Below are 64,261 nucleotides of genomic sequence, written 5' to 3' on the forward strand. Positions count from 1 at the left end.
TAAAAATAACACATAATGCAGCTTGTTTTTCTCAGAGGTTATTAAAGCAGTGATGAGTGAGCCTGATGTTTTACCCACACTGAGGTCACACAGGAAGCTGTGTTAGAGTGGTGCTGATTTCTGATGCTGCAGATATTTAAAGCTTTAAACTGCACTCAGAGGTGATGTGAACGGGTTTCCTGACAGTTTCTGAGCTCTGACAGTGAAACAGAAGCATGGAGCTCAACCTAAGGACCTTCATCTTCTTCATTGGTAACTATTTTGTTAACATGTCTGATGTTATCTGCTCACAGAAAATAAAATGGTAAATGGCCTGTATTTATATAGCGCTTTACATATCCAGTCATCCACCCATTCACACACACATTCACACACTGGTGATGGCAAGCTACATTGTAGCCACAGCCACCCTGGGGCGCACTGACAGAGGCGAGGCTGCCGGACACTGGCGCCACCGGGCCCTCTGACCACCACCAGTAGGCAACGGGTGAAGTGTCTTGCCCAAGGACACAACGACCGAGACTGTCCAAGCCAGGGCTCGAACCGGCAACCTTCCGATTACAAGGCGGACTCCCAACTCTTGAGCCACGAAAGGTGAGCTTCAGTGTGGGTGCGGTTTTAGAGCCTCAGCAAATAAATGTGAGCAGAGGGAACTGAGGGAATCGTGTTGGTGCTTCATCGAGGACAGACACAGAAATGGTCTTAAAAAGTTTTATGTGATGGGTTCTCGATGATATTAAGTTATATGCTTGTGATTAGTTCCAGGTAAAAAGATAATTGATTAGATATGAGGTAGTGCGGTTCAGCCTTCAGCTAAACTTACTCGTGTTTATTGCTGAAGTGAAACAATATGGTGGACGGGTTGAGTTTCATACCTGTACCCTCACACAACCTGCTCACATTCACACACGTAGCAGAGGAGCGGCTTCTTCATGAACACACGGAGGGCTGACGCTAAATAATGTTCTGTGTTCTGCTGTGTGTCCCACACAGACGTCAGGGTTATACAGAACATTAGTTTATGATTACCATCATTATAAGATATATGGTTACATTACATAGATGCAAGAAGGAAATTCTCATATCTGTTAATGTGCATGTTAGCGGAAGCTGAAGCACTCGAGGCCAAAATAATTAAAATCTTTAAAAGAGAAACATGGTGCAAAGTGAGCACAAACCTTCAAAATGAATTAAATAGCTTTATGTGAGAGCATCCAGATAAATTATAATGAAAAACATTGCACATTGACTAAAAGTGAACGAAAGCTTCAACAATACCAATACTTTGTGTTTGTGGCTGACCTGCACCCAAACGAGCTGCTCACTCTTCGACATCTTTTCAGTCCTCTCCTGTTTATCCTCCTGTTGGACTTTCTTTCTCTTACTGAGAGAGCCTCTCTTTATTTCCACCAAAGACTTTAAGCTCGTTGACATTTAGGAACAACAATCTATAAGCAAGGCTGGTATGTTTGCATTAAGTGACTGCTTGACACATAATGCTCAGATATGTATTGAGGGGATACATGTCTTCTCTCTGCATTTTGGAAATGAATGTGTGATTTGTGATTATTTCTCTTAGGGGTTTTGTGCAAAAGATAAGTTAGTGTTTATCTGGTCTGCTCATTGATATTCTGAAATAAAGCTTCAAAGAGAAAGATTTTATTCCAAATGAAAAAACAATCAGTGGATTTAAATGCTTCCTTGAAAAGTATCTCTTCTACAGTTGTTTCACAGTTTTGGTGGGCATTGGTGTTGACCTCAGCTCTGTCTGAAATGAGCCATGTTACTTCCTCTTCTTTTAAGATTACGTGTTCATTTTCTGGTTAGTTGCTTCTTGTAAGCAGAAGCTTTGTGTGCCTGAGACGACCACAGTGGATATCCACTCTCTGAAATTTTGAGTTGTTGTATTATTGACTAATTTTTAATACAAGGGAAACTGCTGAAGCTTAACAATTAATTTGCTTATGTTTTAAGGAATAAAACATTTTCTGGTTAAAGTATAATAATGCATTTGATGCTGACTTCTTTCTTTTACTTTTTCTTTTATTTGTTCTTTTTTGCCTGTCCTCTCCAGCAGTGTAGCGATCAGAATTGTTGTCTGAAGGTTAAACAAAATGTCCAAGTGGACCATTATTGCTTTTGCTATACTAGTCCACTTGATATGCGTACTTTATTAGACTTTTACAAACATTTTTTTATTTTGAATTATTACAGCCCGAATAGACAATACCGGGAAAAGGAAAGAAGAGAGAAAGAGAAGTTGGGGAGAAAATTAAGAAGAGGGAGAGAGAAATAGAGAAGAAGAGGGATAGAGAGAGAGAGAGAAACACTGAAAACAAAACAAGCAAAAAAAACCAAAACAGCAGGGAAACCACAGAGACAACCAACATATGCATACGTAGCAGTAAATAATAAATATTAAATGTTACTGAGCAGCACACAGTATAAATGACACATGACATGTTTACAGGCAGCAGCCGACCAAGATACTGTGCATTTGTAAGTACCTGTTTTGACATGCCAAATATCCTAACAAGATACTAACCCCAGGTTGCTCTCTGATGCATCCGTCGAAGTCTGAATGTGTGTGAATGTTAGCTAGAAAGCATTTAAAGCATAGAAAAAATGCTTGTGTGAATGTGGCAGGTTGCATAAAGCACTTTGAGTGCTCAGAGCAGACTGTATGTAAGAATCAGTCTACCAAATCTACCAAATCAGTCCGAGGTGGGTGGGGGCACAGGCCACAGGCAGGTGGTGTGGTGGGGGTAAATAGGCCTGACAACAACTACTATAACAAGAGAGCGATTGATCTAATGTGGCAGCAGAGGCTGTATCAAGACTAATATGGTCCAACAAAGGATTTTAATTTTGATGGTTGATACTGGGAGATTTCTCCAGTGTTTCACATCATCTTCTATTGTTCTCTGGACTGGAAGGAGAATAAATCTGACAGCCTGGGGGAAATGATAACACAGATGAATGCGATGCTTCCCACTTCTAAAGGATAGCGCTGTCCTCCTGAGACATTTAAGGAACTGAGAGAACCTTTAACATGGAGCACTGATACTGAGGTCACAGAGAGGAGGAAATAAAAGTCCCAGTAAATCCCTAGATGTGCTAACAGGGAAGTGGGGAAGCTGAAGTTGTTTATCTGCTCAGTGTGGAGTTAAATCTTCATTAAGACACCATGAAAACTTCATCTGTCTCTCTGCTACTCGGTGAGTCAAACACAGAGCTTCTATCTTAGTCATTTATTAATTAATTCAGTATAGATCCAGCACATATGAATAATGGAAAACACATAATTTCAGAGACAGATTAAAGTCTCCTTGAGATTAGTTGAACTTCTCTCTCATACTATCTGTTTGAGTTTGAGGGTCACTCTGTCTCTAAAAGACAGAAATATGTTTGTTTTTAGTTAATACTGCTTTGAAAAACATCTAACATTCACTATAACTTTCACAGGCACATTTTATCTTCTATTTTCTACATTTCTGTTACTGTTATACTGTTGCCTCACAGCAAGAAGGTCATGCATTTGAATCAGCCATCTGACGGGGTCTTTCTGTGTGGAGTTTGTGTGTTCTCCATGTTTTGTGGGTTCTCTCCGAGTACTTCAGATTGTCACGCCATCCAAGGGCATGCATGGGGTTAACTGGTGATTCTAAATTGCCTGTATAGGCTGGTATAGGCTCCGGCACTCCCACAACCCTGAAATGGATAAGTCGATTAGAATGAATAGATGGATAAAATTTTCCAGCACCTAGTGACATGGTGATGTCATCAATTAGGCTGCTGTGTTAAGTCATACTTTACCGGACTCGCATGTTATGGGAAGGTGAAAGAAATGACTTTGTTGTTGGGATATATAAAGTTGTGTTTGTGTTTGTTTTAGTTGTATTTGTATGAGCAAAATTATGTAAGAATTCAGTTAAGTATTAGAAGTTAGACGAAAGACAGTTTTTTGTTAAGACAAATGTTGTAACTTTGGTCATTACAGTCACAAAGAAAGATTTAAGGTCTGAAAAAAATGAAGTGAAAGTTTGGCCTTAAGGAAAAAAACAGAAAACATGTGAATCGGATTTGGTAAGGTTTCACCGACAGGGAAGAAGCTTATCTAAGACAAGGGTCAGGACTTTCTGAAGACTTTTAACATCAAGCTTTTTACAGTTAATTAAACCTAGATATGAAACATTTTAGATAACTGAAAGAAATAATAAAGAAAGATGTTAGCAAACAACAGAAGCTAATGGAAACCACAGTGCACACTCAAAAACATCGGCGCAACTTTGTGCTGAACATAAATCTGGGTAAATTCCTAGATGATTAAACATGCAACTATTTTGCTGGTAATACCTGAAACGAGTAAAGAAAATCAACAGCCTATTTATGCAAGATAATTCATAATTTCCATGGGGGTGTTATATTGGTTGGGTCTGATTATTGGGGGGTCATAACCCCCCTAACCCCCATGGAAATTACGCCCCTGCTAAAAAAGGAAAAAAGTCAGTAAAAATGAATCTACTTTTGAGATTATGAAAGTGACCAGAGGTGGCAAAAGTAGAGACATTCTGTACTTAAGTAGAAGTACAGATACTAGTATTAAAAAAATATTCTAGTAAAAGCTGAAGTACTGATTCAACTTCTTTACTCAAGTAAAAGTGAAAAAGTACACACAGTACACTGCAAAGCTAACCAAACCTTGCTATGTTAAGGTAATAATAAGATAATATTAGTAGATGGGAATACAAACTTTATTTTAGTCTAAATTTTAATTCTAATAAATATTCTCAGCTTGAGTCAGTTAAGGTGAACATGAAAATAAAAATTTGCTCTGTTTTCTGTTCCTACTTTGTAGAGGGTGACTTTGCCTCTAAACACAAATTGTGTACCGTCAGGGGTTAAAGTGAGATACAGCAGGTGGGAAATCCCCAAAATCGGTTGAAATGTCTTAGTGTGGAGAAAAGAATCATAACTTACAATAATTTCTATTGCGAATTCGGTAGATTTTATAAATGTACAGGCTGTGATCAGCTGACCTGCTGCTGCTCTGAGGTTTACTGCTCTTTGTGGATTTACACAACTAAATTTATCAAGATGAAAGCAGATGTTTCCATCCTCTACACTGGAAGTATACTGTTTATATGTACTAACTTTATACTAGACCATGAGCATCACAGCCAATGTGCCCCATCACACAGTACAGCAAACAACCTGTTTATCCTGCACTAACCTGCAGAGTATTTTTTATCTGATTTAAAAAACATTTAACATTGATCACTCCCACATCTAATGCAAAAACTTGACCCTAATTTCTGTTTCCTTACAAGTTTTAACTGAATTATTAAACTGTTATTCTACTGTTAAACTGCTGTGCTTCTCTGATCATGTCCAGTTCAAACTAGTAAAATGTGTACAACATAAACAGTCAGGTTATCAGGGCTTAACTGTGCCAGCAAAGTGTATTCTTGTGAAATTATAACTAAATGTCAATACAGTTCAATAAAATCTAATGTATACAGCTCCAAAACACAAGAATCAAGGTGCTTTACATTGTAAGATGAAGGTTCTTCAATTATACTGAGAAAACATCAGATGACCGTCTATGAGCAAGTGTGGGGAAGGAGACGGGACCAAAAACATGCTGTGGAGGAGCCAGAGAGTAATAATAACTAATGAATAAATAAGCGAGGGGGTAAAAGATGACTCGAGAAGAAAACCTCACCATGATCGTTGGGGTTTTCTCTGTCAGTAGGTGACTGTTTTGGTATTATAGAAATAAAATGTAACTGAATTGAATAGTCATCCCACAGCTGTATTATTACCCACAGCAATTTGAATAACTACTAAAATTTACTTAGACTCCTCTCTCTCTGACCTTTGACCTTTATTGACTGTCTTCATGTTGCAGGTGTGTGTGTGCTGCTGCTGTCTGCACCGACTGTTTCTGCCGGTGAGTTTATGGAAGTGAAATTATTCACTCGACCAACAATACAAATACATTTAGTCCGTCTGTGTTTCTGTCTGTCCTCCAGTCTCTCTGTATGTCAGCCCAAACCATCAGCAGTTCTTCAAAGGAGACCGTTATGTCTCCCTGAGTTGTGTCGATGATGGTCAGACAGCTGATGGATGGAGAGTAAAGAGGACCAGAGGAGTATCCACTGAGGGCTGTAGTACAGCTGCAGACTTTAGAAGGTTTAATAATTCCTTCTGTGTTCTGGATCTCTCCGTCTCATCTGGTGGAAGTTTCTGGTGTGAAAACTCATCTGGACAGAAGAGCGATGAAGTCTTCATCGCTGTTTCAGGTACAGAAAGCGATCTGTTCCCATCTGTCTTGCTGTCCCTGTATGACTCTGCTTTGTGGACCTCTGTCTCTAAATGACTCTGTTTGTCTCTGCTGGTCAGAAAAACAGTTGATCCTGGAGATCCCAGCGCTTCCAGTGAACACAGGAAGTAATGTCACTCTGCTCTGCAAACCCAGAAATGGTTCAGCAAAAAAATCTTATTTCTTCAGAGGTAAAGTCAAACTTGGACATGGACCTGAAGGAAAATGGATTCTCCATAATGTGCAGCAGTCTGATGAAGGGCTCTACTCGTGTTCTACTCTTATTCATCAGTCTCCTCAAAGCAGGCTGAAGGTCAAAGGTCAGAGCAGCGACATCACTCCTGCTTTAAAGATATGAGTCGGGGGCAAAAAAAATCTAAAACTAATCCCTCTCTCTCTTTACTCCAGGAAGTGAGAAACTTAAAATAAGAAAAGCATTCATTCACAAGCATAAACTAAACTGCTGACCTGATAATAAACTGAACCATCTTCATCATGTCTCTTGCAGAGCCTCCTCCTCCCCCTCACACAACCATAATGTACACTCCTTCACCCTCACCCTCACACTCACCCTCACATTCACCCTCACCCTCGCCCTCGCCCTCTGGTAATACTGAGCCTTCGGCCTCTTCCTCTCTTCGTCCTCGTTCACCCTCTGTGTCTGTACTAAGACTCTTCTGCCACCTGCTGGTTTTCTGTCCATACTTCATCTCTACCATCCTGCTGCTGTTGATCTGCTGCAGCAGGAAATGAGGTACACTCTCTTATCTAGATTTCAACACATACACCAATCATCCACTTCAGTTCTCCATCCTGATTTCTTAACTCTGCCCACAGGTAACAAACATGATGTATCCATGGAGATGACCGAGGAAGAGGATTGAAGCTGCAACATTTTCAGTGTTTCAGTGATTTCTTTTTTTAATCTGTTGCATTGATGCATGTGGGGTTTTTTAAGGTTCATGATTACACTAAAAAATCAAACATTTGTGAAATATGAAAAAACTGGGCTAATATAGGTGTATTTATGTTTGTTAAATGATTTATAATTATTGGTTGTATTTGTATTAAAGGAAATTCAGATCAGCACATTATCTTTTTTAAACACCTGCCATATGAAACACTTGTAGTTTGTAGAATCATGATCTGATTGCTTTGTTGTGCAAAACACATTCGCTTTTCCAAGAGAAGCACTATGGACTCTCTGTAGGCTCCTTTTATTAATATTTTTATTGTATTTATTCATTATTTTTATATTATCTGTGTGGATATTATGCTGGAGCAGACAGGAGGAGAAGGCCAGGTTGGCAATAGATAGAAGGAAAAAGAGGAACAGACAAAAAAAAGGGAGAGAAAGAAAGAGAAAAGAAGTGGGGTGGGGGATGAAACAAGCAGACATGCTGGTCTCCAATTGCTGCATCTGTAGCAAAGCACACTTATAAGCAGTGCCTGAAAGAGAAAACAGGGAGAGCCAGAGGCAGAGAAGAAAGAACCAGGAGACTCCGGCCATCTGGGGTCCCCCATGAGTGCTGAAAACCCAAGGCCACACATCGCTATCACAACTGTGCCTCCACCCCAGCAGGGGGAAGATGGAGGAACCAGACAGAGCTCCCACAGCCAAGAGCAGGAGAGGCAGGGCAGTGATGACCAACGAGGAGCAACAGAACACAGATAAACTGTTAATTTGGTTATAAATTCAGCTTTTATAGTTCAGAAACAGTGCTCATACATTATATGACTACTGTTTTGAACTATGAATGTTAAATACACTATTTTTGTATCTCATAAACCCATATTTTATATATATTTTAAGAAAAAAATTTCAATGACAACAAGAGCTCTGAAAAACATTGCGATTAGCGCAACAGAAGGCTGAAGAAATAAGTAGCAACAAACAGAAACAGCTGGAGGAACATTTAGCATCTCATCAGGTTACATAGCAACAGGTAAATATTGCATTGTTTTTATTTATATTTTGAACATCTTGTATGGAATTGTGGTTGTAGTTGTTTGTGACTCTTATGTTTATATTTGAGCTTCTCTTGTTGTAAAATGAATACGGGACCAATGAGGTGCTTTCTCGAGAAGAATAAAAAGGACCTAAAATTAATGGTGAAGTCTTGATGTAGTTCACCATAAATATCTCTGAACACTTGGACTCCACAGTATAATACATGTAGTTAGCGTGAGGCATGTGCAGGAAATCATGTATATTGTGTCAGGGCTTCAAAACAAACAGAACAGCAAAAAACAAACAAACAAAAAAAAACAAAAAACAGATGGACTGACACCTCCACGTCCTCTAAAGTCATCATAAAGGCTGATTTTTAAATGCACAGTGAGCAAAGCAAGAAAGAAGTTTGGGATTAGACGAAGTCATTACAAGTTTTCTTTAATCTGAACTGTAAATTTGAAGGAGTCTGAAAACTAATACCTTACTTATGTTAGTACTTTACAGTTCAATTCTTCAATTCTTCTTGTAAAACAAGGACACAGTATCGTGTGTAGTAGAGAGGAGAGTAAGGCCGGGTCGCGGGGGCAGCAGCCTAAGCAAAGAGGCCCAGACTTCCCTCTCCCCAGCCACCTCCTCCAGCTTATCCGGGGGAATACCAAGGCATTCCCAGGCCAGCCGAGAGATATAATCTCTCCAGCGTGTCCTGGGTCTGCCCCGGGGCCGGTGACAACTGTTGTTTCAGAGATAACTGAATTCATAAAAACACTAAAAGATCTCCCAGATAGATATGACATGAGCCATTTTAAAACATCACCAGTAATCCCAAACATGTCCTTAAGCCTGTTTATCATTAGCTTAATTATAAAACAGTGCAAAAACTTATTGCACTCAGACTTTCAAAACACTGATACGTGAGGAATATTGTGAGAGAAAAAATTGTTAATTGTATCAAACAAGACTTTAAGAGTTTTCTTTTCTGAAGCAATAAGATGTGAAAAATAGTCTATTCTGGCATTTTTTGATGAAACTGATTCTTTAACACGTAACTCATGAAGCTGGAGCTTGGACGCCTTCCACAAATGTTCCAACTTGTACAAATACCTCCTAAAATAATAAATATGTTCATTTTTCCAAGTACAAAAACTTGAATATTGGACAATTCTTTCTTTTAGTGGGTCAAAAGTAGACCTACATTCATTGTTAAAGGACAAAATAAATGTGTGAACTTCACTATGAGTCATGTTGGCATCAAAAAAGGCAGGGACCCTCTCAGCAGGATTGTGATTTATAATCCACCTTTGAATCATCAATTTATGAAGTGAAGGATCCAGAACAAATGACAAACTAAAAAATATACAGCTGTGGTCTGTCACATGTACATTTTTCACACATACATCGTTTGTTTTTAAACCCAGGGAGAAAGCAAGATCCAGCGTGTGGCCTTTTATATGTGTGGAGCCAGAAACATGGTGCTTAAAGTTCAAAGACTCAGCAGCTGAGTTACAGGATCCATCGATATGAAGGTTAAAATATCTCAGTATTACAACCTTCCCCAATGTAATGATAAATGATGAAAGGTCGCCGAATTCAGCTGAAAATGCTCTGGCAACACCAGGAGGTCGGTAGACTGAAATACAATAAAAGGTTTTCAAAGAACCGACCCTAATCATCTGTAACTTAAATGAAGAAATAGAGTCTGACTTCATCAGCCTGCATGTGAGTCTGTGCTGGTACACAGCAGAAAGTCCTCTGCCACATCCCCAAAGACACCCAGTTACAATGACGGAAATGCCAGCTGTGCAGATCTCCTCAAAATAAACATGATCCATGTCCTGCTGCGATGTCTCAGTCAGCAGCATGAAGTCTGGAGACTCCTTGATGAGGAGATTGTTTAGAATAAGTGGTTTGTGGAGCGAGCATCGAGCAGAGAAATTGGTGATGGCTGGTCAGCACCCTCAACAGATGACTGCAGCATCACTTTGATTAAACAGCTGTGCACATCTGTGTAAGTGCCACGTTGGACAGTGAGTCCCGAACCAGGTGAAGCCATCATCGATGTCAGGACATCAATCCTGCTAGCAAAATGGAGGAGAGATGGCGAACATGAGGTCCGCTTTCTCAGGCATCATCAGCAGTCCCCGAGCAATTATTTTCTGCTCTTATCTGGTTTCCTGAAAAAACAGAGTTATTAACATGTTAGTGACTGTAGGTGCTGTGCAGAGGGAGCAGATTTGACACTGGTTAGATGGCACTTACGTGCTTTCACAAATCCTGTTGTCACAAGGCAAATTACTATTATTAGGAAAAGCACAACAGATAAAATAAAAAAATTACGATGTCTTGATGCGCTTCCACAGACAACGTCACTGGTTGAGCTTCCTTCTTCAACTTTAATCTGGCTCTCAGAGCAACTGTGGCAAAAAAGAAATAAAATATAAATAAATCATTATTATCAGTGTTTATTTGTGTTTGCACTGTAAAGATCTTTGTAACAATGTGACCATCAATATTAACTGTTTAACTGTCCTGTCGTCTGTCTGTGGCTCAGATATGCAGGACAAACATGTCCTGGAATGTAGCTGGTTCCACTTTAATATCTAGTTACCTGTAACTACCCAGTACTCTATCTGTGATTACCCAGTTCTCATCATTTTACTAACATTTTATTGGCATGTCATAATTCAATTTTCACACCAATCACGTAAATAATCATTATTGCAATATCTATAGAAACACAGTCAACAGTCAAAGTTTTTTAAACCTTTATTTTGTCTTTGTGGCAAAATAATTAAACTAAATGTAGCAAGACTGTGTAAAACAAATAATTAGACATTTATTTGTCACTATGTGACTTTCACACTATAGATATTATATTATTAAAATCATGATTATCATCAGTACATAGCTACTGAGACACCACATTATTATTGGTAATTAATAATTGATAATATACGACTGTATATACAAACAAGAGAACATGGCCACATGGTGTTGCTATAGCAATGATATTCTGGTATGACACTAAATCACATGGAGATTTATGTTGGTATTACTGCAGGCAATGTGATGTGACACAGCCCAGGATATTGGAGATTCCATTAAGACATTGATGATCAATAGCTGAATATATAATACACCTTTAGAGGGATTTGAATATAAATTATGACCTACGTTTTCCAACCTGTGCAGCTCACACCGTCCTTGGAAAAGAAGCCTGGCTGACAGTCTTCACACACTGTGTCACTTCTGCTGGTTCCTGAAAGAAACACATTCGTTGTTACACACAATCCAGAAAAAAAACAAAAAACTTAAAATCACAGTTTATCAGCTCATCTAAAAAATAGACTTAGACTTTAAACTTTCTTACCAGGTTCTTTTATCCTCTGACCAGCTTCACACTGTGAATGTTTCTCTGCCAAACTACATCCGTTACTGTCTGTCAAACCTTTGCAGTAATATCCATTTAAAACGTCACACACTGTGTCAGTTGTTGCTGTACAGTTCTGCTTGACAAAGAGACCATGACCTAAAAAAAACAAAACAAAAAACATTAATGTAAAATGATGTTTCTGTAATTTACTTTTAAATGAAAGCTTTATTTTTTTTTTTTTCAATCTAAATTTGACAAAGGATTTCTCATCTGACTGTACCTGTGTCACAGGCAGTGCAGGGGAAACAGTTATACAGGCCGTTGGGTTGGTTCATAAAGGTCCCCATCTCACAAGGACGGCACTGAGTTCCTGCATATGCTGTGCAGTCTCTCTGAACAACTGTACCTGTTCAACAGAACACAACATTTATGTCAGACTTTTAGCATTTAACACAGAGTGAATCTACAGTTGTAGTGTTGGGTGTTATATACAGTAAGTCAGGCAGCTACAACATTACAGATCTACAAATTCAATGTGGCCTAGTATCCTGATCCAGTATCACGGCAAAACGTGTAACAGACTCATCGGTCCACTGTGTCCCTTTCATGCTTTACCTCTCCAAAGTGTGAAATGGACACTTATGCAGAAGCTGCAGTAACAGCAGAGGGAGATATTTTATTTCAAGTAACATGAAAATAATCATGTTTAAACAAACATTATTAACACATTTACATGTAAATCCTTCTTAACTGTTTTAAGAACCATGGAATGTACTTCATAGGTTTCTTGGTCACTACCGACTTCTTGCCTTTACATCTATTGTCTCCCATTGCTGGTGATGCAACTTGTGCTTCATTTTACTGCTTGTGATAAATAATAATAAAAATAATAAAACACATATTTCTTATTTTAAATTTAACTGAGATGCAGGAAGTCAATATTAATTACCTGAATGCAACATAAAATATCTAATAATAGACGGGGCTGCTCGACACTGGGGAGAGAGGGGGCAACGCCCCCTTAAACAAAGGTCCTGCCCCATTAAATCAAACTTTCAGAAACTGAGAAAGAAAAAAAATAGATTACCCACAAACTGAATATGGACAAGATTTACTACAGCATCTGAAAAATGCACTGGACAAGGCACAAATGTCATGGTTTCACCTCTTGTTCACTCTTTCCCTTCGTGCTCCCTTTTTGCACAGGCTCACACAAAACTCAGCAGAAAACCCCCCTCCCCCCAGCTAAACATCCAATCACTGTTAGTATATAAATGATAGGTTTCTCAGTATTTACGACTGTGCGTGAATCCCCCCTGATATTGGTATGATCCGAGCTCAGGCACTAAGCGACTGAGCGAGAGGGCGGGGCAGCTGCTGCCTGTGAGTACGCTGTTGGAGAAACGGAGCCAGCCATACTAAGGAGAGCTTAAGTTTGACCAGGTACCAAAGCAAATCATTCGTACCGTACAAATAATGAAAATATGACGGTGCATCACGAAAGATTGATATCAAACTGATCACTTGACCCATATTACGTTACTTGCTGTTCAAGTGAATCAACAAGTGGCGAAATGAAAAGCCGAACAACAACAATGCTGTTTCTTTAGAGAGTCTTAGCTTACATGTGTGTTTATTTCATATTTTCAGTTGTTACCCTCCACGGCTAAATAAATCGTTTTCAGTAATGCACTGATATACAAGAATGGACATAAGGAGCTTCTTTCAAAGAAAAAACTCTGGTAGTATTTTATATATTATGCTTTGTATGTTGTTCAGTATATTTCTATGCAAAACAAGAGGGATTTCAGTACACAGCAGTATATTCACAGTTGAAACCAGATATTTACATACACTTTATGGAAAACACAAGAACATTTTTTTACTGTACAACATCAATTTAGAGTAAACTTGTTTTGGTTAAATAAATATTGAAATATCTTTTGAATTAGTTAAATGTCAGAATAAAGAGAGACAGAGCTGTCTATTTTTTATCACTTTCATCAAATTTAGGAGTACATGTACACTAAGTTTATTGTTAATTAATAAGAAAACTCCAGACGATTCCATTCTGAGCTGAAGAAGCTTCTGATAGGTTAGTAGAGTCCATGTGAGTAAATTGGTGGCACACCTGTGGATGCATATAAGGCAAAACACAGAGCCTGTTTCTTTGAAATGGGAAAATTAAGAGATGTCAACCAAAACACCAGGAAAAGAACTGTGGAGCTCCATAAGTGTGGCTCAAGTTTGAATACAATTTGGTGCCATTTACAATTAAGAAATACAGATAGTTTTTTTCTTTACTCTTAAAGTTAACAAATATGTTATTGATAAATAATATATTTATCAATCTAAAAAAATAAACATTTAGTCTGATTTGATGTTACAATTAAAAAAGTGTTTGTGTTTTGATCTGAAGAGTGTGTAAATATCTGGTTTCAACTGTATATTTGATGATTGTCAGCACAAAGAGGGAGAGAGGAACAGAGAGGGAGAGAGGAACAGAGAGGGAGAGAGAGAGAATGAGGACAGAACAGAGATGAACAAGAGCAGGTGAGACACACATGTTAGTCAAATGGTTGTTTACCAAAAGTATCACCGTATCATAAGTACTCATGTATCTTGTACCTAGTGTTTCTTTTTAGGTTTGCTATTTTTCAAATTCTACATTTATTAAGTTTTGCAGGCTTGTTTGCACAACAAGGCTAAATAATTATTTAAACTTTTCTCAATCTAAATAGTGGACTTTGGCAGAATTAAAAAAATAAGTGTAGTGCAGGTCTATGATGATTTTTAGTGCTACTATCATCTAGTTCTGATTGTGGTTCTGTCTTGGTTAAGTCCTCAGTAGTCCTGATTTTGAACTGTTGTAGTCCTGTTTTAATTCCGGATCAGTTCTGGGTCTGGTTGAATTGGGGTTTAGTCCCTGTGTCTTGATACAGCCCCGACTTTGTTCTGCCTACCTGCTTAATTAAAAAACTAGTTTAAGGTGTCCTGCATATGTGATATATACTTTTCCCTATATGAAGTCATTGATTTTTGAACAAAACTCAAAACAGAGCCAATTAATCTTTCAGTCATTTCTAAACCCCCCCCCCCCAAAAAAAAAAAAAAAAAATCCCACATGCATACTACCCTTTAGGGCTAAGCCCCGGGTGTTTCAAATGTCTGGCTCCGCCTCTGGTCAAGCTCAGCGATTTTAGTAAAACTCATTTACTTTTCAGGGAGGGGGGGTTTCCTTCTTCTATAAAGTACCTGCTTTGGAGGTTTGTGCACATTTGCAGTCATCGCTTTTCTTCCTACCTTTGTTGCACGTCGGGCAGCACTGTCCACCATTTGTTTTATATTCCTTTGGTTGACACGATAACACGGGCACCATGAAGACGGCGGCATATCCTACAGGAAAACACAAGAATATTAATATCCTGGGACAGACAAATAGCTCAGTTAGCTCACAACCTAAGCTAAAGGTTAGCTTAAGCTAAAGGCTGTGTCGTATACACGAAAATGTTGCAGTACTTACCGAAGATAAGTAACGCAGACAGCATGATATCACATCCTAACACGCTGCTCTGTAATACATTTATAGGCTTTATTTCACTAATGTACTATACAAATCTAACAGAAACAGCTAAAATTCGTTACGCTTTCGGTTGTGATGTGGGCGTAACAAGAAGAAAACTTGGGGAAGAAAGAGCCAAAGTCCATCCCACACTGACGATTCTCGTGACTTTTGTCGACAAACTGAAGATATTTTACTTATCTTTTACAAGGCTCATCTTCGTTTAGACAGAGACAATAAAACAGAGAGAGTTTGAAGGAAGATGAAGGGAATCGTAGGATTTAATGTTTAATTTGTACACATTCCAGCGATTGTTTTACTCCTGAACCCGATGAATATTTACGAGTAACACGAGACAGACTGAGGATCGCGGAAGTATTCGTAGCCGAAGATTTTACTAATGAATAATGAAGCTGAGATTTTTATTTGAACCTGTACCTGGATTCGTATTTGCCACTGTGAAATAAAAAGTAAATAATTTATAGCCACGTAGATGGTTACCATTAATTAATAATATTTAGGTTTTAAGAGTAATTATTTAAGAGGGATTAGTTTGGTGAAACGTAATCGCCAGATGATGAGACGTCGTGGTGTATTCACTGCAAAGAGTTGAAAATCCAGTGATGGATTGGATAAAAGAGCACAAGAAGTATAAAACAGTTCAGTACTGTCATTACTTCAAGTATAAATAGATAAGACAAGTAAAAACAAACAAACAAAAAACAAGTGAGAGTCTTTATATAGAATTGACAGTCACCTCTTCACTGGTATTATTAAGCAGCATCAGTACAAAGCAGTGATTGGAGAAAACCAGCAGTTTCAACAGCTACGTTATCTTTCAGCACATCCTGATGTCTCCCTGTCTCCATCCTCACAGTCTCCTCTTCCATTTGATTAATCTTCTTTGTATGTAGACTCAAATAATTTGTGACCTCATAATGATCAACACGGCAGTGCTTCACTTACACTGAATCTTGGAAATGTGAGGATGCAAGAAATGAAATAAAACCAGCTGTCTGTGATACCAACTAACGTGTTAACTTTTTAAAATGATGTAAACTTTTTAGAAAACGTGTCCGTGAATCTGATGAAGAACTACTGTACGTCTGCTGTACACAAGTTTGTTGAAGGTTTTCTTTATTGTCTCTGTGCAGTCAACCTGTTTATGAAATATTCCCCATAAATACATTACAAGGATAAATATGAACTTGTATCTACACAAACATCTACAACGAATTCCACAGAAAATGTGTATAGCAAAGATAAAAACATTACAAACTGCTCCCATTTGTTCCATAATGCTGCAGTAAAGGTCTGATCATCTCATAAATATCGCAAAGTGCTTCACTACAGGATGCTGTCATGGTTCTCAACATCTGGAGAGGTTGTGGTGTGTGTCTTTTCTCCCACCAGGGCAGAGCTGGACCTTGCTTCCCCACCTCTGAGCCCGCCTTCAACACATACCTGTGGCTTGTTTACACTGATGCTGCTCTGGCTTCTCATCACACGTATTATTACTGGCAAACTACTTAAAACGGCAGGAGAGGCTGCTTCCTCACTGTATTGTCACACTACCTAGCATCAGTGTAGCCTAGCCCTTTAAGCATTCTTTGTGATTTCCTAGAGCTTCCTCCTAACATTGTTTCCCTCTGTGTACAGGCCTTCTGGATTCCCTGCTGTCTGGATTCCTGTGGATGTGTGTGAGTGAGCATGAGCATTCTGGATCGGACTATCTGAGTGAGTTGTGGATTCAGTAGAAGAGGAGCGTGTGTGCGCCTTCCTTGGACCTTCCCTCCCCTTCAGACCCCCCTCCACCCCCCCCCCCCCGTAGTCCCGTGTTATTTGTCTCACTGTATATATGAATATATCCTCACTTGGTGCCTCATTGTAAATAAATCCTTCACCTTCTCTCTAAACTTAAAAGTCTTGCGAGTGAGTCCTCTGCCTAATAATCTGTGACAGATACTAAGATATTAAAACATAAATTTACCCAAAAGCAAGTTTAAAAAGTTGAGTTTTTAGCTGCTTTTTTTTTTTATAATCCACAACAAACACCTCACTGTTGTCTTACCTGCTCCTTTGACCCATTCAGTAGCTCTGTTTCTTTTCCTTCCTTCACAGAAATAAAAAAAAGACATAAAAGATGTCATTTCCTGTGTTGTTTTGAGTTCCATTTTTGTCTGAGAAAAAGTTATTGACAGAAAATATAAATCATGATGTCAGTGTTCTTTGTCATCCTCACATTACTTTTAGATTCCAAATTTAATCACCCCGAGTGCAGCTTCAGGTTAAAATCACACCACAGAAGGCGAATCAGCTTCTACAGGGAGTGCAGAATTATTAGGCAAGTTGTATTTTTGAGGAATAATTTTATTATTGAACAACAACCATGTTCTCAATGAACCCAAAAAACTCATTAATATCAAAGCTGAATGTTTTTGGAAGTAGTTTTTAGTTTGTTTTTAGTTTTAGCTATTTTAGGGGGATATCTGTGTGTGCAGGTGAGTATTACTGTGCATAATTATTAGGCAACTTAACAAAAAACAAATATATACCCATTTCAATTATTTATTTTTACCAGTGAAACCAATATAACATCTCCACATTCACAAATATACATTTCTGACATTCAAAAACAAAACAAAAACAAATCAGCGACCAATATAGCCACCTTTCTTTGCAAGGACACTCAAAAGCCTGCCATCCATGGATTCTGTCAGTGTTTTGATCTGTTCACCATCAACATTGCGTGCAGCAGCAACCACAGCCTCCCAGACACTGTTCAGAGAGGTGTACTGTTTTCCCTCCTTGTAAATCTCACATTTGATGATGGACCACAGGTTCTCAATGGGGTTCAGATCAGGTGAACAAGGAGGCCATGTCATTAGTTTTTCTTCTTTTATACCCTTTCTTGCCAGCCACGCTGTGGAGTACTTGGACGCGTGTGATGGAGCATTGTCCTGCATGGAAATCATGTTTTTCTTGAAGGATGCAGACTTCTTCCTGTACCACTGCTTGAAGAAGGTGTCTTCCAGAAACTGGCAGTAGGACTGGGAGTTGAGCTTGACTCCATCCTCAACCCGAAAAGGCCCCACAAGCTCATCTTTGATGATACCAGCCCAAACCAGTACTCCACCTCCACCTTGCTGGCGTCTGAGTCGGACTGGAGCTCTCTGCCCTTTACCAATCCAGCCACGGGCCCATCCATCTGGCCCATCAAGACTCACTCTCATTTCATCAGTCCATAAAACCTTAGAAAAATCAGTCTTGAGATATTTCTTGGCCCAGTCTTGACGTTTCAGCTTGTGTGTCTTGTTCAGTGGTGGTCGTCTTTCAGCCTTTCTTACCTTGGCCCTGTCTCTGAGTATTGCACACCTTGTGCTTTTGGGCACTCCAGTGATGTTGCAGCTCTGAAATATGGCCAAACTGGTGGCAAGTGGCATCTTGGCAGCTGCACGCTTGACTTTTCTCAGTTCATGGGCAGTTATTTGGCACCTTGGTTTTTCCACACCCTTCTTGCGACCCTGTTGACTATTTTGAATGAAACGCTTGATTGTTCGATGATCACGCTTCAGAAGCTTTGCAATTTTGAGACTGCTGCATCCCTCTGCAAGATATTTCACTATTTTTGACTTTTCTGAGCCTGTCAAGTCCTTCTTTTGACCCATTTTGCCAAAGGAAAGGACGTTGCATAATAATTATGCACACCTGATATAGGGTGTTGATGTCATTAGACCACACCCCTTCTCATTACAGAGATGCACATCACCTGATATGCTTAATTGGTAGTAGGCTTTCGAGCCTATACAGCTTGGAGTAAGACAACATGCATGAAGAGGATGATGTGGACAAAATACTCATTTGCCTAATAATTCTGCACTCCCTGTATTGGACAGAACACTGAACTTAACCAACAGATTATTTCATCCAGCTTATTTTCACTGTAACTTTTACTCTTATTGCAGTTCTTTTTTCTAAGTGCTTCTCCCACAGTCTTTGCTTCTTTTCATCAGGTTTGCTTTGAGCTGTTTGCCTGTAAGCTGTGACTTAAAGGGCCGTGAATGAAAAGTGAACCAGCAGGTCACTAGTTAGTTACCATTTTACTTCAAATTAACACCATATTCAGAGTTTATGAAACATTAATTAAGGTATGTTCCACAGTTTCAGCATCAACCAAATACATCATAACAGCCATCAAATCTGTTAGTTTGAGACTTTATCTGATGTTGCTGTACATGAACTCTTTTCCTTCAGACCAAAGCCCATCAGCACACACAGTACAGAGGATAAACTACATTTCTGCACTGTTTAATGTGATACTCTACATCTCAGTCCTTTGTGACTAAATGCAGCCTCTGACTTTGGACACATCTGTTTTCTATGGATAGTTGTGATGCCAAAAAAGTGATTTTCAGTATTTTCCAAAAAAGTGATTGCCCCCATTTAAACTGTCATAAATGACCCGTTGGCCTATAATGTGTAAAAAAATATGTCAAATATTTCCATCATGAATGATATCGAGTCATTTTGAACCACAAACAACATTTTTTCCACAAGGTAGAAGCTGCAATCAGTTTCTGACAAAGTGACTTTTATATGTGCTTCATGGATCCAGTTAAAAAACCTCATAGACATTAAAAATGTCTTTTTAAAGAGATGTTGGGTCAAGAGGCTAATAGAAATTGCAGCAAATATAACATAATAGTTTTTTAGACATTTTAAGTGACCAACAACCAGACTGATTAGAATTTGGGTACAATAATGCAGTCATAAAGATATTTGCAAAACAGGTAATTTCTTTATTTTATATACAACTCCTTCATAAATCATTTTGACTGCAGTCTACCTTCCAATATAAACATAGACATTACACATACATACAGAAACATCAGAAATCGCCTTTCGGAACAACACCATGACCCAACTGCACCTATTTAGTGCTGGGTCTTCTGGCCTTCCCAGCTAAAAGTCTATTAATGATATAAATAAACTGCTCATGGTTAGTGAGTTCAATTTTCTTTTTAAAAAGTCATTCTTTTTCCTTCCTTCTTCTTCTTTGCTTTATTGGTACACAAAGAAAATTAGTGTTACAGCAGGAAAAAAACCCTAAGCAATAACAAAAAGGCAACACTGTGTTGTTAAGGCTTTGTTAGATTATAATATTATTTTATGCCATGTTATACCCCTAATTAAAGATTGTGAATTATTATGTAGTTTTAGTTTGCATTATTCTCCTGAATTAGAAGAAGCTGATAACTATTACATTAGTTAAACTGATTTGCATTACATTAAACTGCTGACTTGTTGTGAATGAATGATATTGTTTTATAATGCATTATACTGCTGAGTTATAAGAAATCTAATTTGTCTGAGTAGAAGAGAACAGAGTGTGCTGGAGTTTTCTGCCCCATTTCAGCAGGAGCAGATAAACAGGGAGCCAAGGTCGTAGCTTAGGCGCTGTGTGAGAGAAAGCATGTGAATGTTTAGGCTTTGTATGATAAGGTGGAGGCACCAGAGGCTATAAATGTTTGAGCAATGCTCCACCATTTTGAGATTTTGAGGCTGTCTGCATCAGTGTCCATCCCCCACGCGTGTGTTCATTAAAATCATCGTTTGACTCAACCCGGCCGGACCAGTGTTGTTATTGTGGTTTTTTCTCTTGTCTCCATCCCCAATATTTTGAACCTTAACAGCTTTAAACTGAAAAATCAACACAATGCAGACGATGCACTAACCTGTCACAAGGCTAGCAAATGCTACTGAGCAAAGCAAAAAAGGTAAAAACACAAAGTAATGTTGACTTGATGTTCTCCCACAGACAACGTCACTGGTCGAGCTTCCTTTGACCTTTATCTGTGTGTTTGAGCAACTGTTGTAAAAGAAGAGGTGAAAGAGAAAGAAAATCCAAATTAATCCACGTGAAGGAGCAGGACCACAGAGAATTATCAAGATAATAATTTTATGTAAATTGTTATAATATTTTGATATCTTGTCAAATGTTGATGAAAAACTGAATTATGCAGGTCTAAATATCACATCAGTACTGCCAACTTTTAAGTTCTAAGTTAATTATTATTTTATTTTATGAGCCTGACATCAAATGTAACAGTGTACTGAAATCTGTAAAGTGCATTGTACAAGTACATGGACTACAGTTAGTGTTCCTGCTGACAAACATCTTGTGTTTTCATTCTAAACACAAGGAGTTTATGATAAAACAGAGCTCCTGTTTACATCTGTAGATGTGTTTGAATGTGGCCATCAGGATTAACTGATGCCACATCTGTGCTGTCATCTGTCACAGGTCAAATGTGACATGCTGTTTTACATTTTTATATGGTGCTTTCTATGTGTTGATAATATGCAACATGTATGTAAGAATTTTACACTCTAAGTCACTGTTTCACAATCTTTTGGGGCCACAGCACATATTTCACATAAAAAAAACAATCACACGGCACACCACCAAAGAAAAATGTCACAAAAAGCATATTGATAATTTTTACCCGTGCACATGGCATAGCGGAAAGGGTTCGGTTTGTCCCCAGTACACTTTTTTTGCTTTCTTCTGATCACTACTCATCTGGGTCGGAATTTTCTCCAGGACCCAAGTCAGATTGACTACTTTTTCTTTTTAAATATTTATTTATTGCTATTACGCGCTGCGTGGTCTCGCTCACAGCATGACTATTATGTAATTTCTTCTTGGTCTTCTTCTGTTTTACTGGCAGTTGGCAACTCATTTAATTAGAGCAGATAGTTGTACTGGCCTCTAGTGGAAGAGAATGTAATCGTTCTGCCCGTGACTCATGCCGGACGCTTCGAGTACTAATCAGGTGGAACCAGATAATCTTCCACGGCACACCTGATCATTTCTCATGGCACACTTATGTGCTGCGGTACAGTGGTTGGGAAACACTGCTCTAAGTCATGAGGATTTTTGTCAGTTCTACACTCCAACAAGGTTTTATCAGAAGTCACTCAAAACCTTTCAAGCTATCATGTTTACAGAACGGCACACATGCACACACACTCTATTAAAAACATGACCTCCTTTCCAGAGGTAATCATGTTTATCTTCTATACACAGTAACTGAGACACCACGCTGTTACTATTAATGAATCTCTGATAATATATGACTGTATTTTAAATTAATCAAACTTTATTTTCAACAAATTCAAAGTATTTATTCTACAATTATAACATTAAAATCAAAAGTTGGCTAAGTTTCTGTTTAATCAGCTGAATCACTGGTTCTCAGGTTACTAAAGGGGGGCAAATCCCAAAGTCCCGTGTGGAGGTTAGTAATATATCACTGAGATATGAAAATATAGAAAAAAAGCATTGAGTTTTAAAATGGTTGCAGGTAGCAGCATTTATAACTGTAGTGCTACCGTCATCAGTGTCAGACTACTTAAACTGAAGTGTGAATCTAACAAAAGAAAACATAAGTTCAAAAGTAGCCCAGGTAGTATTTTCCCTGGAATTTTCAAATAAAGTATAAAAAACTTTTAACACTGTTATTAACAAATCAAAAAATATTTATCATGTCAGGATTTTAACCAACTTAAAGTCCTGCCTCCATCATGTTACTGCATCACTAATTTCCACACATTGTTTGCTCCTCCTGTTATAAAGAGTCTAACTAGCGAGTGCAGCTAGTAACTGCTCCTGTCTCCTCATGTGTCTTCATAGCCTCGTTTTACTCAACGGAGTGTTTTCCACTTTTTACAAACAGATTTCCTGCATGTTTTCTCCTGTGTTTGCTGGAGGCTGCTGAAGTAGCTCCATTTTTAGTTACTAAATCATCATTGAAACACTGCTCTTACATTTAGACATGCACGGTTTTGACTCCTTGTCATAAACACTAGGAAACAAACACATAATGTTGCTATAGCAACACAGTATATAGTATAATACCGGTATTATTGCAGATGATATGATGTGGCACAGCCCTAGTCCCAAGTATATGAGAGATTCCATTAAGACATTGATGATCAATAACTGAATATATTAAACACTTTTAGAGTGATTTTATTATAAATTATGACCTACACTTTCCAAGCAGTGCAGCTCACACCGTCCTTGGAAAAGAAGCCTGGCTGACAGTCTTCACACACTGTGTCACTTCTGCTGGTTCCTGAAAGAAACACATTCATTGTTACACAGAATACAGAAAAAAAAGGTCTATCAGCTCATCTAAATGGTCTTAGACTTTAATTTTTCTTACCAGGTTCTTTTATCCTCTGACCAGCTGCACACTGTGAATGTTTCTCTGTCAAACTACATCTGTTACTGTCTGTCAAACCTTTGCAGTAATATCCATTTAAAACATCACACACTGTGTCAGTTGTTGCTGTACAGTTCTGCTTGACAAAGAGACCATGACCTTAAAAAAATGAAAAACAAAACAAAAAACATTAGTGTAAAATCATGTTTCTGTAATTTACTTTTAAATGAAAGCTTTATTTTTTTCAATCTAAATTTGACAAAGGATTTCCCATCTGACTGTACCTGTGTCACAGGCAGTGCAGGGGAAACAGTTATACAGGCTGTTGGGTTGGTTCATAAAGGTCCCCATCTCACAAGAACGGCACTGAGTTCCTGCATATGCTGTGCAGTCTCTCTGAACAACTCTACCTGTTCAACAGAACACAACATTTATGTCAGACTTTTAGCATTTAACACAGAGTGAATCTACAGTTGTAGTGTTGGGTGTTATATACAGTAAGTCAAGCAGCTACAACATTACAGATCTACAAATTCAATGTGGCCCACTCAAATAATGAGTGGTGACTTCTATAACTTTGAGTATATAATTTGGCATTTTCTAATGATGTAGGCCCCAAAAAATTACATAATATAATTTCATTCAGTTTAAAGATTTATTTGCAAGATGCAAAAAAGACTAAATTGAGAGTTATAAATGTTTTGTGCATGAACCAAATTCAGACATTGTGCAGATGTGTGTGTCAAAAGTTAATCTGGCAAGATGACTCGAGTTTCAATCTCTATACTACAACGTTTCATTTTTTTTTTTTTTTTTTTTTTTACTACAACGTTTCATTGCAGTCATCGCTTTTCTTCCTACCTTTGTTGCACATCGGGCAGCACCATCCATCATTTGTTTTATACTCCTTTGTTCGACACGATAACACGGACACCATGAAGACGGCGGCATATCCTACAGGAAAACACAAGAATATTAATATCCTGGGACAGACAAATAGCTCAGTTAGCTCACAACCTAAGCTAAAGGTTAACTTAAGCTAAAGGCTGTGTCGTATACACGAAAATGTTGCAGTACTTACCGAAGATAAGAAACGCAGACAGCATGATATCACATCCTAACACGCTGCTCTGTAATACATTTGTAGGCTTTATTTCACTAATGTACTATACAAATCTAACAGAAACAGCTAAAATGCGTTACGCTTTCGGTTGTGATGTGGGCGTAACAGGAAGAAAACTTGGGGAAGAAAGAGCCAAAGTCCATCCCACACTGACGATTCTCGTGACTTTTGTCGACAAACTGAAGATATTTTACTGATCTTTTACAAGGCTCATCTTCGTTTAGACAGAGACAATAAAACAGAGAGAGTTTGAAGGAAGATGAAGGGAATCGTAGGATTTAATGTTTAATTTGTACACATTCCAGCGATTGTTTTACTCCTGAACCCGATGAATATTTACGAGTAACACGAGACAGACTGAGGATCAGGGAAGTATTCGTAGCCGAAGATTTTACTAATGAATAATGAAGCTGAGATTTTTATTTGAACCTGTACCTGGATTCGTATTTGCCACTGTGAAATAAAAAGTAAATAATTTATAGCCACGTAGATGGTTACCATTAATTAATAATATTTAGGTTTTAAGAGGAATTATTTAAGAGGGATTAGTTTGGTGAAACGTAATCGCCAGATGATGAGACGTCGTGGTGTATTCACTGCAAAGAGTTGAAAATCCAGTGATGGATTGGATAAAAGAGCACAAGAAGTATAAAACAGTTCAGTACTATCATTACTTCAAGTATAAATAGATAAGACAAGTAAAAACAAACAAACAAAAAACAAGTGAGAGTCTTTATATAGAATTGACAGTCACCTCTTCACTGGTATTATTAAGCAGCATCAGTACAAAGCAGTGATTGGAGAAAACCAGCAGTTTCAACAGCTACGTTATCTTTCAGGACATCCTGATGTCTCCCTGTCTCCATCCTCACAGTCTCCTCTTCCATTTGATTAATCTTCTTTGTATGTAGACTCAAATAATTTGTGACCTCATAATGATCAACACGGCAGTGCTTCACTTACACTGAATCTTGGAAATGTGAGGATGCAAGAAATGAAATAAAACCAGCTGTCTGTGATACCAACTAACGTGTTAACTTTTTAAAATGATGTAAACTTTTTAGAAAACGTGTCCGTGAATCTGATGAAGAACTACTGTACGTCTGCTGTACACAAGTTTGTTGAAGGTTTTCTTTATTGTCTCTGTGCAGTCAACCTGTTTATGAAATATTCCCCATAAATACATTACAAGGATAAATATGAACTTGTATCTACACAAACATCTACAACGAATTCCACAGAAAATGTGTATAGCAAAGATAAAAACATTACAAACTGCTCCTCTCATTTGTTCCATAATGCTGCAGTAAAGGTCTGATCATCTCATAAATATCGCAAAGTGCTTCACTACAGGATGCTGTCATGGTTCTCAACATCTGGAGAGGTTGTGGTGTGTGTCTTTTCTCCCACCAGGGCAGAGCTGGACCTTGCTTCCCCACCTCTGAGCCCGCCTTCAACACATACCTGTGGCTTGTTTACACTGATGCTGCTCTGGCTTCTCATCACACGTATTATTACTGGCAAACTACTTAAAACGGCAGGAGAGGCTGCTTCCTCACTGTATTGTCACACTACCTAGCATCAGTGTAGCCTAGCCCTTTAAGCATTCTTTGTGATTTCCTAGAGCTTCCTCCTAACATTGTTTCCCTCTGTGTACAGGCCTTCTGGATTCCCTGCTGTCTGGATTCCTGTGGATGTGTGTGAGTGAGCATGAGCATTCTGGATCGGACTATCTGAGTGAGTTGTGGATTCAGTAGGAGAGGAGCGTGTGTGCGCCTTCCTTGGACCTAAGATATTAAAACATAAATTTACCCAAAAGCAAGTTTAAAAAGTTGAGTTTTTAGCTGCTTTTTTTTTTAATAATCCACAACAAACACCTCACTGTTGTCTTACCTGCTCCTTTGACCCATTCAGTAGCTCTGTTTCTTTTCCTTCCTTCACAGAAATAAAAAAAAGACATAAAAGATGTCATTTCCTGTGTTGTTTTGAGTTCCATTTTTGTCTGAGAAAAAGTTATTGACAGAAAATATAAATCATGATGTCAGTGTTCTTTGTCATCCTCACATTACTTTTAGATTCCAAATTTAATCACTCCGAGTGCAGCTTCAGGTTAAAATCACACCACAGAAGGCGAATCAGCTTCTACAGGGAGTGCAGAATTATTAGGCAAGTTGTATTTTTGAGGAATAATTTTATTATTGAACAACAACCATGTTCTCAATGAACCCAAAAAACTCATTAATATCAAAGCTGAATGTTTTTGGAAGTAGTTTTTAGTTTGTTTTTAGTTTTAGCTATTTTAGGGGGATATCTGTGTGTGCAGGTGACTATTACTGTGCATAATTATTAGGCAACTTAACAAAAAACAAATATATACCCATTTCAATTATTTATTTTTACCAGTGAAACCAATATAACATCTCCACATTCACAAATATACATTTCTGACATTCAAAAACAAAACAAAAACAAATCAGCGACCAATATAGCCACCTTTCTTTGCAAGGACACTCAAAAGCCTGCCATCCATGGATTCTGTCAGTGTTTTGATCTGTTCACCATCAACATTGCGTGCAGCAGCAACCACAGCCTCCCAGACACTGTTCAGAGAGGTGTACTGTTTTCTCTCCTTGTAAATCTCACATTTGATGATGGACCACAGGTTCTCAATGGGGTTCAGATCAGGTGAACAAGGTGGCCATGTCATTAGTTTTTCTTCTTTTATACCCTTTCTTGCCAGCCACGCTGTGGAGTACTTGGACGCGTGTGATGGAGCATTGTCCTGCATGGAAATCATGTTTTTCTTGAAGGATGCAGACTTCTTCCTGCACCACTGCTTGAAGAAGGTGTCTTCCAGAAACTGGCAGTAGGACTGGGAGTTGAGCTTGACTCCATCCTCAACCCGAAAAGGCCCCACAAGCTCATCTTTGATGATACCAGCCCAAACCAGTACTCCACCTCCACCTTGCTGGCGTCTGAGTCGGACTGGAGCTCTCTGCCCTTTACCAATCCAGCCACGGGCCCATCCATCTGGCTCATCAAGACTCACTCTCATTTCATCAGTCCATAAAACCTTAGAAAAACCAGTCTTGAGATATTTCTTGGCCCAGTCTTGACGTTTCAGCTTGTGTGTCTTGTTCAGTGGTGGTCGTCTTTCAGCCTTTCTTACCTTGGCCATGTCTCTGAGTATTGCACACCTTGTGCTTTTGGGCACTCCAGTGATGTTGCAGCTCTGAAATATGGCCAAACTGGTGGCAAGTGGCATCTTGGCAGCTGCACGCTTGACTTTTCTCAGTTCATGGGCAGTTATTTGGCACCTTGGTTTTTCCACACGCTTCTTGCGACCCTGTTGACTATTTTGAATGAAACGCTTGATTGTTCGATGATCACGCTTCAGAAGCTTTGCAATTTTGAGACTGCTGCATCCCTCTGCAAGATATCTCACTATTTTTGACTTTTCTGAGCCTGTCAAGTCCTTCTTTTGACCCATTTTGCCAAAGGAAAGGACGTCGCCTAATAATTATGCACACCTGATATAGGGTGTTGATGTCATTAGACCACACCCCTTCTCATTACAGAGATGCACATCACCTGATATGCTTAATTGGTAGTAGGCTTTCGAGCCTATACAGCTTGGAGTAAGACAACATGCATGAAGAGAATGATGTGGACAAAATACTCATTTGCCTAATAATTCTGCACTCCCTGTATTGGACAGAACACTGAACTTAACCAACAGATTATTTCATCCAGCTTATTTTCACTGTAACTTTTACTCTTATTGCAGTTCTTCTTTTTTCCAACTGCTTCTCCCACAGTCTTTGCTTCTTTTCATCAGGTTTGCTTTGAGCTGTTTGCCTGTAAGCTGTGACTTAAAGGGCCGTGAATGAAAAGTGAACCAGCAGGTCACTAGTTAGTTACCATTTTACTTCAAATTAACACCATATTCAGAGTTTATGAAACATTAATTAAGGTATGTTCCACAGTTTCAGCATCAACCAAATACATCATAACAGCCATCAAATCTGTTAGTTTGAGACTTTATCTGATGTTGCTGTACATGAACTCTTTTCCTTCAGACCAAAGCCCATCAGCACACACAGTACAGAGGATAAACTACATTTCTGCACTGTTTAATGTGATACTCTACATCTCAGTCCTTTGTGACTAAATGCAGCCTCTGACTTTGGACACATCTGTTTTCTATGGATAGTTGTGATGCCAAAAAAGTGATTTTCAGTATTTTCCAAAAAAGTGATTGCCCCCATTTAAACTGTCATAAATGACCCGTTGGCCTATAATGTGTAAAAAAATATGTCAAATATTTCCATCATGAATGATATCGAGTCATTTTGAACCACAAACAACATTTTTTCCACAAGGTAGAAGCTGCAATCAGTTTCTGACAAAGTGACTTTTATATGTGCTTCATGGATCCAGTTAAAAAACCTCATAGACATTAAAAATGTCTTTTTAAAGAGATGTTGGGTCAAGAGGCTAATAGAAATTGCAGCAAATATAACATAATAGTTTTTTAGACATTTTAAGTGACCAACAACCAGACTGATTAGAATTTGGGTACAATAATGCAGTCATAAAGATATTTGCAAAACAGGTAATTTCTTTATTTTATATACAACTCCTTCATAAATCATTTTGACTGCAGTCTACCTTCCAATATAAACATAGACATTACACATACATACAGAAACATCAGAAATCGCCTTTCGGAACAACACCGTGATCCAACTGCACCTATTTAGTTGTCAGTGCTGGGTCTTCTGGCCTTCCCAGCTAAAAGTCTATTAATGATATAAATAAACTGCTCATGGTTAGTGAGTTCAATTTTCTTTTTAAAAAGTCATTCTTTTTCCTTCCTTCTTCTTCTTTGCTTTATTGGTACAAAAAGAAAATTAGTGTTACAGCAGGAAAAAAACCCTAAGCAATAACAAAAAGGCAACACTGTGTTGTTAAGGCTTTAAACTGAAAAGTCAACACAATGCAGACGATGCACTAACCTGTCACAAGGCTAGCAAATGCTACTGAGCAAAGCAAAAAAGGTAAAAACACAAAGTAATGTTGACTTGATGTTCTCCCACAGACAACGTCACTGGTCGAGCTTCCTTTGACCTTTATCTGTGTGTTTGAGCAACTGTTGTAAAAGAAGAGGTGAAAGAGAAAGAAAATCCAAATTAATCCACGTGAAGGAGCAGGACCACAGAGAATTATCAAGATAATAATTTTATGTAAATTGTTATAATATTTTAATATCTTGTCAAATGTTGATGAAAAACTGAATTATGCAGGTCTAAATATCACATCAGTACTGCCAACTTTTAAGTTCTAAGTTAATTATTATTTTATTTTATGAGCCTGACATCAAATGTAACAGTGTACTGAAATCTGTAAAGTGCATTGTACAAGTACATGGACTACAGTTAGTGTTCCTGCTGACAAACATCTTGTGTTTTCATTCTAAACACAAGGAGTTTATGATAAAACAGAGCTCCTGTTTACATCTGTAGATGTGTTTGAATGTGGCCATCAGGATTAACTGATGCCACATCTGTGCTGTCATCTGTCACAGGTCAAATGTGACATGCTGTTTTACATTTTTATATGGTGCTTTCTATGTGTTGATAATATGCAACATGTATGTAAGAATTTTACACTCTAAGTCACTGTTTCACAATCTTTTGGGGCCACGGCACATATTTCACATAAAAAAAACAATCACACGGCACACCACCAAAGAAAAATGTCACAAAAAGCATATTGATAATTTTTACCCGTGCACATGGCATAGCGAAAAGGGTTCGGTTTGTCCCCAGTACACTTTTTTTGCTTTCTTCTGATCACTACTCATCTGGGTCGGAATTTTCTCCAGGACCCAAGTCAGATTGACTACTTTTTCTTTTTAAATATTTATTTATTGCTATTACGCGCTGCGTGGTCTCGCTCACAGCATGACTATTATGTAATTTCTTCTTGGTCTTCTTCTGTTTTACTGGCAGTTGGCAACTCATTTAATTAGAGCAGATAGTTGTACTGGCCTCTAGTGGAAGAGAATGTAATTGTTCTGCCCGTGACTCATGCCGGACGCTTCGAGTACTAATCAGGTGGAACCAGATAATCTTCCACGGCACACCTGATCATTTCTCATGGCACACTTATGTGCTGCGGTACAGTGGTTGGGAAACACTGCTCTAAGTCATGAGGATTTTTGTCAGTTCTACACTCCAACAAGGTTTTATCAGAAGTCACTCAAAACCTTTCAAGCTATCATGTTTACAGAACGGCACACATGCACACACACTCTATTAAAAACATGACCTCCTTTCCAGAGGTAATCATGTTTATCTTCTATACACAGTAACTGAGACACCACGCTGTTACTATTAATGAATCTCTGATAATATATGACTGTATTTTAAATTAATCAAACTTTATTTTCAACAAATTCAAAGTATTTATTCTACAATTATAACATTAAAATCAAAAGTTGGCTAAGTTTCTGTTTAATCAGCTGAATCACTGGTTCTCAGGTTACTAAAGGGGGGCAAATCCCAAAGTCCCGTGTGGAGGTTAGTAATATATCACTGAGATATGAAAATATAGAAAAAAAGCATTGAGTTTTAAAATGGTTGCAGGTAGCAGCATTTATAACTGTAGTGCTACCGTCATCAGTGTCAGACTACTTAAACTGAAGTGTGAATCTAACAAAAGAAAACATAAGTTCAAAAGTAGCCCAGGTAGTATTTTCCCTGGAATTTTCAAATAAAGTATAAAAAACTTTTAACACTGTTATTAACAAATCAAAAAATATTTATCATGTCAGGATTTTAACCAACTTAAAGTCCTGCCTCCATCATGTTACTGCATCACTAATTTCCACACATTGTTTGCTCCTCCTGTTATAAAGAGTCTAACTAGCGAGTGCAGCTAGTAACTGCTCCTGTCTCCTCATGTGTCTTCATAGCCTCGTTTTACTCAACGGAGTGTTTTCCACTTTTTACAAACAGATTTCCTGCATGTTTTCTCCTGTGTTTGCTGGAGGCTGCTGAAGTAGCTCCATTTTTAGTTACTAAATCATCATTGAAACACTGCTCTTACATTTAGACATGCACGGTTTTGACTCCTTGTCATAAACACTAGGAAACAAACACATAATGTTGCTATAGCAACACAGTATATAGTATAATACCGGTATTATTGCAGATGATATGATGTGGCACAGCCCTAGTCCCAAGTATATGAGAGATTCCATTAAGACATTGATGATCAATAACTGAATATATTAAACACTTTTAGAGTGATTTTATTATAAATTATGACCTACACTTTCCAAGCCGTGCAGCTCACACCGTCCTTGGAAAAGAAGCCTGGCTGACAGTCTTCACACACTGTGTCACTTCTGCTGGTCCCTGAAAGAAACACATTCATTGTTACACAAAAAAAATGATAATTTATCAGCTCATCTAAATGGTCTTAGACTTTAATTTTTCTTACCAGGTTCTTTTATCCTCTGACCAGCTGCACACTGTGAATGTTTCTCTGTCAAACTACATCCGTTACTGTCTGTCAAATCTTTACAGTAATATCCATTTAAAACATCACACACTGTGTCAGTTGTTGCTGTACAGTTCTGCTTGACAAAAAGACCATGGCCTAAAAAAAACAAAACAAAAACATTAGTGTAAAAATATTCTGTAATTTACTTTTAAATGAAAGATTTATTTTTTTAATTTAAAATTTACAAAGGATTTCCCATCTAACTGTACCTGTGTCACAGGATGTGCAGGGGAAACAGTTATACAGGCCGTTGGGTTGGTTCATGAAAGTCCCCAGGTCACAGAAACGGCACTGAGTTCCTGCATATACTGTGCAGTCTTTCCGAACAACTCTACCTGTTCAACACAGCACAACATTTATGTCAGACTTTCACCATTTATCCCAGAGTGAACCTAAAGTAGTGTTGTAGTGTTGGGGTGTACTTTACGGTAGGTCAAGCAGCTTGGAAATCACAAGTGAACTGAGCGATACAACATTACTGATCTGCAAATTCAATGTGCCCCTTTTTCCTGACCCCGTACAGTAAAACATGTAATAAACACATTGGTCCACTGTGTCCATTTCATGCTTGGCCTCTCCAAAGTGTGAAATGGACACATGCAGTTCGAGCAACCTGAAGTAGCAGAGGGATATTTCACTTCAAGCCAACAAGGAAACAATCACAGGAAAGTGTGTAAACAGACATTGTTAACACATTTACATGTAAACACATACTATCCATCTTGCTTAATTGTTTTAAGAACCCTGGAATGTACTTCATACGTTGCCTGCTCACTACCGATTTCTTGCCTTTACATATTTTGTCTCCCGTTAATGCAACTTGTGCTTCATTTTACTGCTTCTGGAAAACATTTTGTGAACTGTGTCAGTTCTAAGTATCAATTAATTTATCTGACTGTTGGAAGGAAAAAAAATGAAGACAACAGATTTTCTGGGTCAATAACACATAAAACACACATATTTCTCCTTTTATGTTTGACTGAGATGCAAGAAGTAATTATTAATTACTTAAATGCAACATAAAATATCTAAGGATAGATTGTGTTTTCATTTAACACAAATGTTTAAAACTTTTACAAAAAAACCAAGGTTGTCATCTGTATAAGCAAACCCTTCATTTCATGTTAGAAACACTTCTGTCTATCGTGTCATTTCAAAAACGAAATCAAGCAAAGATCAAATATTAAAGTCATGTCCTCTTTATTTATCTGTGGTTTGTTTAGGTTTTTTTCTTTCTTCTATAAAGCTATTATGTTTCAGAATGATCTGCTTTCAGGTTTGTATACATTTTCGTAAAAACAATAGTTTAAATACTACAAAGTTTCATTGCAGTCATCGCTTTTCTTCGTACCTTTGTTGCACATCGGGCAGCACTGTCCGTCATTTGTTTTATACTCATTTGGTCGACAGGATAACACGGGCACTATGAAGACAGCGGCATATCCTACAGGAAAACACATGAGTTTTAATATCGTGGGATAGATATATAACTCAGTTAGCTCACAAGCTAAGCTAAGGTTAGCTTAAACTAAAAGCTGTGTCGCGAAACTGCTGCTGTACTTACCGAAGACAAACAACGCAGAAACCATGATATCGCTAGTGATGTGCGGATCGATCCTGAAATGTCGATTCCTCCGATACCAATCATTTATGTTCTAGAATCGATTTTCACATTAAAATGTCGATATTTTAGTAATTTAGAGTAAATTTATAGTTTATCATTAACAGGAACACAGTGGAAAGAAACTATAACATTCAGATTGTCTACATTCAAAGGAACTACTTCCTCTTCCGCCTTTCATAGTCATGTACGAAATACGGCTGTATAAATGTCTCGCAGCGCCTTGGCATGCGCACTCACAACAATGGCTGAGCGTAATTGTGCAGACGTATTTTACCTCCACAAACATCTGAGACGTGGTTTGCGATACATGTGGCAAAAAAGTGCTCCAAGAGTGAGTGAGGTGTTGTGGCCGTAGCCTACTAGGGAGACATTCAAAAGGTCTGTTGGGGGGGCTGATAAATACATTTTGCAGGGTTTATTTATCGGATAAAATACGTTAAATCACCGTTATTATTGGCCGGCCCGGAAACAGCGGGGGTGTCCAAATTCAGAGGCTGCTTCCACCTGAGGACCCGGCCTTCGCGGTCTAAAGAAAGCCGGGTTGCACGTCACGAGCTCCATCGGTGGAGGGTGAATACAACCGGGCGCTGACGTAAACTCTCGACCGTCTCACACTTCTGTTTAATCATTTTCTGTTTGACGTTTATTCAGCTGTGTGAAAACCCCGGAGGAACCCTCCTGAGGGATTAATAAAGTTTAATTTAATCTAATCTAATAACTTTAATCTCAGCCAAACCGATTTACTCACGAACAAATAAAACACTGAAAAAGCCAAACAATAACATTTTTAAGTTATCAAAGTGACTTGTATATCATGTTTAACCCGAGTAGCGAAAGACCGCGGGGGTTTGAAAATGATGTGTCAGTTGGCTCAGATATTTGAAGTTTACACAGCTACATTCTCACCTGAAAATATGTTAACAGTTTTTTGCGACCCAGAAAGAGAAATAAGAGTGATATTAAAACTAAGTAGCTGTCGCCATTGTTGGAAACTGGAATTGGCTGGGCCGCGCTATGAATTCTGCGATATGGTTTTTCAATTTTGTTGTCCGGGTGGAAAATCGGGAGAAATTCAGGAGAATGGTGGCTCTGGGAGATTTTCGGGAAGGGCACTGAAATTTGGTATTCTCCCGGAAAAATCGGGAGGGTTGGCATGTATGGTAACATATGGCAACATCACTAACCTTGTCAAACACCTCAGAGTAAATCATATCACAGAATATGAGGAGTGTATGTTGAGGCGAACTGAAGAGAAGGACAGGGACAGGTGCTGCCAGGGCGAGACAGACGTCTCTCACGGAGTCCTTTAGTGCTGCAGGCAGGCAAGGTGTTCAAATAGGCACAACTTCAGTTTTTTTTATTTCTATATGATGAACCCTGCATTATTAAGTGATAAGAACAAGTAATCTGATGCCCTGTAATCATTATGACGCTATAATTTGAGATACAATAAATAAAATACGTTTTTGTACAAAGTATCGGTATCGGATCAGTATCGTCGATACCACCCTGAATATTACTTGGTATCGGATCGGAAAGGAAATCAGTGGTATCGCACATCACTAGATATCACATCCTAACACGCTGCCTTATAACACATTTGTAGGCTCTATTTCACCAAACTTCCATATAAATCTAACAGCAATGATCGCTTTTGGGTTTTGATGTGGGTGTAAACAGGAAATCTATTCATTGTTGGAAAGAATGAGCATCAACGGTTTTCGTGGCTTAAAACAGAAACTGAAAACAAGCCATTTTATGACATTTGAGGGCACATGGGGATCAACTTCGTTTAGACAAAGACAAAAAAGGGGAGAGGGCTTGAAGGAAATCGTAGGACCTAATAGCTGTGTCCCAAACCCTCAACCGCATCCTTGCAGGACCTGGTGTCGTGCCAAAGTAGGTATCCCCGACAGACACCACCCTTCGCGGTCTACGTGGGCCGGGTCATTCGAAGACCGAGAAGGCCGGAAGTGCAAGGCTGTGAAACTGGAGATGTCAGGGTGCAGGAAATGAAATAAAACCAGCTGTCTGTGATACCAACTAACATGTTGGCTCCTTAACTTCATAAAAAGATGCAAACTTTTTAGTGTCCATGAATCTGAAGAACTACAGTCTGCTTTACACAAGTTTGTTGAAGGTTTTCTTTATTGTCTCTGTGCAGTCAACCTTTTTTATGAAATATTCCCCATAAATACATTACAAGGATAACTATGGCAACGTAAAATGTTACGCTTTGGGACTGAGAACGTGTTGACTATGAACTTTCATCTACACAAACATCCACAACCAGTTCCAAGGAAAATCTGTATATGAAAGATAAAAACATTAGAAACTGCTATTCTTTGTTCCATAATGCTGCAGTAAAAATCTGATCGTCTCTAAATATCGCAAAGTGCTTCATTACAAAATTCTAAGACATTAAAACAAAACTTTACCCAAATACAAGTTTAAAAAGTTGAGTTTTTAGCTGCTTTTTAAAAAAGATCAGAGTCCACAGTGAACATTTCACTGTCTTGTCTGCTGCTTTGACCCATTCAGTGCTTCATTTTCTTTTCTTTCCTTCTCAGAAATAAAATAAAAAATATAAATACTTTCATTTCCTATATTGTTTTGAGTTTTATTTTTGTCTAAAAAAGTTATTACTTGACAGGAAATATCATCTAAATCATGATATCAGTGATCTTTGACATCCTCACATAGATACATCTTTTAAAAATGACAATAATTAAAATCACTACAGCTATGGCAATCATAACTAAAACCACCACACAGCCAGTGATGGTAACAATTTTTCCCCCTTTGTTTCCAATATTGAGCATAAGCACTGGAGTTATCATGTGGTTTAGTGACTCACATCTGGAAGGTACAGAGGGGGAAAAATGAAAAAGTTGTTGCACTGGAAGAAATCACGTGTCCATGTCTGCTCTGAAGTGTCACTTACTTAGTGCGTGAGTGACAAGGTGTTAATGTTCCACTGCTGCAGTCAGAGCATCCACTGTCTGTGGAGGCTGTTCCTGCAAAACCACAAATATACACAGTTTTATACTTACAGGTCATCTTATGAAGGAGTGTCTGTTATGACCTCATCTGAGTCATTATTTCATTCTGATATAATTTAAAAAAGTCTGAAACATCTAAAAGCATTTCTTTGTTTTTCTTGAGCTGGGAAAGAATGAGTGAGTGCAGCTTCAGGTTAAAATCACACCACAGAAGGCGAATCAGCTTCTATTGGACAGAACACTGAACTTGGCCAACAGATTATTTCATCCAGCTTATTTTCACTGTAACTTTTACTCTTATTGCAGTTCTTCTTTTCCAACTGCTTCTCCCACAGTCTTTGCTTCTTTTCATCAGGTTTGCTTTGAGCTGTTTGCCTGTAAGCTGTGACTTAAAGGGCTGTGAATGAAAAGTGAACCAGCAGGTCACTAGTTAGTTACCATTTTACTTCAAATTAACACCATATTCAGAGTTTATGAAACATTAATTAAGGTATGTTCCACAGTTTCAGCATCAACCAAATACATCATAACAGCCATCAAATCTGTTAGTTTGATTTTAAAAACTTTATACAAGACTTAACAGAATTGTATATTATTTATATTTATATTACATATTACGCTCATTTTAGTACTTTATGTCTTGTAGCAAGAAAATCAACCATGCTGGCTGATGTGTCCTGGTTTACAGCTCCCGTGTTTCTGTGTCTTCATGCAGTGGACACCTTCAGATTCAGTAAAGTCCCTCCACAGACTTTATCTGATGTTGCTGTACATGAACTCTTTTCCTTCAGACCAAAGCCCATCAGCACACACAGTACAGAGGATAGATTACATTTCTGCAATGTTTAATGTCCTTTGTGACTAAATTACACTTTTAGTGAATATCTGACTTTGGACACATGTTTTCTATAATTAGCTGTGGTGCCAGAAAAGTGATTTCGGGTATTTTCCAAAAAGTGATTGCCCCCATTTAAACCGTCATTAATGACCTGTTGGCCTAAAATGTGTAAAAAGTATGTCAGACGTTTCTGTTATGAATGATATCGAGTTATTCTGAACTACAAACAACATTTTTTCCCACAAGGTAGAAGCTGCAATCAGTTTATGACAAAGTGACTTTTATATGTGCTTCATGGATTCAGTTAAAAAGCCTCATAGACATTAAAAAAAGTCTTTTTAAAGAGATGTTGGGCCAAGAGGCAGAAATTGCAACTACTTACCAATATAAGCAAAGACATTACGCATTAAAAACAAAACAAAAAACATACAGAAACACCAGAAATCACCTTTTGGAACAACACCGTGATCTAAACGCACCTGTTCAGTTGTCAGTGCTGGGTCTTCTGGCCTTCCCAGCTAAAAGTCTATTAATGATATAAATAAACTGCTCATGGTTAGTGAGTTCAATTTTCTTTTTAAAAAGTCATTCTTTTTCCTTCCTTCTTCTTCTTTGCTTTAGTGGTACACAAAGAAAATTAGTGTTACAGCAGGAAAAAAAACCCTAAGCAATAATAAAAAGGCAACACTGTGTTGTTAAGGCTTTAAACTGAAAAGTCAACACAATGCAGACGATGCACTAACCTGTCACAAGGCTAGCAAATGCTACTGAGCAAAGCAAAAAAGGTAAAAACACAAAGTAATGTTGACTTGATGTTCTCCCACAGACAACGTCACTGGTTGAGCTTCCTCTGACCTTTATCTGTGTGTTTGAGCAACTGTTGTAAAAGAAGAGGTGAAAGAGAAAGAAAATCCAAATAAATCCACGTGAAGGAGCAGGACCACAGAGAATTATCAAGATAATAATTTTATGTAAATTGTTATAATATTTTGATATCCTGTCAAATGTTGATGAAAAACTGAAGTAATTTTGCAAGTCTGAATATTACATCAGTAGTTCTAACTTTTAAGTTCTAAGTTAATTATTATTTTATTTTATGAGCCTGACATAAAAATGTAACAGTGTATTAATATCTGTAAAGTGCATTCTATATGGGCTCCAGTTAGTATTCCTGCTGACAAGCATCTTGTGTCTTGTCTAAAAACAAGATGTTTGTGATAAAGCAGAGCTCATGTTTATGTGTCCTAATGTGGCCATCAGGATTAACTGATGCCTCAACTGTGCTGTCATCTGTCTCGATCTATTGAAGGAGAGGTCAGAGGTCAAATGTGACATGCTGTTTTACATTTTTATATGGTGCTTTCTATGTGTTGATAGTACACACAATGTTTGTAAGAATTATACACTCTTAAGTCATGAGGTTTTTGTTAGTTCTACACTCCAACAAGGTTTTATCAGAATTCATTCAAAACCTTTCAAGCTATCATGTTTACAGAACGGCACACATGCAGAGGTTTCCAGAGGTACTCGTGTTTATCTTCAATACACAGTAACTGAGACACCACCATGTTATTATTAATGAACCTCTAATAATCTATGACTGTAGTTTAAACTATTCAAAACTTTATTAAAAAAAAAAAAATCAAAGTTTTTCTTGTACCATTACAACATTTTTAAAATAAAAGTTGGCTAATTTTCTGTTCAATCAGCTGAATCACTGGTCCTCAGGTTACTAAAGTAGGGGAATTCCCAAAGTCCTGTGTGGAGGTGGATAATATATGACAACTGAGATATGAAGATATAGAAAAAAATACTGTATGTTTTTTTAAATGCTCACAGCAGCATTAATAACTGTAAGTCAGTGGTTCTTAACCTTGTTGGAGGTACCGAACCCCACCATTTTCATATGCGCATTCACTGAACCCCTCTTTAGTGAAAAATAAAATGTGATTTTTTTACTGGTGCACAAAATGAGCCATGCATGTCATGGCGGAGGCTCTGCCGAACCCCTGAGACCGACTCACCGAACCCCTAGGGTTCGATCGAACCCAGGTTAAGAACCACTGCTGTAAGTAGATGAAGCATCCTTCTTTTCCAGAGAGCTAGTCTCACCAATGTCAGACTACTTAAACTGAAATGTGAATCTAATGAAAGAAAATGTAAGCACAAAAGTAGCCTAGGTAGTATTTTCCCTGGAATTTTCAAGTGAAAGTATAAAATAAATTTTAAAACTTGACTTTGACAATAACTAAATGACCTTACTCTTGTAAAATGTTAGGAGCTCCACAATATTGTCATATATTAATATTAAAAAATATAAACATAAAAAATATTTTCTGCCTTGGTCAGTCTATGCTTAAAGTGTATGCTTAAAGTCCTGCTTTTCCATCATGTAACTGCATCACTAATTTCCATCCACTGTTTGCTCCTCCTGTTACATAGAGCCTAACTAGCGAGTGCAGCGAGTGACTGCTCATGTCCCAGGTGTCTCGTTCTACTCAACGGTGTGTTTTTACCCTCTTCTACCAGTTTGTTGTTTTCCCTTTTTTCCAAACAGATTTCCTGCATGTTTTCGTCCTGTGTTCACTGGAAGCTGCTGAAGTAGCTCCATTTTTAGTTGCACACTGCTCTTACATTCAGACATGCATGGTTTTGACTCCTTGTCATAAACACTAGGATACAAACACATATTCTTGCTATAGCGACACACAGTGTATAGTGTAATACCGATATTATTGCAGATGATATGATGTGGCACAGCCCTAGTCCCAAGTATATGAGAGATTCCATTAAGACATTGATGATCAATAACTGAAAATAAAATAAACTTAGTGATTTTGTTATAAATTATGACCTACGTTTTCCAAGCAGTGCACTTCACACCGTCTTTGGAAAAGAAGCCTGGCTGACAGTCTTCACACACTGTGTCACTTCTGCTGGTTCCTGAAAGAAACACATTCGTTGTTACACAAAAAAAATCCTAATTTATCAGCTCATCTAAAAAAACTTTTCTTACCAGATTCTTTTATCCTCTGACCAGCTTCACACTGTGAATGTTTCTCTGCCAAACTACATCCATTACTGTCAATCAAACCTTTGCAGTAATATCCATTTAAAACGTCACACACTGTGTCAGTTTTTGCTGTACAGTTCCGCTTGACAAAGAGACCATGACCTAAAAAAAAAAATATCGGTGCAATTTGAAAACCTTTTTATTTTTTAAATTAAAATTTGACTAAGAAGTTTCCATCTGTACCTGTATCACAGGTAGTGCAGGGGAAACAGTTAGATAGACCATTGAGTTGGTTCATGAAAGTCCCCAGGTCACAGGAACGGCACCGAGTTCCTGAATATGCTGTGCAGTCTCTCTGAACAACTGTACCTGTTCAACACAGCACAACATTTATGTGAACATTAAAGCCACATTAAAGGTCAAGAACACAAACGCACAGTGAATGCACAGTGTATTAAATCTGGGGTGAATCTTTTTAGACACACATTTTAGAAAACTTTAAACACCACAATAGACTGTGTAAAGTTACTAAGCAACCACCAGCTGGTACTGGCAAAATAACTGCCAGAATATAATAGTTTCCTCTGTACTCCTACTATATATTACTAAATTTTTTATATTTCAAGAACAATTGGTGTGCGCAATTATTGCAAAATACAAGCCTGTGTGGATGAGTGCTGTGGAGCAGATAATAGTATGCACCACTTACAACTTTTTCTGATAGTGGAGGAGCCTCTGCCCTTGAACCATCTGCATATTTCACATAATTATTACAACAACAAGATAACACAGACTAGTAGCTTACCTAGTCATCTTTTGGGCATTATGAAGAACTAATTGTTGATAGATAGAGAAATGTTATATCACTGATTCAAATGTACGTGCAGATGAAAAGAATCAACTTTTTTCAGGTACTAATAGATGGGTATAAGAAATTGCCTTGTTTAGAACTGTACAATCCTTGTGTGCATCATTATTTTTCACACAGTAGCAGTTTCAAGATGTGACAATACCAAAAGAGGTCATTGGGTGTCTCTTGTATGTATTACTGTAGGGTCTACCTTACAGTATAAACTGCCTTGAGGAGACTGTAGTTGTGATTTGGCGCTATATAAATAACATGTGAATTGAACTGTGAATATGGGGATCAAGTTGTTTTTAAACCTCTACAGCTCTGGTACATTTGAAATGGTTATAGTGTGCCACAAAGCCTTGCATTACTTCACCCTGTGCCAGCAGTGCTGTAGAGGCACATGCTCAACACATCTGATCATATGAAATGACGTTTCAGTATGTGTAAGATGAACTGAGTCGAGGTGGACGGAAGGTATGAAAAAAAGGTTTATCTCATCTGAACGTGCAACTTAATAACTTGTTTGTGTGCTGCCCCCTCAGACAAACAGTTACAATTTATTTACAATACTTGTGATGTTTCCTGAAAGCTATTATCTGAACTGTGTCAATTCTAACTATTAATGAAGGTTAGTTGACAGTTTCAGGGGAAAAAATGATTTAAAAAAAAAGAGTCAGCAGATTTTCTGGTTTATTAACTTAAAGAACTGTGAGATAAAAGAAGCAGCTGTAACATCAAATAAGATAGACGGCTCTTTATTTACTCTTTGTTCTCACAGTGGGAACTCACATAATGTGGGCGGTGTTCCAGATCTACTGGCGTTTAGATCAACTGGCGTTGGTCGAACAGATGTGTGGCAGTCTTGCGTTTCAGGAGCTGCTACCGACAAACCAGCAAAAAAACGCCAAATGTGTCATCTGTGACATTTGTGAGGTTGTCTCAAACACACTCCGTCAGTCTTGATGCTGTTGAACAACAAAATGCTTAAAAATGTGGCGAGTTCACCTGGTGATATCCTCATGCGCGACGCGATCGCGAAAACAGCAAACAAGTAACACCACGCCGTTGTTGTTCACAGGACACAAAGAGTAAACGATCGGGAGACTCTTGTCGTCGTCATCGTTCCCCTCGCACGGTTTATTCCTCCGAATTCAGCGTTTTTGCTTCACAACTACAGCGTGCTGTTTACTTTGTGCACTAACATGGAGTCGAGTCAACCTGCGCCACCTCTGGCCAAGTGCCACAGCCTACAGCCAGATCAACCTATGACACACATCTGCACCACGTTTGAATTCGTGTCATGCACATTTGTACCTTTCAATTGTGTCTGTTTGTGCGTCATGCAAATAAACCTTTGAAAAGAATGAAATGATATCATATATTCCTTATTGGCCTACATTTGTACAAAATTCCAAATTATATACACAAAGTCATAGAAATCACCACTCCAATTGGTCATCATGATTTTGATATTCTCTTTTTCCATAACAATGAAATACGCCTTGGACAAATATGACACATCAATATTTCATTAGTGTTGTAACATCACATGTCGCTAGCATAGTCTGTCTGTGTCTTTTCCCTGAAAATGAATATTTCCAGCCAATATAGGCAATTCATCAACATGGCTGGAGTTATATACAGTCTGTATAAGTGTGGTTAATCTAATGAACATTTGTAAGGAGACGGCAGTTACTGTGAATTCACAGCAGTTACACAGTGATTAGTAATAAACAGCCAGTGAGAGTGAGTGGATATGACTGTTCCCACCACTAACACATGACCATAGCCCACTACTAGATTAACTTGTGACACATCTGCACCTGCTGCTATGATCACATTGAGTAAAGGCTGAGTGGCTGCACTTACCCCTGGTACATCCAAATCTGCCCACAAACATGTTGAAAGATGCAATGCCAGCAATGTGGATTGTCAACACTAAAAACAATCAGTAAGCAAAGACAACAGGGATCACTTTTTTCTGTTTATTTAGCACCCACAACATTTGTAGTCGCCTTCTGCACAAGGGAAGTCCACACACACCGTGTGGTACCACTTTCCACAGAAGGTGCAATCTGCAAGATTGAATGAGATTGTCAGAGTCATTGTCTGGCTGTTTATTACTAATCACCTGCTGTACATTCACAGTAACTGCCATCTCCTTACAAATGTTTATTAGATTGACCACACTTATGCAGACTGTATATCACAACCAACTCTAACATGTTTGTTTGCAGAGGGCAGACACAGACAGACTACGCTAACGACATGTGATGTTACAACACTGGTGAAATATTAGTGTGTTCACGACATTTTTCGTATGGGCAAAAGTATTGATATCAGGATGGTGATTCTTATGTGTATGTCATTTGGCATTTTGTACAAATGTAGGCTGATAATAAATATATGATATCATTTCATTCATTTCAAAGGTTTGTTTGCATGACGCACAAACAGACACAATTGAAAGGTACAAATGTGCATGACACGAATTCAAACGTGGTGCAGATGTGTGTCACAGGTTGATCTGGCTGTAGGCTGTGGCACTTGGCCAGAGGTGGCGCTGGTTGACTCGACTCCATGTTAGTGCACAAAGTAAACAGCACGCTGTAGTTGTGAAGCAAAAACGCTGAATTCGGAGGAATAAACCGTGCGAGGGGAACGATGACGACGACAAGAGTCTCCCGATCGTTTACTCTTTGTGTCCTGTGAACAACAACGGCGTGGTGTTACTTGTTTGCTGTTTTCGCGATCGCGTCGCGCATGAGGATATCACCAGGTGAACTCGCCACATTTTTAAACATTTTGTTGTTCAACAGCGTCAAGACTGACGGAGTGTGTTTGAGACAACCTCACAAGTGTCACAGATGACACATTTGGCGTTTTTTTGCTGGTTTGTCGGTAGCAGCTACTGAAACGCAAGACTGCCACACATCTGTTCGACCAACGCCAGTTGATCTAAACGCCAGTAGATCTGGAACACCGGCCGTGAGAAAGTGGTTTTTTTCCCGAAAGGTCAAGGCCCGCCGCTCGCGCACTCTGTCTGCGCATGCGCATCGCAACGACTGACCCCCTCCATCCACTCCCGGGAGGTTATAGTATGACGTGTTCTGACGTCACTCTCTCTCTCCCTGTCATTTATTTGGCTCGAAACACATATTAACAAATTGCTCAGTGATGAACAACTACTCAGATCATTTACCTAAGCTGCGCTTTGTCAAAACGAAGTGTGTGTTCATTACACTGACATTCTGTTCTGCAATTGTTATTTACTTGTATTTTATAATTTGACTTTACATACTGCTGGGTGGTTTGTAAAGTTTACAATAACTAGTATTATCATTATGCTATATTTTCAAAAATATATAATAATCTCAAAAGTAATGCCTTGGAGTAGAAAATAGTAATGCTTTATTAAAATTTAAAACTAAAGTACAGTATTTGAATGTGTGTATTGTGTCTACTGTTTGTTAACTCACCATATTCATAATGGGTTTGTGGGGTTAGGGGGGTGTGTGTGTGTGTGTGTGTGTGTGTGTGTGGGGGGGGGGGGGGGGGGGGTTAGGGTCTTTAGGTCCCCCCACCCCTGCCACCAGTATATTTTTAAGCAAATATTTCTAACTTTTATTTGAATATTCAGTTTCCTACCATTTTCTCTTAAAGGGTAATTGCCAGGTAATCCGCCCTCCCCCTTCGCACACACATGCACACAAAGAAAACACACAGTATAATTCACAGCCTCGTTATAGTGAGTAAATATTTATGCCATTTACACCATCAAACTTAGATTGCTAAGGATGAAGAACCTTTTGTTCTTTAAAGAACCATTTGTAATAGCTGAAGAACCATCCACAAAATAAAAAGGTTCTTTGACGTATGATGGTTCTTTAAAGAACCATGAAGACATCTGAAGAACCATTTAAGAACCATAATTTTTCTGAGTGTAGCGCTGTCCTTAGAAAGTAAATGTTATGAAAGTATTTAGGAAAAAACGCCGCGTATATACTGTTTATCATGACTCTGGTTTTACGTGGCCTATCAACACAATTTAAAAACTGGTATATAACACCTTGTTGCTTTGTCATCTTGAAGTGATCAAGTTTCTTGTTAGTAACGGTAATGGCATTGTAATGATAGTAATTAGTTAGATTACTTGTTACTGAAAAAAGTAACACCATTAGTAACACCGTTACTTATAAAGCTGTTATTCCCATCACTGAATTTAACTGAATATATATGTTGAAGTCTGACATTGATCCTTGATCATATTTGTACCCTAACACAATACTGAAACAGCAGCGAGGTCACTGCTAAAGTGCAGTAAGACTTCAATGGTATTTCTGCTGATACACAGCAAATTACTAATAACACTTTAAACTATTGTGCTTCTTTATGTATGGGCAGGATGAATGTTGTGATGATGCTGTTTTAAATATTTTTAACCTTTTTAACCTTACCATTAAACATTAGGATTCTAACATGTAAATAACAAGAGGCAGCTTTGCATTAAAATCACAGGTTTATTCATTTCATTAAATCAATATTAAAAATTTAGAATTTTTTTTGTTTTTGTTTGTTTTGTTGGTGTTGTTGTTGTTGTTTTAATTGTATGATATTCTGCCTCCAACTGGTCTGGATCATATCTGTAAAGGAGAGTCCCACCCAGCCCATTTGCTCAGTCACTCCATCTACAAAAGAAAAAACCAAAAGCAATAACTGAGTAAATCTAATGAGAAAAAAAACCATAACAAACTTTTATACTCACTTATTTATTGATTCAAGGTTTTCTACTTAATATGCATCATTGTCGTTTTATGGTCAACCATAAATTAAGGACATTTCAACAAAATTTCTCAGAAAACACGTGACTTTTCTATATTGGGAAGATGGGATGTACCACTGTGAGAGGAGCCTGGTGGAATAGTCCAAGTGAAAATATCTTTAATCTGAAAAGTCAACATTTGTTTTCAGTGTCACGTTTCTAAGCCCTTACATGCCTTGACCTTTGCAAACAGCTCAAATGACTAACTCTGAAAGCAAAAGTAAATAGCTGGTGAAACAACCCCAAAACAGAAAGTTTAAAAAACGTACAAAGCATAACATGTCCCGTTACAACGACTCAAAACGAAACTCACGGGCAGAATAAAAGCTCCGATGGGGACACAAACTGTGGTTTTCTGGATGACACAGCTGTAAACCCAGATGGTGTTGGACATCCTCTGAAGCAAAGACGTGTACCTTTGTCTTTACGTCGAGGCAGCAGGAAATCACACCAAGAGACAGGTGAAAAGCATAAATGTGTTATTTTATATGTGGCAGACTTCAGAACACTTCATGCACATCCAGAGTGAGCTAAGGAGTTTCTTTCATATCTGTTTATATGTGATCAATAATCAAATTTGATTTGATTAAATGACTGATTTTAATGCATATTTCTTTAGTCAAAATGTGATTTATGCGCAGACTTTTAGCTTAACTTCAAGAGGTTATCATAAAGTAGGGCTATTAACTACTAGGAGTTATGGCCATTATTACACATAAAGCATAAAAAAAACTTAATGATGAGAAGTTGTTTTCGTATTGCTTTTATTTTGACATAGCAAGAAAGTAAGTGCTGTATTTTGTGTGTTGTGTGTGTGTGTGTTCATTTCTAGATTTGGCTATTAAATAATCTGTTTGACAGATGGCAATAAGGTTACTGTGCACACACTAAGTTAACCTAATTTGGAGCTATGAAGACACACAGAGCTGCATGGTGTTGTTTAGATGGACTTGTTTTGCATGTTTATATTTCCCAAAGATACAGTTAGAAAATACTGATGGAGAGATGCACTGAGGAGAAAAGACTTTCAGCCAAATTCCTCTGCATATGAGCAACATGGGCTGTCAAAGATATTACTCGTAAAATAAGACACCGGTTAGCATTTTGCACTTCTGCTTTTCCCTTGTTGTTTCTCAGTCCCCCGTTCTCTCTTCACAGTCTCTACATCCTCATAGACAAGCAAAGGAGTGCGGAGTCTGGAAATAGGAATTCAACAAAACTGAACCAGAGTCGTCATTTCAAAGCCAAGTATGTAAGACATAACTGCATGGCGTGTCCATTGTTTAGTTATAGCCTGGGCCTACTGCTGTGTTAATGACATCTTATTTATTCATTTAAGACTTGGGGACAGCGTCCACAATACAGTCCACAATATAACATATTGCTGGAGAGACAGCTAGTTAAAATCTTGCCATTTGCTTTTGTTTATTTTTGGGTGTCCTGTGTTATGGTGCTTTGAGTTTTTGGAGTTTTCTATTACAAATATTCATGGTTAGTTTCTTTGTTTTCATCCTTGGGCTATTCTTATTTACAGTTTTGCTATCTAGCTTAGTTCTTGGTTATAGTTTGCTTTTAGTCACTGTTTCAGTATATACCACCCATCTCTGTGTAAGGTGTTCTCATGCTTTAGTTATTTCCTGGTTTATTTTGGAAACTCTTGTCTCATGTATGTTATATTTAGTTTTGCTTCACTTTGCAATCTGCCTCCTCCTCTGTCTGGTTTTGGGTCCACACTTGAACCAACTCCAAACATGACAGTATCACCATTCACCTTTTTACTTAGAGAAACATACTTAGATGGTACTAAGATGCTGCCGTGATGCCACAAGTTGACAGGGAAGCTTTTGTTTTGGGGGTGCTTAAAATGTAAAATGGAAGCAATTTACAAACAGGATTTGAAATGATGAGTTTATGTCTTTCTTTAAAATAAGAAAAAGGCTGCTGTTAATTCAACAGATGCCCACAACATGTGGTAAAAGACTTCTAGGCTTAAATCGGGTTAAACGAAGTTGAAAATGTAATGTTTTTTTATGTTGTTTCTGTTTAGCTGCATTCAAATTATTTTATTTGAATGCATATATTACAAGGAGAGCAGAGATGTAATTCAAAGTAAAAGCCTTTTCTATTTTGGAATAAACTGAACATTTATTTGATTAAATACTCTGAAATTATTTTGTTACTTCCACACATCTATGAGCTTGAGCCCCAGACTCCAACGGCCAATGCAGTGTATCCCAGGAGCAAATCTGTTTTATTACTCGGTTAAGTCTAATGACTTCAGTGCTGAGTGTATTTGAATAGGCAGTGACCTGTTTTTTAGTTTCCATTGGAAAACAATATTACTGTATCCCACTTTTTTCAAAGATTCTTTTGGTAAATATGTCACTGGCTGCAATTGTGTGCAAGCTTTTTCACCAGTCTACTGTTCTTTACAGCACTGTCGCCCACTATTATTTATTTATTTACTTTTTCAAAAATGACCTCTGACAAGAAAGCCTAATTTCTGCTGTTCAATACCAGAGAAATTGAAACTTTTACAAATTATGCCAAATTGCAAAATGCTTAGCTCTGTCTCTAATAAAACCTCTGAAACTTTGTTCAGCATCAGGCAATGTTCATATGTTGATTCATGGTTTTCTTCCATTTTTTTTTTTTTTTTTTTTTTTTTTTTTTAAATGACATCAGAAACAGCAGTATGCGACATTACGTGATGGCAGAGCTTCAGTTCATCCTTTGTCATTTTTTTTTTTTTTTTTTTTTAAATAAATAGGACAGGGGGAATGAATGAGAGAAAGAGGGGGAGAGAAAGAAAGAAAACCAAAGGGGAGAAGAGACGGTGAGAAGGGGGGGGAAGAGAGAGAAAAAAAAAAAAGAACTCCTGGGTCACCTGTATGGAGAAAAAAAACAAACAAACAAAAAAAACAAACAGAGGAGACAGCAAACAACAAAGAGCAACATAATAATAGAGAAAACAAAGCACCATCACAATAAACTAGCTAGTCATAGATATCAATATTTACTAAGTAATAAACGATATTGTGTAGCACGCAAGATAGACAGCGCACAGTGTGCTTTGAGGCAGCAGCCAAGAAAGCTTTAGTCCGCGTCTGTGAATACCCATGTGTGCATACCTGTGTGGATCAGCATGCTTGCATTCCAAAGGTTTCTCCATGTAATGATCTGCTAGGGAGTGTGGGGGGGCCACAGCCCCGTCCTCCAGGGTGTGAAGTGGGTATGGAGGAGATCAAAACTCCAGACATCCAGAGGCCCCCAGAACACAAGAGACCATGGAAGACCAACAGAGGGGCAGCCGCGCCACTGTTCCAGTAAGAGCTGAGGAGAGTCCCAGATGAGGGCTCGCCCAGCAGCCGCGGAGCAGAAGTCAGGGGGGGTTGCAGTGACGCGCCCGTGAGCTCCGCCGGCCCCCAGCTGTGCCTGAGTGACCGAGCCCTAGGCCGAGAGGCCGGGGGCACCCCACCTCCAAAGGGGCCCGAGCGAGCCCCAGGCCCCAGGCCCCGACAAGCGGCCGCCAAGGAGTGAGCCGGTGTGTACCCGGACGCCCACCCCCAGACACAAAGAACCACCAACACACCGACACCTGAGGGAGTCCGCCACCGGCAGGGGAAGTGGTGGTGGGTGGAGATAGGCCTCCAAACCTTGGAGGGCCTGAGATGTCCCCAGAGAGGTGGCGTCTGATACCCAACCTGACATATAGACACAGACATACAGGCACACACAGATACAAACATCCATTCCCACCCTCATGCTCTCATATGCACTTACTCCACACTCAACCAACGTGGAGACAGACATAAAGAGACGTTGTACACACGATCACACTCCCCAAGCGTACTCTACAAACCGGGTCTAGGTACCCTTGCCCCTGGAGGGGGGAATTGCACCCAGACCCAGGTGGTGTTACCCTTTTCCCTGCGGTGGGGAGAGGCAGACCACCCCGACTCCGCAGCAGCAGGGAGGCCCCACACCCCAGACCGCAGTCGGACGGCCAACTCCTCCTACTAGCCCTCCCGCTCCAGCAGGCCGCAGAGAATGGGGGTGGGAGAAGACTCCAAACCTCCCTCCACCCGCTCATTGTAGTGTTGATGCATATGTGTTCTAAGGTGCAATTAAAACCCAGGAGGGCATGGAGCTACCTGCCAGAGAGCAGCAGGTAAGCGCATAGTCCCTCCTGCTAACCCTCAATGACTAAGTGTATTTAAAATTGAGAGGTGGGCAACGACGTCAGGGGTGAGGTGTACACCCTGATGGTGATTTGGACTCCGTGATTGTGCCCACCCCCAAGATCCTATATGTATGTGTAATGAGAGTGTGAATAATGTGAATGTCTAAGTTGTGGGATAAAATTGAGGCAGAGGCAGCCAGAAGGGGACAGGGGGGGGGGGGGGGGGTAGCCTCCTCTGCACCCTGGTGACATACCCCCACTCCAAGGCCCTGCATGTGTGGGTGGTTGTGGAGGAGCGGGAAGAGGGAGGCAGCTGGAGATGGGGAGGGAAGGAAGGGAGGGGCAGGTAACCCCTCCCTGGGGCCAGCTCCCCCGCTGACCCCAGTAGGCACTCCCACCCTCCGCGACCCGCCAGGGAAGGGGGGCCCAGGCCCATCAGACCGGGGCCCAGTGCAGTAGCGCCCCCCGGCTCCACAGAGCCCTGGACAGTCCACCCAACCCCACCACAGAGAAAACTGCACCCACCCCACCATCCACACATCTTCCAGACTACATAAGACGGTAAACGCCCAGGCTGAGATCTTCCTCCACCTCTCCTGTATCTCCCCCTCCTGCAGAGAGTTCCTGAAGAGAAGAAAGCTCCTGCAAGATGTGACCATCCCCCCCACCAGTTGAAGAGCCCCCCAGGCGGCTCGACGCACCGGCGGCACCCTGCTCCAGGGCCGGGTTTTCTTCCATTTTTGATCTAGTGCAGAATATTTTTAAGGGATTATCTGCTATAAAAGGCAGGATAGAAAAAAATCTCCTTCATATTTTTCTGTCTTAAAAGGCGCCTTCTGTGATGCTTACACCTCTAATGAAGTCTCACAAGTGTCAGCTTTGTTTTTATACATTGTTAAAAAAAAACTTAACAGTTTTTTTGTTTTACAAATGTGGCGGGGTGGGGGTGCGTGTGTGTGTGTGTGTGTGGTGGTGGGGGGGGGGGTGGGGGGGGGGTGGGGGGTCATTTCCCGAGGGGGATGTAAGCTGGCAACATAAACAGGGATATGTGGTCCAACTGGCCCAGGCGGGTGATGGTGAGGCTTTGTAGTAGCTCTGTTTAATGTTGGAGCAGACTTTATCCTTTTCGCAGATGTAGCACAGTTTACATGCAAGTGAAATTTGGGGAACACTACTTTTAAGTCCACATGATTAAAGACGTCAGCTTTAATGTGTGCTGCTTCTTATTCATCTTTCTTATTCAGGTGGGTGTGAATGGCATTATGTAGAAGGCTAAGGGCTGAGTTAGATTTAGCATTGGAAGCTATATCTAGTGCCGTGGTCAGAATAGCTTGAATCTCACGAGGAAGAAAAATCTCACAAACTCTAAGTCTGGAGAGCAGTGATTGTCCACAGTCTTAGTATTATTTGCTCATTTTTCATTAATATAAAGGGAAAGACCCCCACCTTGCTGTTGTTTCTTTGAGTTCTGGTTTCTGTATTGACAAGTGCATTGGGTTTTGCTGGGTAAATCCTCTGCAGCAGTCCCCAGTGAGTCTATTATCTTCCAGCTGTAGCCTCAGCTCATCCCCTTTGTTAATAATCGTGGTTTGTGAGGAAAAGGCTGGGCAGCGTAGGTTTGTGCAGTGTTTTCTTTACCCTTTCTCACTCACCAGCTTGGCAGGCTCATTTTTGTTTCCTGTATCACTGCCTCTGCCTTCTATCCCAATTGATCCCAGGATCCTGACTTGGGAGATGACCTAAAACAGCGCTTGAGTGATACTTTTTGCCTAAATGCTCTGGCACTGCCTTGGGGTAGTCTGTGATCATTAAGTTGTTCTTTCTTTTTTTTTCTTCTAGAAACCTTTCTTCTAGACACCAAAACATCAAAAATGGGTAATGAATTACCAAAGGAGAGTAACATGGGAAGCTCCCTGAGATGCTGCAAATGTTTTAAAGTCTTGCCTCCATGCAAATCATTTGATGACTTCTACAAAAGTACTATTCATGGGCGATACGTATATGTGTTCAATGGAGGTGAATACTACAGACCAGTTGGTTACGATGATGCATATGAGTGTGATTATTGCTTTAATAAGCCAATCAGAGATCAAGAGGAAATGAGAAGAGAAGAGGAGAGGAGAAGAGAAGAGGAGAGGAAGAGAAGAGAGGAGGAGAGGAGAAGAGAAGAGGAGAGGAAGAGAAGAGAGGAGGAGAGGAGAAGAGAGGAGGAAAGGAAGAGAAGAGAGGAGGAGCAACAGAAGGAAAAACTGAATCAAAGACTAAAAGAATCTCACCAACAAGCTAAAGAGCAGTTTGAGAAAAAATTGAGCAGCCACATCTTAGATGAATGTGAGTCCAAACGAGATGTTCTAATAGGGTGTCTGGATGAGTTTCAAGCCAGCTATGAATCAGGCAGTGACAGTGATGAGTTTCTTGAAATCCTCTCAGTGAAATGCAGTCTTCCACTTTCAAATCTCAGTCTGAGTCAGCTCACAGCTGATCAGCTCAGTGAGATCCTTTCAGTCCTGGACAAACTTCTGTTTGATGAGTGGATTAGTGCTCCTCCATCCATCAGCACTCTGCAGCACACTCAGGTGTTCATCACAGAGCTCTGTGCTCTGTCTCTGGAAATATCTGAAGGAGTTTCCCTACAAACCATCTCCAATCATATGCAGTCCCTTTTGGTATCCATCAGCCAATCAGCATGTGGTGTTTTTGAGAGTTTCCTCTTGTCTCAAGCCCTGTATCTGAACCTGATGCACTTTTTCAGTGATGGTAGCAGATCTGATAATGATGCTGTCCTCATAGCCAAACAATGGGCAGAATATGAGATTTCCACTGAGAACCTCTTTATAATTGAATTCCTGAGCACCCTCACATCATCACTGCAGAGTGCAGTTGGAAGAGCCTCTGTGTTCACTTTAAAGATGGAAATCCAGTGTTTAAAGCTTCTCTTATTCACACTCACAGATCTAAATGGAAAAGAAGCCCACTCAAAATCCACTGAAATGCTCCTCAAACTTGTGCAAAGAAACCAATGGACTCCAATGGAAGCAGTCACTCTGCTTAAAGCACTGTCACAGAAATATGCAGATGATGATTCCATAACTGAAATCCTTACCTTGGTACGAGTGTATGACATACCACCAGACTGGATAGATGACTGTGGGCACTCTCTAATCCAGCTCCTTGAATCTGCTGCTGCTGAGAGATTTTGTCAGGATTTACAAAAGACTCTAAGAGGAAACGATGAGAACAGTGTAACTGCAGTTCTAGCAGAAGTAAAGATGTTGTGGAATTTGGATGACTCTGTCATTGATATGATAAAAAACATTAACACTGGTGTCCTGAAATATACAGAAAATGTACCAAAAGAAGAAACTTTTATGAAAGATTCATTTAAATGTGAATCTTTGAATGCAGACAACATACAGAAATGTCTGTGTCAGCTCTGCAAAGCAGTGTTCAACATAAGAGGCCGGTGGCCCACGGTGAGGCAGATGGTGCGGTGGTGTGGACTGGTGCTGACTCATAAAAGTGGAGTGGTACAACTGGTTGGTGTGGAAGAAGACCCATGTGTTACAGCCATGTTTGCAGCCATGCAAGTCTGCATGGGAAACAAACTGGACATTGTGCTGAGCTCTGATGTTCACTCAGAGGAGCAAACAAAGGAGTGGTCTGACTTCTACAAGCACCTTAACATTTCACTTAACACAAACATGAAGAAGACTGACCCATCATTCCAGGATGTCTATGAAGCAGACATTGTTTATGGTACAATGGATGATTTTGTGTCAGATTATGTTCAACGTGGCATAGAGGCAATGGAAACAGGGCATACACAGTTTAGTCGTGGATTTATTATTGAAAAACAAAGTCTCAGTGTTCTGCATGCTCTGGAGCTTTCAAGACTCAAAGACGATGACTCTCTGGTGTTTGCTGCGGAGGTCCTGCAGAACCTCATGAGTAAATTTCACAGTGAAGATGTGGGACTGAAACACATGTTCATTAAGGCCCTTTTTCAGGTGCTCCACAGCAATCTAAACCAAGATACAACCACTGACACAAAAATCATCACCATCTCAAAGAAAATCACCGGGAAGAAAATGCTTTCTAATGAGATCTTTATTTTGACTTTTCTTGAAAATCTCTTGCAAGTGTTTGCTAGAGAAACAGAAGCTGTTAAAAACATGACAGATCCTGCAGGCAAATGTTGTTTGGAGAATTTATTTGCCTGCGTGGAACAATTCCAAGACTTAGACAAAGAAACCAAAGAAGTCTTCAAGATGGTTTCAAATCTTGGGGAACAAAGACTTTGGTCACCAGTAGAGGTCTTAAACCTTCTTGGAACATTAACTGACCACCACTATGATCAAAACTGTATTTTCATCATGAAGATTTTACATTTGATGGAAACATATCAGGTTTCCTCTAAGTGGAAAGATGAAAACAATAAATCTCTCCTTGAGCTCATAGATTCATGCACAACTAAGAATCTGATCCAGCATCTAGAAAAGAGCCTTAAAGATGAGAAAACTGAAAGCATTGACAACCTTTTTTATGAAATACAGCAGATGAAAGAAATTGATGAACAAACACTGAGTAAATCATACAACATAGTAACTCATGTAACAAACTTAATCAAAACTGGTGAAATTAAAAAACACAGAGACATACAGCGAGCTAGGACTCTGAGTCACAGCATGGAGGTTGGGGATTTACAGCAGGTCCTTGCAGTCTTATGCAATGCTGTACACCTCCACAAAGCTGAAAGGAAGTGGTTTCCCAGGACAACTCAGATGATAAGCTGGTGCCTGTTGGCCTTGTCTGACACTGGGAAGCTCCTGGAGATGGGAACTGGAGAAGGAAAGTCTTGTGTCATAGCGATGTTTGCAGTGCTGCGTGTGCTTAGAGGTGAAAAGGTGGATGTGGTGTCCAGCTCTTCTGTGTTATGCCAAAGAGATGCTGAAGAATGGGCAGAATTTTACAAATACTTTGGCATTACAGTCGACACAAACACAAATAAAAATGAGGATAAAGATCGGAAAGAATGCTATCAGAAGGACGTGGTCTATGGAACCATTGAAGCCTTTGCTGCTGATCACCTTCGCCAAATATTTGAGATGAAGGATGTGAGGGCTGATCGTAACTTTCAGTGCATCATTATCGATGAAGTGGACTCACTGCTGCTGGATCAGGGAGTGCAGCTGACATACCTGTCCAGCCCCATGGTCTCCATGCAGCACCTGAACATTATTCTCACCATGATCTGGAGCCACGTCAGTCAGTATGGCTTCCTATCTACAGGACATCAGACATTTGTACGAGGTCCTCCTGCTTCATTCTTCAAGGCCATCTATGACTCAATGAACACAGAAGGCAGTGAAATTAAACATCCAATGGACATTTTAACTATTGCTGAAGAATCCAACATTGTGCCAAAAGGATTTTCAGAAGATATCTACAAGAGTGAAAACCATGAAATTCTCAGTAAACTGAAAACAGTGAGTCAGGATGCTATGGTAGACTTTTTCAAAGAAATTGAGGACTATGTGCCTTATGGCTTTACTGTTTACACGCTAGATGACAAGAGACTACTCTGTCTTCAAAAGTGCAGTCCATACAATGACCGGGACATCCCAGAGCTTTCATTTCTTGTGCTGGAGGAAGGATTGTGTTGTCCTCTCTATGAGTCAGAAGAAGTTCTTGTCAAGCCCATTGCAGAATTGATCTCTGAGAGGATTCAGTACACCCCATGTGAAAACAATAAAGACAAAATCAGCATTCCTGGATTCTTGAAGACTCTGGTGGAGAAGAAAGTCTCAGTGTGGGTTCAGAATGCCTTTCTGGCAATGTTACTGAAAGAAGGACGAGAATATGTCGTAGAAAATGACAACGTCTGTCCAGTGGACTTCAGATCCACTGGTATTGTTGAACTGAATAAGAAATGGGGGGATGGTCTGCAGCAGTTTGTGGAGGTTAAACACCAAGTCAAACTGAGCACAATTTCAACAGTGACAAATTATATTTCCAACGTTTCGTTTTTTGAGAAATACCAGGGAAAAATATACGGAACAACAGGAACACTGGGGAGCAAAGCAGACATTCAGTTTTTGCAGGACCTGTATCCAAATCTCTCTGTGTGCAAAATGTCAACATTCAACAGGAAAAAGTTATTTGAGGTCAAAGGTACTCTGAAAAAAACAGCTGAAGAATGGAAATCTGAAATAAAAGATGTGGTCATGGCTCAGATTTCCCCAAATTCATACAGAGAAGGAAGAGCAGCGTTGGTGATCTGTGAAACTATAAACAAAGCCAAAGAGATCTACGAAGAGCTGAAGAGCAGCATCCCAAATAAAAAATTGATTCTTTACTGCCGCAGTGACAGAGACAGTTTGAGTAAAATAGACAAGGAGCTGCTTCCTGGTGATGTCATTGTTGCCACAAACCTTGCCGGCCGTGGCACAGACATAAAAGTGTCCCCAAAGGTGAACAATAATGGAGGGTTATTTGTGATCCTCTCCTTCCTTTCTGAAAATACGAGGGTGGAACTCCAGGCTTTTGGACGAACTGCACGCAAAGGTAAACCTGGATCTGCTCAGATAATCATTTCCACCGAACACCTGCAGCCATCTTTTCACACAATGTCCTCTCTGGAGGAAGCCAAGAGCACAAGAGACAGACTTGCAGCAGAAAAGATAAAACACATGATGAACGATGTTGCTGAGATGAAACTGCGGGAGGACCTTTTTTCAGAATACTGTGAAACACTACAAGATATTTATGACACCACTGATGGAGACGAGGAAAGAGCTGTTGTTGCCATCATGAATGAGTTCTGGGGGATTTGGCTGCAAACTAAATCAGAAGAAATTGATCAGTTGAAAAGAAATGAACTGCAAGAGAGTCTGAAAGCTGATTTGTCAAAGGCAAAAAGTCAGTCTGAAAGTCAGACTTCACCAAGTTCCAGCATTTATCACTATATCAAGTTTGGAAATATTGCACTGGATGAAAAAAAGTGGGATATTGCAGCCAGACTGTTTGAAAAAGCCACAGCAGAGGATGAAAGCTGGGCAGCTGTAGCTTTTTACAATCATGCATACTGTACTATACAACAAAAGAAATCAGATTACCTCACTAAGGCCATAGATGATCTAACAAAGGCACAGGAATCTTTGAAGTTTCTTAATGAGGAACTAATAGTCTGTCTTCAGTTTGTAAAAATGTCCTCTGCAGACTCAGCCAACAGCAACACAACCAGCCTGGAAAAACAGTTATCAACCAGGTCCACAATGTATAGTTACTTTGAAAAAAACATTACTGAGGCCATCCAAAAGTTACGAGAAATAAGAGAGAAAGGGAGGGATGCAATGGCCCCAAAATCCCCAATGTTCTCACTATTTTCAGATGCTGATAAAGATCTCCAAGATGAAGCTTACAATCTCTACAGACGAGGTCTAAAATATGTATTTTCTGTGGAAGAAAAGCCTCGTTTCTCATGGGAAGGTCTGCTGGTGTTCTTTCTTGGAGTTTTACAGATTGTTGGAGGAGCACTGCTCACTGTATTTACATTTGGAACATTTGCTCAAGTTGGAATGGGACTGATTATTGAGGGAATATCAGACTGCATCACTGGCATTGAGGCCATGGTGACAGGAGAATTCAGCTGGAAGTCATGGGCTATAGAAAAAGCCATTTCTATTGGTGTCTCTCTCATTGGGTTTGGAGTTGGAAAGCTGATTTCAAAGGGCTTCAAATGTTTTAAATCCTTAGTTAAATTTGGCAAACAGCTTAAGTCAATGCCAAAATTTCTCTCTAGACAAGCTAAAGATGGCTTCAGTACTGTTTTAAAGACAAATATGAGGAATGCAGTAAAACACACAGCTAAAAAAATTGCAGAAGAACTCATCACCTTTGGACTGGGAAAGGCAGAAGATGAAATAATTAAAAAAATATTAGAAGAAACCGAAAGCAAGGTGAAAGAGAGAACTGATCATGATGTGAAATTAAAAATAGAAAAAGAGCCGTCATCTTCATTAGTAGACCTCATTATTCTTTCACAACTTGAGGACAAAAAACAACTTCATGATCTCCTGAATGACGAGAGAAGAAAGGAAGAGCTGCTGGCCGTTTTCACAGACTTAAGCAAAACTGCAATACAGCCATTCTATGCAGACCTCAGCTGGCAGAACAAACTGAATTCATCCCTCTACAAAGTGATTGAAAAAGCTAAATCACACACTGGAGGAACAGCAAAAGCAATTCTGACAGTTATACAAGGTGTCCACATGGTCACACTGGCAGGGGAAGCCATCAGTGCAGTGCTCAGCCTGTCAGACAAATTCTTTTCGAATTTTCATGAACAGCTGAAAATATTTAAAGAAAAGCAACGAAAATCAGAGACTGTGAATGTAAGTGATCTGTCTGCAGAAGACATTAAGCTGCTGAAAGATTTCAAGCAGGATTTAGCCAGCACCATCAGTACGTTATTGGCTGATGCTTTGGTGGAAGTTTTCCACCAGAAGTTCTCCAGTCACATGTTTTCTATTGTTAAAGACAAGGCAAATGGTGTTATTGGTAAATATGTGAGAAAGGGTTTAAAGAGTGAAAGAACAGAGGAAAAGCTCAGAGCTGGACAGGACAACAGATACATTGCATACATGCCAAAACACCCAAATTCTAACCTAAAAGTTGAAGGAGAGGCAGGTCAGCGCTCACGATCACATGCTGAAAAGATCAAGAACTCCACGACTGCAGGCACCATCCTTGATATCAGAGTCCTGTCAGAAGCCACTGGCACTAAAGTTGTCATCCTAACAGAGGACAGCAATGGAAGACTTACCAAAATGCAGGAGCTGAGCCCAGACACTCGACATGCCAGTCAAACTGTGACCCTGATCTACAGACCAAAGAGTGACCAATACCCCGATGGCCATTATGATGTGCACATCAATAACCAGACAGTGAGCATAGACAACAAAGGCAAGAGCTGTTTGTTTCATGCTTTGGCACGTGGAATGAAACCACAAGCCAGTGAAGAAGAGATCACTGTGGAAGCAAATCGTCTTCGATCTGTGGAGGCTGATGCTCTCCTCAGTTACCCAGGCCAATGGGAGCCTTTCATCAAGCGGAAAGAATTAACTGAAACAATCAGGGGAGGGGACTGGTACATGTTAGAGGGAACTGCACCCAAACAAGCCATAAAAGAAAGCAAAGAGTTACGTCAGAAATTAGTTGGCCAAGTAGAAAAATACAAAGATTGGCAAACACATGCAAAAAAAAATAAAGGAACTGGAAAGTTCATCAATGCAGATCACCAGCCACCAGTCAGTAGCATATTGAATGCCAGAAAATTGAACCAGAATAGCAGATTAGCAGAAGCCATGCTTGAAGTGGCAACAAACTCATCTACTAGGAACATTTCTGATGTACACAAATATCATGGCCGTGAACTTCCAACAGTTTATGTGCCTGCAGAAGTACATCGTGAATTTCCCAGTACAAAATCACAAGCCTTCAGAGACCTTTTGACTAGAGCCATAAGTAGTAATGATGTTGTGGGTACTTTCAAGCTGACAATCCTTGGTTCAATGCCAAGATTCTGGTTGGATAGTAGCAGGAACTTCAAAAACTTCCAGAATACAAATATAAGCAAAAGCAGACTTAAAGATTTTGAAAAAAGTTTTCCACACCACAGTGAAAAGATGGTAAAGGAATGGTCTGACCAGCTTAAAAACAAAGGTGTTATGACAGATGACCATCTAACTACTATTAATAATTGGATCGCTAACCAGGGCTACAAAGATCAAAACGATCCACACAGGAAAGATGTTGCCAACCTCCTCTGATGAAAAGGTAACATCAAATTTTACATCATATTATTTGTGATTCATAATGAAAGGGATGGGAGGTACCTGGAGTAGCATGCATTGTGGTAAGCATCTGACCAGAGTGGATTTCTGTTTTCTTTTCAGTTTGCGAGAGAAGAGAATGTGACTCTTACAAGCAAATGAAGTACAGTGAAAACCTGGAGATCTTCCACCTGCCTAATCATCATTATCAGATATCTCTGTACCTTTGGTTTAATTTTAACTTAATTTTTGTGCTTATCACAGAAAAAAAAAAGAAAGTCCTAACTGCTTGTTTAGCCATTATAGCTTAATGTAGATTGCTTATGACAGGTTTTGTTTTTTGTTGCGCACAAAGAGCACACTAAAATGATGCAACAAAGTATTTCTTGTAGTAAATTACTAATCACTCTGAAAGGCTTCTAAATCATCCACAGAGTACTTGAGTGCCCCCTAGTGTTTTTAAGAGACAAACTACACATGTGTCATATTACAGTTTTTCTCAAATGCTAAAACACATGTCACAAACGTTACCACCAGGTCCCCCAATGTCCAAACAGAACACCCTTCTCTAAAGCTACATAAACACAACCACACCTTCCCACTGCAAAACTCAAACTCCCACACCAAGAGAGCAGCTCGAAGCTGTCAAAACTGTAAACACTATACACAGCATTACACACTACAGCAAAACAATTGAAAACACAATGCTCAATTTGTGAGAAGGTTCTTTGGTTCATAACTGCCAATGCATATTTTTATAAACTGTACAGTAACGGATCGTCATAGAACCCTGCAGAGGATTAGGCATTTAGATTTGTGAGTTTCACATGAAGACTATAAATCTATAAAAACATCCTGCATGTACGTACACTACTGTAATACAACTCAATGCAAAAACAGAATCTATCGCACACAACAGTACTCTCGGAAACATGATCAGGGTGTGAAGTCTTTTTTACTGTCTACACGGTCTTTTTACAGTATTACACACAGTCACTGTGCGGCATCATGTCGCCGAGCTGCATTGGGCCACATCACCTCATCCACATCACAGGCTATATTGTCCCTTGCTAGGCACCGCGGGAAAAACGCCCTGGAATGGCGAATCCATCCCTGGAAGGCCTCCACTGGGATGTCAGCACAGGCCAGCTCCATTGCCCGTACGAGGTTCTCTCTTGTGTATGGCTGTCTGTCATAAACCTTCCATCTCCATGATGAGAAGAACTCCTCTATAGTGTTCAAGAAAGGGGAGTAGGGTGGCAGACAGACGTTTAAAAAGTAGTCACTGTTGGTGGTGAACCACTCTCTGATTTGGTGTGTTTTGTGGAAGCGGACGTTGTCCCAAATGATCACATACATGTGATGTGCTAGCCTAGGATGGTGTTGTTGACGGTCCAGGAGGATGTCTTTTAGCTCCTCTAGGAAGGTGAGGAGACGTTGGGTGTTGTAAGACCCAAGGACAGCATGCCAGTGGACAAGCCCCTCCGTACCCATAGCTGCACAAAGAGTAATATTACCCCCCCCCCCCCCCCCCCCCCCCCCCGTTGGCCAGGAACCTCAGTGATGGCTCTTTGGCCAATGATGTTACGGCCTCTTCGCCTTCGTTTCTGGAGGTTGAAGCCAGCCTCATCCAGGAAGAGGTACTCATGGGGTCTGGCCATCGCGTCCAACTGCATTATCCTCTGTGAACATGGAAAAGCGTACAGGTGTTCAGAACGGTCAATCAGGTAGCACAGTATTGTCCAGAAGTAATGTAGGCCACTAAGCAACACAGTATGTCCACTAACTGTACTGTGGACATGGATGTATGCGTACTTGCACATACTCGTAACGTTGTTCTATGTGTCGCGCAGAGTTGCGCTCAAAGGGAACCCTGTAGACCCGTTTCATCCTCATCTGTTGGCGCCGGAGAACTCGGTCCATTGTGGACACGCTGACAGCATCAATGTTCTCAAAGTTTACATTATCTGCAATGACTTTGTCTCTGATCTCTCGGAGTCTAATGCAGTTGTTCTCACGGACCATATCTGCAATGAGGGTTTCTTGTGCCGCTGTGAATATGGCAACCCTCCCACCTCTATGTGGCATTCTTTCAGCTCTAAAGAAAGAAACACGTGTTGTCAATTGACTGATTTATATGTAAAACTACATGTAAAGTAACAGACCACTTTCACAGGCCTGTAAAACTGTAGTGTGACAAAGAAAGCAATAGCGTACTATACCTGTTGTGTTGTCTAAATGCCTTGATAATGGTGGCCACGGTGAACCTACTCAGGTTTGGATGTACTCTTCGTCCCGCTTCAGCCATTGTCATGCCATGGACAATGACATGATCAATTACTGTTGCTCGCATATCATCTGTTATGATGGTGCGAGGTTGTCTTCTTCTCTTGTTGGCCTCCTTCTCTTCCTCCTCTACTCCAAACTCCTCTTGTTGGCCTCCACCTCTTCCTCCTCTACTCCAAACTCCTCTTCTTAGGCCTTCACCTCTTCCTCCTCTACTCCAAACTCCTCTTCTTAGGCCTTCACCTCTTCCTCCTCTACTCCAAACTCCTCTTCTTAGGCCTGCAGCTCTTTGGCCTGCAGCTCTTTGGCCTGCAGCTAGTGATGGTCCGCTTGAAGCTGAAGCTCCGGTGCGTGTGTCAAAAAAATCAACACACTGCTTCAGAAGCACTGTGTCGAAGCTTGATTCGTTTGGCCAGAGCCACGTGATCAGTGACGTCCGAAGCTTCATTTAGAACCTAACTGCTTCAGTATCTGATTCAATGGTTTATAAGGAAGCGAATCATTCGCGGGATTTGTGGAGTGTTTTGATGGTGACAGATAGCGAACCACTGATCATTCCACTGAGAGATTTGGAGCCAGCGAGGAATAGAGGAGGTTCTGTTGTGTGGGAGAATTTTGAGTTGATTTTTGTCAATCGGGTGGGTTTTCCAGCTTTGTGTTCTGGCCGTTTGCTTTTGTTTTGTGCGTGTTTATTATATCTGAAAACGGGAAAAAGGTCAAATGTCAAAAATCTGCTTCCATAATATAAATATCATTAAATAACTTTAGAAAAACTTCCACTTGATTCTTTACATGTAATGTTGTAAAAATATATATTTTATTGTTTAATTAATCTGAAAATGTTAGTCTGCCAAATGTGCAGCAATTGAATTTATTTATTCTCTTTATCTGATCGTTTGTGGGGCCCAGGTAGACTGTATAACTGCATCTCTACCAGTTTCTCTGCACTCCAGCCTCTTCTGTTCCATGTGAAGGGATGTTCCTTAAGGCAGGAGAAATTATCTCCACGAAAAGGAACAGGTTCGGCCATCGCACACTAGAACAAATTCTCTTTTTAAATAAAAATGAAAAAGGGTTACCTTAAATGCATCATGTTTTTAATTTGCAAGTTCATAAGCATTTTCCTTTTCCATTTCACAATCAATTCTACCCCCAGGTCAAAAATATGTCTGGGGAAATTTCCCTAATATAATAGCTATTATTTATAAATACACCCCTCCGGCGATTAATTGCATACCTGCATGGAGGAAAGACCTCACAGCAGAAGCATACTCCATAATGTGTTTTACATTATTATATGTATATATATGTAACGTGGTATTTTTCAATTATTGTATTTACCAACATCAAGAAGTCCCAAGCAAAGAAAGACCACACCATGGTGCATAACAAGGAGAGTTTACTGGTCAAAACTATTTATTAAACAAATAAAACACATTTTCTTAACCACCAAAAACTACACGTTCCAAGCAACACAGCGGCGGCCCAATATCAGACAGAATTCCACTCAGTAGAGTGGGCAATCATAATGAAGCGGTTGGTTTTATTTTGTGGATTCAAGCTGCTCTTCATATTTTTGGCCACCAGATGTCACCAGAGAGGACTGTGTTGAAAAGCTTCGAGTAATGAACCGTTTTTCAACACAAGCTTCAGTGCTTCAGAAAGCTTCA

The 64,261-nt window shown here is 39.5% G+C and overlaps 6 protein-coding genes across 8 annotated transcripts; 2 read left to right on the forward strand and 4 right to left on the reverse strand.

The window, feature by feature from the left end:
* Positions 1-3,109: 3,109 nt before the first annotated feature.
* LOC113010848 (uncharacterized) lies at positions 3,110-7,267 on the forward strand. Its single transcript, XM_026150074.1, has 6 exons — positions 3,110-3,218; positions 5,912-5,953; positions 6,036-6,305; positions 6,406-6,645; positions 6,834-7,079; positions 7,163-7,267. Exons 1-5 carry the CDS (start codon positions 3,188-3,190, stop codon positions 7,076-7,078), a joined length of 828 nt encoding a protein of 275 aa, XP_026005859.1. The 5' UTR covers positions 3,110-3,187; the 3' UTR covers position 7,079; positions 7,163-7,267.
* A 3,115-nt stretch (positions 7,268-10,382) lies between these two features.
* On the reverse strand, positions 10,383-26,316 carry LOC113010098 (tumor necrosis factor receptor superfamily member 5-like). Of its 2 annotated transcripts, XM_026148953.1 has the most exons (13): positions 24,524-26,316; positions 24,304-24,396; positions 23,727-23,852; positions 23,443-23,601; positions 23,268-23,352; positions 20,947-21,080; positions 15,173-17,324; positions 14,953-15,045; positions 11,930-12,055; positions 11,647-11,805; positions 11,451-11,535; positions 10,614-10,690; positions 10,383-10,450 (listed from the first exon to the last, which is right to left on the reverse strand). In XM_026148953.1, the coding sequence occupies exons 7-13, from the start codon at positions 15,195-15,197 to the stop codon at positions 10,398-10,400; spliced, it is 618 nt and encodes a 205-aa protein (XP_026004738.1). In that variant the 5' UTR covers positions 15,198-17,324; positions 20,947-21,080; positions 23,268-23,352; positions 23,443-23,601; positions 23,727-23,852; positions 24,304-24,396; positions 24,524-26,316; the 3' UTR covers positions 10,383-10,397. The 2 variants fall into 2 exon arrangements, with proteins under 2 accessions (XP_026004738.1, XP_026004737.1); XM_026148952.1 differs by lacking the exons at positions 14,953-15,045; positions 15,173-17,324; positions 20,947-21,080; ... (3 more) ...; positions 24,304-24,396; positions 24,524-26,316 and adding an exon at positions 12,599-12,955 and having other exon boundaries at positions 10,536-10,690.
* Positions 26,317-29,166: 2,850 nt separating this feature from the next.
* On the reverse strand, positions 29,167-37,312 carry LOC113010099 (tumor necrosis factor receptor superfamily member 5-like). 2 transcript variants are annotated; one of them, XM_026148955.1, is made up of 7 exons: positions 36,706-37,312; positions 33,489-33,581; positions 32,347-32,472; positions 32,075-32,233; positions 31,905-31,989; positions 29,584-29,717; positions 29,167-29,456 (listed from the first exon to the last, which is right to left on the reverse strand). In XM_026148955.1, the coding sequence occupies exons 2-7, from the start codon at positions 33,499-33,501 to the stop codon at positions 29,419-29,421; spliced, it is 555 nt and encodes a 184-aa protein (XP_026004740.1). In that variant the 5' UTR covers positions 33,502-33,581; positions 36,706-37,312; the 3' UTR covers positions 29,167-29,418. The 2 variants fall into 2 exon arrangements, with proteins under 2 accessions (XP_026004740.1, XP_026004739.1); XM_026148954.1 differs by lacking the exon at positions 36,706-37,312 and adding an exon at positions 33,702-33,784.
* Positions 35,892-44,717, reverse strand: LOC113010774 (tumor necrosis factor receptor superfamily member 5-like). The gene is made up of 8 exons (XM_026149979.1): positions 44,710-44,717; positions 42,257-42,279; positions 40,858-40,983; positions 40,618-40,776; positions 40,460-40,544; positions 38,345-38,478; positions 38,081-38,216; positions 35,892-36,778 (listed from the first exon to the last, which is right to left on the reverse strand). Exons 1-7 carry the CDS (start codon positions 44,715-44,717, stop codon positions 38,179-38,181), a joined length of 573 nt encoding a protein of 190 aa, XP_026005764.1. The 3' UTR covers positions 35,892-36,778; positions 38,081-38,178.
* A 10,179-nt stretch (positions 44,718-54,896) lies between these two features.
* On the forward strand, positions 54,897-57,602 carry LOC113009877 (protein translocase subunit SecA-like). The gene is given in 2 exon segments (XM_026148445.1): positions 54,897-57,404; positions 57,406-57,602. Coding segments are annotated over 2 exon segments (2,508 nt in total). The 5' UTR covers positions 54,897-55,028; the 3' UTR covers positions 57,538-57,602.
* A 3,696-nt stretch (positions 57,603-61,298) lies between these two features.
* LOC113010777 (uncharacterized) lies at positions 61,299-62,689 on the reverse strand. Its single transcript, XM_026149981.1, has 4 exons — positions 62,528-62,689; positions 62,121-62,403; positions 61,823-61,987; positions 61,299-61,721 (listed from the first exon to the last, which is right to left on the reverse strand). The coding sequence occupies exons 1-4, from the start codon at positions 62,656-62,658 to the stop codon at positions 61,299-61,301; spliced, it is 1,002 nt and encodes a 333-aa protein (XP_026005766.1). The 5' UTR covers positions 62,659-62,689.
* Positions 62,690-64,261: the final 1,572 nt, after the last annotated feature.

This window comes from Astatotilapia calliptera, chromosome 18, assembly GCF_900246225.1.
Source record: "Astatotilapia calliptera chromosome 18, fAstCal1.2, whole genome shotgun sequence".
Lineage (NCBI taxonomy): Eukaryota > Metazoa > Chordata > Actinopteri > Cichliformes > Cichlidae > Astatotilapia > Astatotilapia calliptera.

What these genes read in the sequence shown, in the direction of transcription:
- LOC113010848 (XM_026150074.1), top strand. Translation starts at nt 3,188, where the DNA reads ATGAAAACTTCATCTGTCTCTCTGCTACTCG. An exon ending in ATCTGTCTCTCTGCTACTCG is followed by an intron (nt 3,219 to 5,911) that starts GTGAGTCAAACA and finishes TTCATGTTGCAG; the next exon opens with GTGTGTGTGTGCTGCTGCTG. An exon ending in AGTCTTCATCGCTGTTTCAG is followed by an intron (nt 6,306 to 6,405) that starts GTACAGAAAGCG and finishes TCTGCTGGTCAG; the next exon opens with AAAAACAGTTGATCCTGGAG.
- LOC113010098 (XM_026148952.1), bottom strand. Translation starts at nt 12,692, where the DNA reads ATGGGGCAGGACCTTTGTTTAAGGGGGCGTTGCCCCCTCTCTCCCCAG. An exon ending in ATATTTTATGTTGCATTCAG is followed by an intron (nt 12,056 to 12,598) that starts GTAATTAATATT and finishes TCTGTTGAACAG; the next exon opens with GTACAGTTGTTCAGAGAGAC. An exon ending in TCAGAGGATAAAAGAACCTG is followed by an intron (nt 11,536 to 11,646) that starts GTAAGAAAGTTT and finishes TGTTTCTTTCAG; the next exon opens with GAACCAGCAGAAGTGACACA.
- LOC113010099 (XM_026148954.1), bottom strand. Translation starts at nt 33,726, where the DNA reads ATGGTTTCTGCGTTGTTTGTCTTCG. An exon ending in CTGCCCGATGTGCAACAAAG is followed by an intron (nt 32,473 to 33,488) that starts GTACGAAGAAAA and finishes TGTGTTGAACAG; the next exon opens with GTAGAGTTGTTCGGAAAGAC. An exon ending in AGCTGCACGGCTTGGAAAGT is followed by an intron (nt 29,718 to 31,904) that starts GTAGGTCATAAT and finishes CTTTTACAACAG; the next exon opens with TTGCTCAAACACACAGATAA.
- LOC113010774 (XM_026149979.1), bottom strand. An exon ending in AAGTGCACTGCTTGGAAAAC is followed by an intron (nt 38,479 to 40,459) that starts GTAGGTCATAAT and finishes CTTTTACAACAG; the next exon opens with TTGCTCAAACACACAGATAA. An exon ending in ATTTGCTAGCCTTGTGACAG is followed by an intron (nt 38,217 to 38,344) that starts GTTAGTGCATCG and finishes GTACCACTAAAG; the next exon opens with CAAAGAAGAAGAAGGAAGGA.
- LOC113010777 (XM_026149981.1), bottom strand. Translation starts at nt 62,658, where the DNA reads ATGCGAGCAACAGTAATTGATCATGTCATTGTCCATGGCATGACAATG. An exon ending in GCATTTAGACAACACAACAG is followed by an intron (nt 62,404 to 62,527) that starts GTATAGTACGCT and finishes TTCTTTCTTTAG; the next exon opens with AGCTGAAAGAATGCCACATA. An exon ending in AACGTTACGAGTATGTGCAA is followed by an intron (nt 61,988 to 62,120) that starts GTACGCATACAT and finishes CCATGTTCACAG; the next exon opens with AGGATAATGCAGTTGGACGC.